General features: G+C 44.7%; 1 non-coding gene and 3 pseudogenes across 1 annotated transcript; all 4 read right to left on the reverse strand.

Moving 5' to 3' along the window:
- Positions 1 to 5308: 5308 nt before the first annotated feature.
- LOC145806384 (25S ribosomal RNA) lies at positions 5309 to 6413 on the reverse strand (annotated as a pseudogene).
- An 8515-nt stretch (positions 6414 to 14928) lies between these two features.
- LOC145806382 (25S ribosomal RNA) lies at positions 14929 to 16608 on the reverse strand (annotated as a pseudogene).
- A 212-nt stretch (positions 16609 to 16820) lies between these two features.
- Positions 16821 to 16976, reverse strand: LOC114292707 (5.8S ribosomal RNA). Its single transcript, XR_003639831.2, has one exon. It is a non-coding gene; the product is annotated as a 5.8S ribosomal RNA (ribosomal RNA).
- A 242-nt stretch (positions 16977 to 17218) lies between these two features.
- Positions 17219 to 17906, reverse strand: LOC145806376 (18S ribosomal RNA; annotated as a pseudogene).
- Between the last annotated feature and the right edge of the window lie 54183 nt (positions 17907 to 72089).

Below are 72089 nucleotides of genomic sequence, written 5' to 3' on the forward strand. Positions count from 1 at the left end.
GTGGCAAAACCTACATTTTAGCCTACTTGCGAGTAGCAAATCATTTTCAAAACAAACATGTTATGTTTTGTTCCAATTTAGGCGATTTGGTCTATACTTGTTTGTTGTGCGCAAAACATAGTAATTCTAGGCTAATAATCGAGATAAGAACACATAACGTTTTCAAAAACGGATATCACGGTTAGTAGAGGCCGATCTTCGGATCGGGCGAGAGGGGGTACTCATAACTGACCTTCCCCAATCGTACCCTAGCTCCCGAGCCGAGGCAACTTTGGTGATGACGGACACGTGGCCTTTGGCACCGAGTCAGGGTTTCCTAAATTCCCCTTTAAAAAATATTTAGGTGGTGACTCTGTATCTGGCAAAGCAGTCCATGTTTGGCACTTCTTTTCAAAAATCTGTTTCTCAAAACGATTTGCCGGATTTGGACTCTTTGGTTCAGATTATGAACCGTGACACAAATCGAGTCTGAACTGTAGCGGGGTCCCTCGCGGACGTGTTATAGTAACCGGACCCAGCGCAGCTGGGGGCTAATGTGCGAGAAATTCCACATCGGTCTGTGAGGGACTACTTTCCCACCTTATAAGTAGGCTGGCTCCTCTTACCTTGCATAGGCCTTTTCCCCCAGTGGGGGAGGAACAAAACCGTGCGATCGGAATGCCAAAGCGGACAATATGTGCAAGGCACGGGGACCAGTGGCTTTATTTGGCGCCGTCTGTGGGAACTCCCTCCGGGGTAACCGGAGCCAGCGCGGCTGGGGGCTAATGTGCGGGAAATCCCACATCGGTCTATGAGGGACTACTTTCCCACCTTATAAGCAGGCTGGCTCCTCTTACCTTGCATAGGCCTTTTCCCCCAGTGGGGGAGGAACAAAATCGTGCGGTCGGAATGCCAAAGCGGACAATATGTGCAAGGCACGAGGACGGCAAAGGCATACCCCATCCATGGAATGCAGCCAACCTCAAACTGTACTATTTTTAGTTCTCATAGTTTTTATGATTATTCTTTTGAGCAAGGACTTGTTTGCCTTGCGTTTCAGAATGTAATACTCTGTTTGTCAATATAATAGAAGTGACTTACCTTTGTTGAAGCATTCTGTTGTTTTCGATGCTTATTTTGTGATAGAAACCGAGATGCTCTACTCCGGTTGGTTGAGTTGATGATTTACTCAACCTTTAGACTCCAATCGAGATGTTTTACTTCGGTTGATTGAGTTGATGACTTGCTCAACTTTGATATTAAAACTGAGATGTTTCACTCCAGTTGAATGAGTTGATGATTTACTCAACTTTGAGATTTCAACCGAGATGTTTTATTCCAGTTGAATTAGTTGATGATTTATTCAACTTTGTGATTCAAACTGAGATGTCTTGTTCCGGTTATACAAGTCGATAATTTACTCAAGTTTGAGATTTCAACCGAGATGTTTTACTCTAGTTGAATGAGTTGATGATTTACTCAACCCTGTGGTCAAAATCGAGATGTCTTTTTTCGGTTAAGCATGTTGATGATTTAGTCAACTATGTGATTTCAATCGAGATGTTTTACTCCGGTTGAATAGGTTGATAATTTGTTCAAGGGCGAGTTAATGATTTGCTTAGCCAAGGTGATTTTCCCGGCTAAAGTTGTTTAGCTTAAACACAATGCAAACACTTAACGAAAATACAACTTTTCATTAATAAGTAATAACATTACAAAAGGTGGGGTAGTAGCCCGGTTACCTCTAGGTCGCGGTCACCTCCAGGTCGACCATGGTTGTAGTCTCTTGGACACCAGTCTGCCCCTGGCCGGCCTGTTTTGGGCGATTGTCACCCTCGACATTTTCCTCAGCGTCCTCTGCTTCTTCTTCCTTGGCCTCAGCCTACAATGTGCTGAAGATGTCGTTGGCATATGGCACAAGGTACGTCGACAGGAAGGCAGCTGGGGGAGAGGCAAACACGTCGGTTCCAAATCCTTAACCGAGCTGTTCACAAGCAGCCTTCCAGCCCGCATTGAAGAAGTTGTCTTGGGTGGCATGGACTTGCTTTGTGTAGCTCTCCTCGGCCTCCTTGAAACCGGCGTTGTTGGCGTCCTCCAGCTCCTCCTTCCTTGACTGCTTCAATGCCTCCAGCTCGGTCCGGAGAGCGTTCCTTTCTTGCTCGGCGACACCAAGCTGGCCGAACAACCTGGAGTTGTCAGAATTTGCTATCTCCAGCGAAGCCTTGGATCGTCCGAGCTCGGCTTGAAGGTGTTCAACCTGGCTGGCAGAGTCGGTTGCCTTCTGACGGAGTCGGTGGACCCTCTCCATCACCAAGTGTTGTTTCTGGATGGCCTGCAAAAAGAAAACTTTATCAGAGGAAGGAAACCGAGCAAACACTTGACCGAGCAAAATTTGAACAAAGTACACAAAGTTTTTACCCAGGTCATGGACTTGACCGAGGACTTCACCAGCCGAGTGTCTGGCACGTGGTCACTACCGACCACGTCGCTCGGTAGTAGCAAGGCTTTGGTTAGGTCAAACGCGAGTAGATGCTCCTTGTCATCTTTGACCGAGGCAGTCGCCAGGATCTCCTTACCCCGGTGCTTGAGCTGCGGCTTCTATGGCGGTGTTGGGTCAGTTGTCACCGCTGGTTGCTCGGTGTTCAACTTCGCAACTAGCTCGGCAGAGGGGTCGGTACGTGGCCTTTTCCCAGGCCGGCGGCTTTCTTTGCTTGCCTGCCTGGCGGCAGGAGACGCCAGTGCAACTATGGTCCCGCTCGATTGACCGGCAGCGACTGTGCGGGGTGGGATGATCGGTAGCTCGGTAGAGGTAGCAGTGAGGAGGTTTTTGATACGGCTTCTTTTGGCCATCTCTTCTGCCTCGGTCAACCGGATAAGTGGCACGTCTGGCAATGTGGGATCGGGAGGGGGAGATAGTGCACAGAGGAAGTTTGTAACCTTACTCCGGCGTGGAGCTGAGTACCTGTAGGTTGGCACGTAACTGAGGAGTTCGTGGCAATCCCAGTTGCGGTAGCGAAGCACGGTTCTGATGGTTGCTTCGTTGGGATAATGGTAATTGGCTTGCAAAGCTTTAATTGCTGCAAAAGACGAAAAGATATTAAGTACGGAATTTAGAAAGGAAGAAATTTGACCGAACAGTTAGCACGGCTTGCATGTTTCACCGAAGTTTTGCTCATATACCAGCCTGGCATGTCGGCCATTTTGTAATTACCGGACACCCAGAAAAAGTCGTCGTCATATAAGTCCTTGTCTGGGGTACCGGTCACTATTTTTTCCTTGCCCAGTCTGATCTCTCGAGGATATACTGGCGAAGTATCTCGTCCATTCCTAAGTTAGTGCCTAGTCGGTTGTTTAGCTCGGCGATTCCGTTTATTATGTGGTAGGTGTTGGTTGATACCTGGGTTGGAGCTAGCCCGGTGGGCCGCAAGAATTCGCAGATCAACGGGTTAACCGGGAAACGGAGGCCACCTTCTATGATGGAAAGCACGGTGAAGGGGCACTGGTCTAATCTTCCCCACGGGGTCGTATCCTCGGCACCGAGCTCTAGGTGAACGTCGTCCGGGATACCATATTCTTCCCGGAACGCAGCTAAAGCAACCAGTGTGTCGACCAGGAAGCGGTAGCGCCCCATGTGTGGCCGGCTGGTTTTAGCGCAGTTGAGGTGGTTTGACACAAACTCTGGTTTGTTGGCTGCTCGATCTTTGAGAGCCTTGGTGTTGGTGTGTGGTCCCTTTGGACTCTGCAGGAAAAGGAGGGTAAGTGTAAGCGGGAGTGCGGTCAAGCAAAATGAGCTTGACTTTAGCTCGATCAGGTAGAATGCCAAACCACCTCGGTCACAAAGGTAAACCTAGGAGCTCGGCCGCTCAAGCGGACCAGATGTTAGCCCGGTCGAGCGGTCAAGTCCTCTGCCTACCTCAGTTTCTACAGGGGGTTTTGCAAACTTGTAATTTGCTCGGTTTAGATGTTTTTTGGGATCAAAAGAAGACCTGGAGCCTGGTCCGCTCCAGATCTTCTTGTGTTCATCACTGGAATTGAAGAACAGCGAGAAGAACAGGGACATGAGAGGGTTTTTAGGGGGGTATATCCAAAAACCTATAGACTTTATGCCCTAGAATGTGAAATACCAAATAAATAAAAAAAGAGCAACAAAGAGGATTCAAAGAACTTACCAGTTTGGAGGTAGAGGCTGATTCTTCAAACACGAACAAAAAAGAAGAACAAGAATGAAGGTCAAGCACTGTAGCTCAAAGACGTCAGGAATGGAAGAGAGGCAGTAAGAAGAGAAAGTGAAGGGGAAATAGCGTACTTATAGGAGTGAAAGGATGCCTAAATTTGAATATGAAGGGACGTTTGGGTTGGCTGCCCGAGGCCAATAAATGCACGACACGTGTTCATAATGGCGACGACGTCAGTTCTGAAGAGACAGGATGACAGGTTGAGGCGACGACCGAGCAAGCCCAGAAATCGGGCATGGAGATTAGCACGGTTAACATCTTGCAAACTTGGGACCGAGGGAGAGTCTACCCTGGACGGACCATGTAATCCCAGTCACGCTTGCACGGATGAAATTAAGGGGTAATTGAAAGGGAGATTTATGAGCTGGAATGGGCCATGGTAAAGGCCGGGCAAAATGAGGGGCTGAACATGTTTGGGCCGTGATAGCTTGGGCTCGTCCAGATAAGGTTTTGCTCGGTTGAGGCCCAGGACCATGTTGGGACCGAGCTACTTGGGCTTGTCTATGTAGAAAATTGAGCTACTTGAGTTGCTCGGCCGAGATGATTGCCTACCAGGCTAGATTCCACGGTTCACGTGTTTAGCGCGACAGGAAGGCCTTCGGTTTGCTAGCTCGACCTATCTTGAACTCTGCTTTGCCAGAATGCAACCGAGCTCGGTCATTCTGGAGCTCGACGAGTGAAGCACTCGGGTACGTTGCTCAGCGCGGTCATGAAAGGCCGAGGTGGTTCCGCCGGTCTGCCAGGCTCTGCTAATATAGCCTGACAGTTTGGTTAGGTGGTGATTGCGGGATTTGTGCTGACAGATGGGAGAGCAGCACCACGTGTTCAGAGACTAATGGGAGCAGGTTTGGGCGCAGAAAGTATATAAGCGTGTCTGCACCCCCCATGCTGGGGATGAAACATAATTTGGTGAGATAAATCTATACATTCAAGTCTCTCATCTCTCTCTATCTCTGAGTGTGTGCTAACTTGACCGTCGGAGGGGTTTTCTGGCCACACACTGCCGGGTAGCTCACCGCTGTTGTGTTCACAGGTTGATCGGACGGACAAGGAGCTTGGTAGAAAGGAGTATGGGCTAGGCGGAATATTTGCTCCCCGTACAAGTAGGGTAAAACTAACCTATCTCACGACAGTCTAAATCGAGCTTGTGTTCCCTATTGATGGGTGAACAATCTAACACTTGGTGAATTCTGCTTTACAATGATAGGAAGAGTCGACATCGAAGGATCAAAAAGCAACGTCTCTGTGAATGCTTGGATGCCACAAGCCAGTTATCCCTATGGCAACTTTTCTAACACCTCTAGCTTCAAATTCCGAAGGTCTAAAGGATTGTTAGGCAACGCTTTCACAATTTGTATTCGTACTAGAAATCAAAATCAAACGAGCTTTTACCTTTTTGTTTCATACAAGATTTTTGTTCTTGTTGAGCTCATCTGAGGACACCTACATTATTTTTTAACAGATGTGTTGCCCCAACCAAACTTCCCACCTGACAATGTATTCCGCCTGGATTGGTCCGCCGAGGCGGGCCTTGAGTCCAAAAAGAGGGACAGTGCCCCGCCTTCGATTCACGAAATAAGTAAAATAATGCTAAAAGTAGTGGTACTTCAATTTTGCCGTTTTTGGCTCCCACGTATCCTATACCTCTCAAGTCATTTCACAAAGTCGGGCTAGAGTCAAGCTCAATAGGATCTTCTTTCCCCACTGATTCTGCCAAGCTCGTTCCCTTGGCTGTGGTTTCGCTAGATAGTAGACATTGATAGTAGACAGGGACAGTGGGAATCTCGTTAATCCATTCATGCGCATCACTAATTAGATGACGAGGCATTTGGCTACCTTAAGAGAGTCATAGTTACTCCCGCCGTTTACCCGCGCTTGGTTGAATTTTTTCACTTTGACATTTAGAGCACTGGGCAGAAATCACATCGCATGATCATCCGTAAGGACCATTGCAAAGCTTTGTTTTAATTAAATAGTCAAATTCCCCTTGTCCGTACCAGTTCTAAGTCAACTGTTCACTATTTGGGGAAGGCCCCACGAGGAGCCGTTCCCAGTCCATCCCCGGCCGACACGCAACGACCTGCTCTCGCTCCGAGAGTAGCGAGTGTAGTTTGCTGACAACCGACGGGTTTGGGATTGGGACTCTAGTGCCCAGCTGTAGACACCCCATTTTTGACCGCCCTTAAGACTTGGTCACTACTGATGGTTTACTTGGTGAAGAAAGGTGTGCAGGGCAAAGGTTCAGTTTCTTTGGCAAGGAGAGAGTCAAATCCTAACTTCATACCCCTTTTGGACCAAAACAATCTTGATCAGAAGATTTTAGACCTTGAAACCCTCTCTTTCAAGTTGTTTTGAAAATAAAGTTCCTACGATGTTCTGACGCTCGTATTTTGTTAAATGTTGCGCTTTTCGGTAAACGGAGAAGGGACAAAGTGGAAATGAATGAAAGAGATGAAATCTTTGAAAAATCTTTCAAAACACTTTCTTTAGGGGTTTGGAGTTGAAGAAAAGAGGAAAGGAGAAAAGAAAACTAGTTTGGGAGAAGTTTGACATGAATCCGGGTAGGACCAAAACTGCGCAGCTTCACCAAAATAGGAATAACTTTTTGTACAGTTAGAATTTTGATGCATGTCTGGCTCCATGGAAAGATTACTTCTGGGGCTTCAATTTGGACACAAGAATGACCTGGAAAGGAGTTCATATGAAGGAGTTATGGCCATTTGAAGTTGACTTGGAAGGCAAAATTTTTCTGCTGACCAGAAAAACTAGTTGGCTGACCAGTAAAAGTGGTTGGCCGACCACTTTAACTGATCGGCGGTCTTCCTGCATATTCTACAGGTGTTGTGGATGCCAGCTGTGCCAGCTGGAGTGCACAGATTGCATCCTCCATACACGTGTATGGAGGGATTGCATCTAGCTTCAAACTTTCTCTATAAGAGAAAAGGCTCTCTCTCTTGTCTCAGGTTCTGAAGTTGGCTAAGGGTGATAGATACATCTCCCTCTCTATATTCTTCTCTCCCTCTATATTTTGTGCCTTAAAGAGTGTTATTCCTTCATTTGTGCACACAACCTCTTAGCCAAACACTCTTACCTTGTTGCTGAGTTGCTGGAGGGTCTTGTGGGAGTTCAAAAGTTGGTTTTGGCTCAGGAAACCTGCTAGTTTTGCAGTGCTTCATGGGTAACCCCATTTTCTCTTCTTTAAGCTTTGCTTTTGGTTACTCTCCTAGCCATATTTGCATGCTGATTTGAGCTTAACTTCCTACTAGAAAAAGTTGTTTTTTTTTTTTTTTTTTTTTTTTTTTTTTTTTTTTTTTCAGTCCTTGTGATGTTTGTTTAAGGTCATTTTTGCATTGGGGGAGGTCCACCCCCTCTTAGACCTTGTTGGGCCTTGTTTTGAGCCATCCCTTTTGGCTCTTGTTCTAACCTTTGCATGACCTTTCTACCACTAAAATCCAGTGGATTTTCAGTGGTAGGCATGTGGTTTTGAGGCCTCAAATCAGAGGGGGGTGACCCACTCTCTTTTGGTTTTGTTCGCTTGAGTTTTTGGCCTATCAAAGGAGCATGTGTCCCTTTACTTTTGAGACTTGGTTCAGGCCCCTTTTTTGTGACTTTTAGGACCTGCCTTGACTCTGTCCATGGCTGGTTTGGTCATCTTGTGCATGCTTCTTGTATGTGTAGTGTAATCCCATTTGTGGCTCATCAAAATAGCTTGTCTTGCTAGCATGTTTTGGCTTCATTTCAGTAGATTTTTGGTCATCATTTGACATGTCATGACTCTATTTTTAGCTGATTTGGTAGTCCTTTGCATGCTCCATGTACTTGTAGAACAAATCTTGCTTACTAGTCTTGTGTTCATGATGTTTTGGCTTATCATTCTAGCATGTTTTGACTCCACTCCAGCACATTTTTGGCTTTGATTTAACATGCTTGAGGTCTGCTTTAATTGATTTTGGTCATGCATGTTTGGTTTTGCATAGCTATAGTGCATTTGGCTTTGCTAACCTTGCACTATGGGACCCCTAGCATGTCATATTTGAGCCTCTTGCATGGCATGGCATCATTTGGTAGGTAATTTCTGACCATAAACTTCTGCCATGCTCTCATTGTGTTTAAGAGTTATGCCCTCATGTCTTGTTTGTGGGCTAATTCCAGAGCCTATCTTTCTTGCCATCTTTGTTGCGAGCCTAGCATGTTTTTGCTACCATATTGACCTGCATTAGGTCTGTTTTCAGTGCTTTAGGTCATTCAAGCATTGCATGGTATGGTTGTAGTGTAAAGCCCTTGACTAGCTTTGTATTTCAAGTCTCTTGGCATGCTTTATTTGAGCTATTTGCATGATATGGCTTCACTTTGCATGTAATTTCAGAGCATATAGACTTGACATGATCCCACTTTTGTCACCTCTTGAGTGCCAATAAGGGTTATGTTCCTGTTGCCTAGCTTGTGGACCAATATGTGTACATGTGTGTCTTGCCTTTTGGTGCCTTAGTCCTGGTGTTATGGCCACTAATTTGGACATGGCTGAGGCCTATCCATTTTGGTTTAAGTCCATTGTGCATTGAGTATGCCATGTGGTTCATAGCATTGAGCATGCCATGTTGTTACAAGATCGATCATTGCATTGGTGCATACCATGTTCATTGCATTGCGTATGCTAGTTACCATGTGCATTGTGTATGCTAGTGTCATGAGCATTGTGTATGCCATATAGTTTATAGCATTGTGTATGCTAGTTGCATGTTTGCATGTTTATCTCTTGCATGTTTGCATGTTTATCCCTTGCATGCTTGCATGTCAAAGTTGTATTGCATCAAGTTGCATGATTGAGTCGCATTGTGCATGCCATGTTTATTGCATTGTGTTTGGAATAGGCGTTAGTCTAAACACGGGAAACAAGGGACGTTTCATACTTGAAGTGATGAAACGTGCCTCAATTCTCGGTCGCCGACACTCTTGACTATACATGATGGAGTTTTGGGCTTTATGTGTTTGTGTGCGCATTCATTTCACATTGAGTCGTGCAATTTGGCTCCTCGGCCATCATGCATCGAGATGCGTGATTGGTGGCCCGAGGATCGAGAACTATTCTCCCTTGAGCTTATGTAATGATAGGGAGGATAGTTGTGCACATATGTGTGTAGACACCCCATTTTTGACCGTCCTCAAGACTTGGACGTCACTATTTGAACACTCGGTGATCATCCATGTTTGTGTTCATCTTGAGTTCTCGGAGGTCTCGGCCATGCGCCTTGCCTCAGGATCTCTCGACTCGACTGTTTTGTGTTTGGTTTTGCACCAAACACTTGTGTTTTGGTTTTGAGGGGCAGAGAGTGGCTTGTGGGCCACCCCCACACCTCACCGGCCATGGCTTGAGGCCACCGGCCATTGTTTTGTTGCCATCGGCCATATGTTTGGTCAGTCGACACTCTTTGTGGTCGGGCGACCATGTATTTTGCCATTTTGTCATTTTTGGCTGGCCGACCACTGTGCATCTGCTTTTGCAGATATTTTTATGCCAGCTATGCTAGCTGGCACACACCTTGCACCCCTTCCATACACGTGCATGGAGGGATTTCACTCTTGCTTAGCTTGTCTTGTAAGCTTTGCAAGAGTGATCTTCTATAAGAGGAGGGCTTCTCCTCCCTCCTCAAGGGTTAGAGGGTTGAGTTCTAGAGGTCTGGATTAGGGTTAGCCATAGTGTATCTATTCTATCTCTATATCTCCATCTCTTTGTGTATAAGTGTGTGTTTGTCCTTGCTTTTGTGCACAAATACCTAGTTTTACACCTTACCTTGGTTGTTGAGGAGCCATTAGGTTGTTCTTGAAGTTTTGAGCTAGTTTTGAGCTAGTTTTGAGCTAAGGAAAACAACTGGAGTGCTGTTCTTGAAGAGGTCTATAAGGGTAAGAACTTTACCTTTAAATACCCCATTTTTGCATAGTCTTTTTGCCTACCTTGCATCTGTTTTTGATCTTAGTGTATAACATATAAAAGTCTTGTTTTTACTTGATTAAAATAGTTGTTTAAGGTTGCTTTGAGCTTTGGGGTTGTTTGACCCCTCTTAGGCCTTGTTTGGCCCCCATTTTGTGCTATTTTGGTGAGCTCCGAGACCACCTTGTTTGGGCCTCCTCACCACTGAAATCTTCAGGGGTTTCAGTGGTGGAGATGGTGCTTTAAGGTCCTAAGAAGGAGAGGGCCATCCCCTCTCCTTGTTGCCTTCAAAAAGTGCCATTTTAGCCTCATGTCTGAGTACCATTTTTAAGTTCATGTTGGCCATGTCTTAAGTGTTATTTGTGCTTATTTTGTTATGATATAGCACTGTTTTTAGTTGGTTTAGACACACCATGCATGCTTAGCATACTTGTCTTGTAATGCCATGAATTTGCCTTAACATACTTTGTGCTTCGAGCCTTGTTATAGCATGATTTTGGCCAAGCTTTGTGAAGATTTTATGCATGATTTAGTATGCTTTAGCTCTGTTTTTAATTTCTTTGGCCATGCTTGACCTGCTTTATATAGCCACCTTGCATTTTGGCTTGCTAGCCTCGATTGTGTGAGTGTTTAGCATGCATTGTTTAGCTTGTTTCAGTGGTTTGGCACCACTTATAGCATCATTTCAGTCTCCATGGTATGCTTGTATGCTTGCATTTGATGCTCCCTTAATGCTTTAAAAGGTTGTAATCTTGTGCTCCAAGTTTGGCCTCTTTCGTATGCTTCCATGTGTAGGCCACTTAGATGCTATCTAGGCATGTCCTTAGCTTTGTTTAGGTCTGCCTTGGGACTACTTTAAGTCCTCTTAGCCTTGTGAGGCTTGGTTGGTATGGCCATGGTTTAAGCCCCTTAGCTTACTTTGAGTTTCGGACATCGTTGCATGCTTAGTTTGTCTTGTTTACTTGGTTTGGCACCTTTTATAACGTGATTTTAGAGCTTAGTATGCATGCCATTAGTCCATGGTTGTCCTCCCTTTTAGTGTGCTTAAAAGTTGCCTTTTGATGCTTAGGAATTGGATCATGTATGCATACATGCTTGTATGTGCATTTGGCCCCATTTCCATAGCCTTTGGCCACTGTTTGGGCTTAGTAGAGAGCTGTCCACCTTGGTATGAGTCCATTGTTCGCGTGTTGTTGCATGCTCGCCTGGTGTGTTGTTGAATACTTGGCCTACCGCATGTGTTGCATGCTTGAATCATAGTGCATCTGGCATGCATTCTCATCTTTGGTTTGATTGCTTAACATGCCACATGTTTTGCATATTTGCATGTTGGCATTGCATCTTGCATGCTCAAATAGCTTGCATACTTGTTATATGCTTTCCATGCTTGCCACATGTTCATGTTGCCTACTTAGTTTCCACGCCTAGGGTGCATTGCATTGAACATGCATGCCTCGCCTCTTGAAATCAAGTGATAGAGGTTGGGCCTTTATGTGCTTATTTGGTTTGCATTTCATTTGACATGAAAGTGCACAACTTGGTTTCTTGGGCCATCACGCATTGAAATGCGTGATTGGTGGTCCGAGAATCGAGTACTATCCCCCTTTGAGTCATAACATGATAAGGGGTGTATTGGTGCACACATTTGCTTGAAATGCATTGCTATGCCTTGTTTTGCCCTCTGCTGCTGTTGAAACAGGTTCTGCAGGAAGCTTTGGCTGGTTGACTACATCAAGTGCCGATCGACCAATTATTGATGGCCGATAACTCCATAGATGGTCGATGACCACTTCTATTTGGCCGATGACCATTCCTCATGGCCAGTGGCATTCCCTAGTATTCATAAGGTATACCTTGGGAATTGTGCCATTTTCAGAGGAGCAGAGCAGGGAAAACAGAGGCAGCTTGTGCATAGCATTGGATTTCTGGGCGAAGCCAATCCGAGCACGCGTGCATCCCTCTTCCCGAGGCCTTTTAATGCTTTCCTTAGCTTAATTGATTTGTTAATTAATTAGGTGGTCTGTAAATTATTTAATTAGCTTGTAGGCTAATTAAAGTGTATTATTCTTTTTGTCCCTCCGAGCGAGGGCGAATTTGTAGTAAGTGTGGGTGAGTGTGTGCATGTCTTCCAACCCCCACTTTTTTCTCCCTTTTACTTACCTGCTTTGATGGTTAGTATTAGTGCATGTTTAATTTAGCATACCTTATGCTATGCATGCGTGCATCATTCATCAGTCTTGCATGCACCGGGCTCGGCGCATCATGCTAACCGCATAGTATTTCAATTCCAAACTTGAATACGTGCATCGAGTTATCGCATTTCACATGTCATCCTCAGATTACCCAAGCCTGTTCTAATGACATTCAGTATGCGATGCATTAGCCATTTGTTAACTTGAACTAGGATCATGCATGATTACTAACTAGTTCATTGCTTTGGCACGGAGTACGATGTAAGTATTTATGCTTTAGCATCTCGCATGAGTGTGAATGTTAACATGATAGCATGCTTACCATGTGGCTATGTGCTTATGTGATATTACTGCCTGAATGCCTGTGGGTGAAGGTTGGATTGTTTGAATTGGAACAACTCATTGAAATCCGTGTTTTAGCCTACTCATGAGTAGCAAATTTCAAATCATTTCCAAACAAACGGATATGCGATGCCTTGTTCCAAATTAGGCGATCTAGTCTATACTTTTTTCCTGTGCGCATCACAAGATATCATGGTTAGTAGAGGCCAATCTTCGGATCGAACGAGAGGGGGTGCTCATAGCTGACCTTCCCCAATCATACCCAAGTTCCCGAGCCGAGGCAACTCTGGTGATGACGGACACGTGGCCTTAGGCAAACGAGTCAGGGTTTCCTAAATTCCCCCAAAATAAAATATTTAGGTGGCGACTCTGTATCTGGCAAAGCAGTCCATCTTTGACACTTCTTTACAAAAATCTGTTTTCCAAAACGATTTGCTGGATTTGGACTCTTTGGTTCAGATTAAGAACCGTGACAATTTGAGTCCGAACTGTAGTAAGCCCAAATGAACAAATCGAGATTTCCCTCCCAGGACGTTCGGGGACGTCTACAAATACTTTGCCATGCCCCTTTCTTGCTCTCTGTTGCAGCAAACCAGAAACCAGCAGCAAAAACTGGTCGGCTGACCAGATAAAGTGGCTAGCTGACCACTTTTTCTGGTTTTGACCACAAAAAGTGGTCGGCAAGTGGTCTCCAATGCCAGCAACTGGTCGGCAGCATCCCTGCAGGTTCCCCTGATGGAGTTTCAGCGTTCTGGAGCTTTGTGTAGTGTTCTGGGACCAATTGCAAACAGAGGCAAGTTGGGGCGTCGCGAGGGATTGCCGAACAAGACGACTCGAGCATGCATGCATCCTTTGTCATCCAAAGCAGAGCTGAGGCAGCATACATCATATAGTTTATATGCTTATTTAATTGCTAACTTAGGTAATTTGTTAATTAGTTAGAGTTGTGTAATAATTGGCTGTAGTTCGTTATTCATTTCGTTATGTAATAACTAGTTTAATTAGATTAGCTAGTTAGCTTGTTATTCGGACCCTCCATCGAGAGGGCGAATTTTGTAATAAGTGTGCGTGTGTGTGATGCATGTCTTCCAACCCCCACTTCTTTCTCCCTTTTATTTACCAGCTTATGATGGTTAGTTTTAGGTCATGTTTTAATTAGCATCCTTATGTTTGCATGTTTGCATTCATTCATCTGTCTTGCATGTACCGGGCTCGGCATATCATACTAACTGCTTTGTATTTCAATTCCAAGTTAAATACATGTTACATGTAGCATCTCATATGCCATCTTAGAATAACCGAGTCTATCTTAGTTGCATTTTGCATGTGTTGCATTAGCCATCTTAACATGAACTAGGATCATGCATTGATTACTAACTAGCTTCTGTTTTGGCTCGGAGTACTCGGTGAGTGTTTATACTTTGGCATCCTTGCATGTGTGTGAGTGACTGCCATGATAGCATGCTTGCCATGAGGCTAACTACTTATGTGATATAACTGCCTGATTGCCTGTGGGTGAATGTTGAATTACTTGAATTGGAACAAATCATTGATTGCGAGTTTTAAGCCCACTTGAGAGTGGCAAATCACCATTTTTTTTCTAAGCCCACTTGAGGGTGGCAAAATCCGCATTTTAGCCTACTTGCGAGTAACAAACTGCTTTCAAAAACAAGCATGAGATGTTTTGTTCCAACTTAGGCGATCTAGTCTATACTTGTTTGCCGTGCGCATAACATAGTAATTCTAGGCTAATAACCGGAATAAGAGCACATGCATTTTCAAAAACAACATATCATGTTAGTAAAGGCCGATTTTTGATCGGGCGAGCGGGGGTGCTAATTGCATGACCTTCCCCTCTCGTACCCAAGCTCCCGAGCCGAGGCAACTTTGGTGATGACAGACACGTGGCCTTAGGTACGAGTCAGGGTTTCTTAAATTTTCCAAAAATAAAATATTTAGGTGGCGACTCTGTATTTCCAAAGTAGTCCATGTTTGGCACTTCTTTCTAAAAAATCAATTTTTCAAAACGATTTGCCGGATTTGGACTCTTTGGTGATTTATCGATCTTACATTGCACTTTGTGAGATTAAATTCAAAACCGTGACATGGAGTCCGAACTGTAGTAAGCCCAATGAACAAAACGAGATTTTCCCGGGACGTTCGGGCGCATCTACACCAGCCATCAGAGCCAATCCTTTTCCCAAAGTTACAGATCCATTTTGCCGACTTCCCTTGCCTACATTGTTCAATCGACCAGAGGCTGTTCACCTTGGAGACCAAATACGGTTATGAGTACTACCAGGCGTGGGAGGCACTTGGTCCTCCAGATTTTCAATGGCCGCCAGGGGCACAACAGACACCACGTGACGTGCGGTGCTTTTCCAGCCACTGGACTCTACCTCTAGCTGAGCCGTTTCCAGGGTGGGTAGGTTGTTAAATAGAAAAGATAACTCTTCCTGAGGTCCCCACCGATGTTTACAGACTCTCTAACATTGCCGTTAGCCGTCACGTCCCGGTTAAGGAATTTTAACCTGATTCCCTTTCAAAGCTTGCGCTGAACGCGCTCTCTGTCGGGCTTCCCTCGACTCTTAGGATCGACTAACCCATATGCAAGTGCTGTTCACATGGAACCTTTCCCCTCTTCATCCTTCAAAGTTCTCATTTGAGTATTTGCTACTACCACCAAGATCAGCACCAATGGCTGCTTTGCCTGGGCTTGCGCCTAAGGTTTCGCAGCGACCGCTACGCCCTTCTACTCATCGGAGCTGGGCACTTGCCCTGAGGGTCAGGCTAGTTGATTTGGCAGGTGAGTTGTTACACACTCCTTAGTAGATTTTGATTTCCATGACCACCGTCCTACTGTCTTAATCGACCAAGACCTTTTGTGGGTTCTAGGTTAGCATGCAGTTGGGCACCATAACCGTGGTGCGGCTCAACAGAGCAGCCGCCTGTCCTACCTATTTAAAGTTTGAGAATAGGTCGAGGGCATTGCGCCTCCGATGCCTCTAATCATTGGCTTTACCTGATAAAACCTGCGCCTGGGCTCCAGTTATCTTGAGGGCAACTTCGGAGGAAACTAGCTAGTAGGCGGTTCGATTAGTCTTTCTCCCCTATACCTAAGTCAGACGAACGATTTGCACATCAGTATTGTTGTGGGCTTCCACCAGAGTTTCCTCTAGCTTTGCCCCGCTTAGGCATAGTTCACCATCTTTCGAGTCCCGACAGGCATGCTCACACTTAAACCCTTCTCAGAAGATCAAGGTCGGTCGATGGTGCAACAAATGAGGGGATCCTGTCAATCAGTTTTCTTGCATCTTACGAGTTTACTCACCCATTGACTCACATACATGTCAGACTCCTTGGTCCGTGTTTTAAGACGGGTCGGATAAGGAGCTTGCAGGCTGGTGCCAAGAGCGCGCAGATGTCGAAGCATGCCAAGGGCGCGCGGTGTCAGCCACGATCAAGGCAAAGGCGACTCCATGGGATTTTTGATTGTCCAGGCTTTGGCCTTCACCCCAATCCGCACCGATCCACACCCCGAGTCGATTAGCAAACTGGCTAGTCGTCGTTTCACATCTGACTGGGCCGTATCGTTAGCCCCCATCCGCTTCCCTCCTAACAATTTCGAGCACTCTTAGCCTTGGACAGAATTTACCGCTCGATTCGGGCTGTATTCCCAAATAACCCGACTCGCAGACACCGCCTTGTGGTGCGATAGGGTCTAGGCACGACGGGGCCCTCACCCTCTCCGGCGCCCCTTTCCAGGGGACTTGGGCCCGTTCCACCACTATGAACACTTCTCCAGACTACAATTCAAAGAACGGGATTGCTAGATTTTCAAGCTGGACGCTTCTCGGTTCACTCGCCATTACTAGGGAAATCCTTGTAAGTTTCTTTTCCTCTGCTTATTGATATACTTAAACTTAGCGGGTAATCCTGCCTGACTTGCGGTCTCAATCAAAGCTCCTTGGTAGTGGTGCAACAAGGTCACGATAGACCTGTAGTGATGACCCAGACACGTGTGACACGACGCAACGGTTTGTCAACCACCACTCACTGCGGGGGACTCATTTTTAGGCTGACCTTGCGTGGGGGGTCCAACATTCGTACGCATCCCTTCGGGGGAAAGAGTGACACAACGTGAGACGCCCAAGAAGACATGCTCTTAACCTAATGGCTTCGGGCGCAACTTGCATTCAAAGACTCGATGGTTCACGAGATTCTGCAATTTACACCAAGTATCGCATTTCACTATGTTCTTCATGGATGCGAGAGCCGAGATATCCATTACTGAGAGTTATTTAGTATTTTCGTGAGATGCAGTACATGAATGTGCTCTCTTTGGTTCGAGTTCCTTGGTGAAATTCATGTCGGGGTTTGTTGGTTTGTCGAGAAATGGCACTTGCCGCCCTCAGAGGGGCCCAGGGAGCACTCCTGACGAGGGGCAACAGGAAGGAGCTGACGGCTCGCCTCCTCCTCCCCCAACGATAATATGACAAGTTCGCGGGTCGTTCTCCTACGCAGAGGCATCAACAATGATCCTTCCGGAGGTTCACCTACGGAAACCATGTTATGACTTCTTCTTCCTCTAAATGATAAGGTTCAGTGGACTTCTCATGACGTCGCCGATAGCAAACTGTCTACGTCATTGTGATCTGAACACTTCATCGAACCATTCAATTGGTAAGAGCGATGGGCGGTGTGTACAAAGGGTAGGGACGTAGTCAACGCGAGCTGATGACTCACGCTTACCAGGAATTCCTCGTTGAAAACCAACAATTGCAATGATCTATCCCCATCATGATGAAATTTCAAAGATTACCCGGGCCTGTTGGCTAAGGTTATAGACTTGTTGAATATATCAGTGTAGCGCTTGTGGCCCAAAACATCTAAGGGCATCACAGACCTGTTATTACCTCAAACTTCCATGGCCTAAAGGGCCATAGTCCCTCTAAGAAGCTAGTTGTGGAGGGTCACCTTTATAGAGCAAGTTAGTAGGCTGAGGTCTCGTTCGTTAATGAAATTGACCAGACAAATCGCTCCACCAACTAAGAACGGCCATGCACCACCACGCAGAGAATCAAGAAAGAGCTCTCAGTCTGTTAATCCTTACTTTGTCTGGACCTGGTACGTTTCCCTATGTTGAGTCAAATTAAGCTGTAAGCTCCACTCTTGGTGGTGCCCTTCTGTCAGTTCCTTTAAGTTTCAGTCTTGCGACCATATTTCCCCTGGAGCCCAAAAACTTTGATTTCTCATAAGGTGCATGTGGAGTCTTAAAAGTAACATCCGTTGATCCCTGGTCGATATCGTTTATGGTTGAGACTAGGATGGTATCTGATCGTCTTCGAGCCCCCAATTTTCATTCTTGATTAATGAAAACATCCTTGGCAAATACTTTCGCAGTTGCTTGTCTTTCATAAATCTAAGAATTTCACCTCTGACTATGAAATACGAATGCCCTTGACTGTCCCTGCTAATCATTGCTCTGATCCGGAAGGCCAACGTAATAGGATCGAAATCCTATGATGTTATCCCATGCTAATGTATCCAAAGCGTAGGCTTGCTTTGAGCACTCCAATTTCTTCAAAGTAACGTCATTGGAGGCACGACTCGGCCAATTAAGACCAGGAACGCATTGCCGGCAGAAGGGACGAGACGACTGGTGCACACGTGGGGTGGACCGGTTGACCCAACCTAAAATCCAACTATGAGCTTTTTAATTGCAACAACTTAAATATACGCTATTGGAGCTAGAATTACCGCGGCTGCTGGCACCAGGCCTGCCCTCAAATGGATCCTCGTTAAGGGATTTAGATTGTACTCATTTTAATTACCAGACTTAAAGAGCCCGGTATTGTTATTTATTGTTACTACCTCCCCATGTTAGGATTGGGTAATTTGCACGCCTGCTGACTTCCTTAGATGTGGTAGCCGTTTCTCAAGCTCTCTCTCCGGAATCTAACCCTAATTCTTCGTCACCCGTCAGCACCGTAGTAGGCCACTATCCTACCATCGAAAGTTGATTGGTGTAGAAACCCCATTTTTGGCCGTCCTCAAGACTTGGTTGTGCTTGCAGGTACATCCAGCCACAAGTTCGATTGCTCGTCGAGTACTTGACTTTCACGGCGGAATGTCACAGGTTTGAACTTTCCAAACCCTGTTTCCTTTTTGCCCCATTTTTGGACCATGTGTTGGCCCTTTCAGCATGATTCTCATGGGGCACTGCTGACCATTGTTTGGCATTGTTGGCCATGCACTTTTCCCTGCCTGCTACTGATGATGCCTGCCAGCCATCAGTAAGGCACTGCCGGCCACAACTAATGGCCGGCAGAACCCTTTGTCTCAGCAGATTTCATGCCAGATCTTTTGAGCCAGCTGGTTTTCACTCATCTTTGTATGGAGGGATGAGCCTCCTGTCAAGCTTGTTTCACAAGCTTTGCATTGCCTTTCTTCTATATAAGGAGAGGCTCCTCCTTCATTTCAGAGGTTCAGAAAAAAAGGCTGAGAGTGATAGATATAGCTTTGTATCTATATCTCTCTTTGTTCTTGTTTTGTGCTTAAAAAAGTGTAGTTTTGTCCTAGTTTAACACACAAACACACACTCAAACACCTTGCTTGAGTTGCTGAGGCTTCTTGAAGTTGTTTTTGGTGTTCTTGGATTGATTTGAGCTTGAAAAGCTTGCTGGAGCTGCAGTTTTAAAGAAGGTCTTCAAGGGTGAGTTTCTATCCCTTAAAACCCTCATTCTTGCTGAATCTTTTATCCTTTCTTGCATGCTGTTTTAAGCTTAGCTTTCTACAGGAAAAAGTTCTGTTTTTGCATGCTTAAAAAGTTTGTTTAAGGTCACTTTTTCGTTTGGGATGATCTACCCCCTCTTAGGCCTTGTTAGGCCTTGTTTTGAGCCATCCCCTTTAGGCTCTTGTTGTAACCTTTGCATGACCTTTGTAGCACTAAAATCCAGAGGATTTTTAGTGGTGGAAAGGTGGTTTTGGGGTCTTAAATAGGAGAGGGTCATCCCCTCTCCTTGTGTCTTGTTTACTTGCTTTGAATGCCTCATGTGTGAGCATGTTTGTTAAGTTTATGCTAGCCATATCTTAGGATGTATTTGTGGTTATTTTGCTATGGCATGCCACTGTTTTTGCTTGGTTTTCTCACTCCATGCATGCCTAATGCACTTGTAGTGTAAATCACACAAACTAGTCTCTTGTGCTTCCTGAAGTAGCATGTCATTCTAGCTTGATTTAAGTCCATTTTAGCATGTTCTTGGTATTGTTTTACCATGTCATACCTCTGTTAGGGTTTGGTTTAATAGCTCCTTGCATGCTCCATGCACATGTAGTGCATTTCCATGGAATAGCGTAACATGCATCATGCTTTGACATGTCATTTTAGCATGCTTTTGGCTTAACTTCATGAAGCTTTTGTCCATGTTTTAACATGTTTTAGCTCTGATTTCGGTTGTTTTGGCCATGCATGCCTTGCTTTGTATGGCTATAATGCATTCTAGCTTGTTAGCTTTGTGCACCAAGTCCACTAGCGTGCATTCCTCGGAGCATTTCCATGATTTGGCATCATGTGAAATGTGATTTTAGTCCATGTTTCATGATCACACACTTGTATCTTTCACTTATTCAATGCGTTGGATGGTTTGCCCCCTTTATGCTTTAACATGGATCATTGTGTATGCCTTCATGCCTTAGCTTGCGAGCCATCATTTTAGTGCTTATTTGGGGTTATTTTGCCATGATATAACTCTAATTTTTATTGGTTAAGTCAGTCAACGCTTGGTCTTAATAGGTGTAGTGTAATCCACCATATTTGCCTTGTGTGCATTGTGCCTTATGCCCTTCATGTTAGCTTGTTTTGGCTTCCTTCTATACATGTTTTAGTATCACTTTAACATGTTTTAGGACTGTTTTGGGTTTCCTTTGTCATATGCTTCATGCTTTGTATAGCTGTAGTGCAATTGGCTTTGCTAGCTTTGTGTTTTGATTACTCATGCATGCTATCTTTGAGCTATTTAGATGATTTGGCATCATTTAATACTTCATTTTAGAGCTCATAGCATGACTATATTCCCACTTCTTTCATGTTTTAAATGCCTTTGAGTATTGTGCATTGTTGCCTTGTTTATGACTTAGCTTGTATTCTTGCATGCCTAGGTCTTTGGGTCCTCATCTCAGCATGTTTTGGTCTTTGTTAAGACCTACTTGAGCTTTTTCCATGCTTAGTTCACGCATTTGTGCTATGTGTTGCATGCCTCGTTTGCAGTCCTCTGTATTAGCCTTCGTGCTTCAGGACCTTTGCATGCCATGCTTGCTTTGTTTGAATGATTTGGCATCATTTCTTACTTAATTTTAGTGCATTTAGTGTTGTTACAGTTCCGCATTTATCACTCCTTGAGCCTTCTTGAGGGTTGTGCTCTTAGGCCTAGTTGATTGGCCAATGCATTGTGCATGCATGCCTTGTCTTTTCATGCCTTTGTTTTGGTGTTATGGCCACTAATTTGGGCATGGCTGAGGTTTACCTATTTTGGTTTAAGTCCATTGAGTATTGTGTATGCCATGTAATTCATAGCATTGTGTATGCCATGTAGTCCATTGCATTGTATATGCCATATAGTTCGTTGCATTTGTGTATGCCATGATCATTGCATTGCATATGCTGGTTGTCATTTAGCATTGTGTATGCTAGTTGTTGTTCTTAGCATTGTGCATTGTGCATGACATTAGCCTTGTTAGGTTGTTTATATTGTTGGCATGTTTTGCATTGTGTTCAATCGGATGTCGTATTGAACACGAGGAAGATTGGTTCATTTCATATTCGAAGTGATGAAGTGAGCCAATCATCCTTGGTCTCCATCGCCTTTGATTCCTCATGATAAGGGGATGGTCTAAGTGTCTCATTTGTCATGCATTATTGAGATTCGTACAAGTTGGATCGGTGGCCATCATGCACCAAGATACGTGATTGATGGCCTTGGATCTGATTATGCCTCTCCCCTGATGTTTTGAGGTGATATTGGGGTGGCATAGTGTGTATATACCCTTGGGAGACCCTCCCTTTCCTCTGTTTTATACTCTGCTACAGCTTGGTGTCACAGCACACCAGTGGCCGGCACCCTCTTGTTGTTGGCCGGCAGCCCTTCATTCTTGGCCGGCAGTGCCTTCTTTTGGTCGGCAGGGGGGTCAGCAGAAGCTCCTCATGGCCGGCAGGCCACTGGTGCACTCCTCAGCACTGTTTCGGTAAGATCCAACAGCTAGTTCTCAAGGACACCCTGCAGACAGAGCCTCTAAAGAGCATTTGGAGAGTTTTTCGGGATGACAACCGAGCATGCATCTTCTTCTTCTTTAACCAGAGCTAGAACAACTTAGTTTAATGCTTACTTGTTAGTTAGCTTCAATTTTTAATTTATTTACTTAATTTGTTAATTAATTAAGTGTTGTAATAATTAGTAAGTAGATTTCTTATTATTCAATTTGGTTGTGTAATAATTAATTTGCTTGTTAGTTAGTTAATTAGCTAGCTTAGCGTATTCATTCGGACCCTCCATCGAGAGGGCGAATTGTTGTAATAAGTGTGCGTGAGTGTGTGAATGTCTTCCAACCCCACGTCTTTCTCCCTTTTACTTACCGCTTACGATGGTTAGTTTTAGGGCATATTTTGTTTAGCATACCTTATGCTTGCATGCGTGCATTCATTTATCTGTCTTGCATGTTCCGAGCTCGGCGCATCATACTAACTGCATTGTATTTCAATACCAAGTTGAATACATGATTATCAAGTTTCATGTCACATGACATCTTAGAATAGCCGAGCCTATTTCTAGTTGCATTTCGCATGTGTTGTATTAGCCATCTTAACATGAACTAGGATCATGCATTGATTTCTAACTAGTTCTTTGTTTTCGCTCGGAGTACACTGTGAGTGTTTAAGCTTTAGCATATTGCATGTGTGTTATTGATTGCCACGAAAGCATGCTTGCCATGAGGCTAATTGCTTATGTGATATAACTGCCTGAATGCCTGTGGGTGAAGGTTAGATTGCTTGTATTGGAACAATTCATTGAAATCCCTGATTTAGTCTACTTGTGAGTAGCACTTTCAAACCATTTTTAAACAAACATGCAATGTTTTACTCCAAATTAGGCGATCTAGTCTATACATGTATGTTGTGCGCATCACGTAGTAAGATTAGCTAATTAACCGGAATAAGAGCACATGTGTTTTCAAAAACAAGATATCATGCTTTGATTGGGCAAGTGGGGGTGCTCATTGGATGAACTTCCCCTCTCATACCCAAGTTCCCGAGCTGAGGCAACTTTGGTGATGACGGACACGTGGCCTTAGGCACGAGTCAGGGTTTCCTAAATTCTCCCCAAAACAAAATATTTAGGTGGTGATTCTGTATCTGGCAAAGCAGTCCATGTTTGGCACTTCTTTATAAAATCAGTTTTCCAAAACGATTTGCCGGATTTGGACTCTTTGGTGATATATCAGTCTTGCATTGCACTTTGCGAGATTAGATTCAGAACCGTGACATTGAGTCTGAACTGTAGTAAGCCCAATGAGCAAAACGGGATTTCCGCACCCCATTTTTTCGTGGGCGGAGCCCGGAACGTTCGAGCGCGTCTACAGTTTCTGGCGACTTTGCTGGGGAGTTTGGAGAGCTTGACTCGAACACATGATATCTTGTTTTGACTACACTTATGTGTCTCTTTGCATTGCATTTGCATTAGTGCACCTAGGACACCGTGTTTTCCGTACGCTATTCCTGAACGGTTTGCCGGAGGCTTGCTTTGAGAAGCGTGCCATAAGGCTGACCGGTTGCGGGCTCTGCCACGACGGGAACACAAACCATGATTTTTACTGGGGCACCCTTTTTAACCATTCGACCTAGTGCATATCGGAAACCATAGTGACTATTCCAAACTAGTACAAGTTGCTTACCCGATTATAGGTTGTTTGAAACCGCTGCGTGCGTAGTGAAACCCTAGCTCTTGACAAGATAGGACAGGGAAACCCTACCCCAACATAGGGGTGTTTTTGACTTGCATTTGCTTGCTATGTGCTTTTAGAGTGTGCCTCTACAGGAATGTGCATATCAGTCTGCAAGTCTGGGTATCAGGCCTGAGGGCATCAGTATTTTGGGGAAATCAGTTTTGCCTGAGGGTATCAAATCTGGGGCAGAATTTTAGGGCAGATTTCAGTAGAGAGGACAGTCATGCAGCTATGCTTACATCTGTTCTGGTGAAATTGGGCTGAGATGCTGCCTGTTTTCTCTTTTACTATGGTAGTCTTGGGAACCGTAGCTTCAGAAGGCTCCAATATCTCCCGAAGTTCATAGGATTTGTGTTGATAGACTTTGTCAGGTCAGAGATTTAGTTCAAGAGCAGCCGGTATTTTCCTTCGCTGAGGCAAGGCAGAGAAAGGCCAATCAAGGCTCACTGGTTCATCTGATGTGTTAGTCACCAGTCACATCACCTCTGTTCAGTTCAGCAGACTCATGATGACGCAAAATTCAGAAGAAATTGTGGTCATAGCAGCAGCATTAAACCAGGGAATCGCCATGCAGGGTGAGACCAATGTTGAAATGCAATGCCCGCCCAGGTCACCTGCCGCGCATCCAATCTAGGAACCCCAATTATTCCAAACCCGTGAGCCCACCACTTTTGAGCTGATGGGAATGATTGGCGATCTTTAGAGGTCTGTGGCTAATCTAGCCTTCGGAATGTCGGCTCCGCCATCGATCACATCACATGCCGGGAACTTCATGCCGAAAAAGCCTCCACTATTGGGGCGAATTGTAATTGAACTTAGTCAACTCGAAACCATCCCGAGTTCCGACAATGACATGTCGACAACAACGGGACTTCGCACTGATGTAACAACCCAAACCTTCGACCAAGCTGAGGCGAGTGGTAAGAACAAGGTAGAGGCGGACACTGATCCCTATGAACAACTTCTGCAGGCTGTTGAGGCTTTGAAAGCCAGGGGACTAAACAAACAGCAAGTGCTCACAGTTGTTGCAAAAACTGTGGATGACGCTTTTGTCACTCAGAACGAGGGCAGTTCAAGCCAAGGAAAAAATTGGGAGAAGGGCCGTCGTACCAGAACTGTTCCTTCCAACCCTAATTCTACACCCGGGAAAGATCAGCAGACCAAGCCAATACCTGCCGACCCTTTTTCTAGCGCACCCAGCAAAAATCCACAAACCTCAAAGTATCTACCCCGAGGTCGCAGGGTCTTCCATGCCCTCTGTATGCCTTTGTCCAAGGCTCTTCAAATCCTTGCTGAAAAAGGGGCATCTCAAACCCCTCGAGCCTCGGCCTCTCCCTAGTCGTCTTCCACCTAGTCATGACGCTACCCAGTACTGTGCATACCACCAACAAACTGGTCATAACACCGACAATTGCTTCCTTCTTCGCTATGAAGTACATGATTTGTTTGACAACGGGGTCGTCCTCCCACCAAGCTGAGCAAAGTCTGTCGTCACTGGATTAGTGAACCTAGAGGATAATGTGATGTGATCAGGGGATGAACCACCTGCGGGCGATGCTCAGTTTACTACGGATGTGGCGTTTAGCACGCACTATTTTGAGCATTTACGAATGCTAGTTTTTGTACTTTCGAACTTGGGTATTGAGTCAGTTCTATTGTTTTGTTTTGAGTTTGTCTCGTTGTTTTGACTCAGTCTTTTTGATTAGGATATGTCTTGTTGTATCGAGTCTGTCCTGTTGTACAGAAGTCAGGTGATTCCAAGGGTGTTACCTCGGGCATCACTATTTTGTTTTGTGTTTATCTTTTCGCTTTCTTTTGAGTCTGTTTTTGCTATGGAGCCAGTTACACCAGAAGATCTGAATGAAACAGCAGTGATTTTCACACTCTTGTGTTTGCTTCTGCCTTGTGCCAGTTCTGCCAAAAGTTCTGAATAAGATGCCAGTATTTGACTAAAAAATTATGTCTTTTCTGTGCCTTGAAGTCATTGCATTGACCTATATTTTTCAAAACTTTTTGAACACTGTGGTGAAAACAAAGAGGAAGGAATTCCTTGAGATTTGCAAAAAAATTGATCAATTGAGAGAAAGAGAGGCATGCTAAGCCCTTAATGAATGAGATCATGTTCGTTAACATGAGTACTGAGAAGGATCCTGGCTTGATCCAGATTGGTTCTACATTGTCTTCAGCGCGAGCGACTAGTCGCTTTCTTAAAAGATTTCAAAAACAAATGTTTTGCGCCATCCTGCGAAGACCTGTGTGGAATCGCTCTTGAGATTGTGCAACCTGGGATCGCTCTCAGCCTCAAGACTCAACCTCTTTGCTTTCAAGCCTTGAACTTGCATTCAAAATGTTCAACGATCAACCACAATGTGAGGCTTGTATGGCCATATTTGAAGCAGCCCATGAAATAGGGGCAAGAAAGTCAGATCAAGAAGGTCAGACGTGATCAAAAGAAAGCTTGCAAAGCTGGATGAGAAGTAGCCCTCGAACTAGGGGCAAAAAAAAAAATGTCAGATACGCTCAATTTGTCAAAATTAGGACATTTCTCAAGCTAATAATGATCGACAAGAATGCCAAATCCCAGAAGGGAGGAAAGAAGAAAGTATTACTGAAGGATAACCAAGTTCCTATCCACAACACTAGGGTTAGATTCAACCCCCATAGGATGGACTCCAACATCATCAGTAAATAACAGCCATTCTCCTGGATTCAGATGGCCTCGAGATCCCAAAACCATTTGACATGGACAAAGCAACACTTTTACCCTTGAGAGGCTCGCTGGGCCGAAAACCCAGAAGGGCGACCCAAGAAAAAGTTAGAGCAAATGAAAAAGAAAAGAAAAAAAAATGAAAAGAAAAAAAAAATAATAAAGAAAAATTTTGAAAAAAAAAAGATGCAAAATGAAAAAGAAATTAAAAGAGAAAAGAATTGAAAATAAAAGAAAAACAAAGCTCGCAAGGTTGAAAACCCGGAAGGGTAGCCTTGGCAAAAGTTAGAGCACAAAAGGAGAGGTTAATACCAGAGTGTGCCTTAACCGAAACTACGTAAGGCTTGATTTCCATGTTTGGGATACGTAGGCAACTTCTTCTTGAAGTCCAGCCATAAACACTTTAAATTCAACTGTCCTGTCTATGAGATTCAACGGGTCATCTTTGTCTTCTCCGAATCCGGGAGCTCGGTTGTGATCGTCACTTTGAGGACTGATTACAGTATGTTGCGACGTTTTCCAGACAAGGGGCAACTTTCTGTTGCTGTACAGTGTGTTGCGGTGCTATTCAAACAAGGGGCAACTTTCCGTTGCCATACAGTGCCATCCAGACAAGAGGCAATTTTCCATTGTTATGGATCTGAGGTTGTACATCTCAAGAGTAGGTTCCATGCTCGTTGAGCGGTGGCCGTTTTGCAAAAATAGTTTTTGAGAATTTTTACTGAGGTTGACTAATTCTCTCGAAAATTATTCAATTTTTTCAAAATTGGACCATTTCTTGGACCTAAAAAAGGAAAATTTGCAGTGCTCATAACCTAACTTGCATGATTTCAAATCAAAAAGTTGAACAAGTATGTTAATCTAACTCTTATATTGGTCAAAGTTGTTTTAGTAGAAAGTCAAAAACATAAAAAATGGTCAAAATGATGAACTAGGGGGCACAGTTGAGTCAGGTTTTCTGTCTTTCCCCATTGTCAACGTACTTGCCAGAAAGGGCACTGCATTCATTAGAAAGGGCACTCTACTTGCCAGAAAAGGGGACAACTGAAGCTAACAGCAAAATACCGAAAGCTATCTCATCCTTCAAGCAACAAGGAATCAAGCCAAGTGCAAAGCATGAATTGGAATGGATCTAGATATTCCACTCCCTCGTCTGGACACATCTGATCACGTCCAAACTCCCCAGAAGGGCATCAGTAACCGATGTCAACTGCAGATTGGCTACAGACCTAGTTGTAGCGCAACCCCTCTGTGGGGGAAGTTCACTGTTGTGAGCAGAAGAAAATGAGAATCTAGCAGAATGCTAGGGGCAAGAGCCTGCAACTTCTTGTTTATTCATCAACCACCCAGGGGAGGGATTAAAAATGAGAGATTGAAGAATAGAGATATGTGCGTTGAGAGAAAAAGTGAGGAAAAGGGTTTTTTCAGAAAAATAGAGATTGAGTGCCAGAGTGATGTGAGAATCACAAGTAAAAAAGGGTGGGAAACCATGCCCAAAGAAACAGGCTCCCTATGCACGTCTGAGTGTCGTGTCTTTTGTTTTGTCTCGATTCTTGTTTCGAGTGTTTTTCGATGTGTTTAGGTTGTTTACCTTTTGTTTTTCTTTATTGAGTCGTAGTGCGCTGTGTTCAGTCGTAGGCTCAATACCCGGTTAAGAACTCATTTCTTAATTTCAAAAATAAATCGTATTGTGCTCAGAGTGCTGTGCCATTCTCCACATTTGTGCAAAACAGGATTTGTTCTTTCATAAAACTACAGGGTTCAACCCGGGTCATGTGAGAATAGTAGAACGAAGACCTATCTGAAGCTACATTGGGTTCCGGGCTGCGAAGCAAAAGAAAAGAGGGAAAATTTGGAGCATCTGAGTTTGTTTCAACTTCTGCATGTCCCGTTATTGCATCCCGTCTATTCAAATTAAACTATTTGTTCAGAATGAGCCGTGTGCAGAATAAACTGAGTATTGTGGTATGAGTTGTGTGTCCAGAATAAGCAATGTGCTGTACGAGCTGTGTGTTCAAAGTAAACCAAATATTGTGTTGACTGCTTCAAAGCCAGAATGACAATCAGAAGTGTTCTCCCGAAGTACCAATCCCTGCCAGAGGCATCTTGGCTGTGTTTGCAATGAGTTCCTAGGAGATCAACTGCGACAGTGGAAACTACAGTTCGAATGGTTGTTGCCTAGAACACAAAGGTTTGGAATTTCTGAGACTAAAGTCTGGTTTAAATACCTAGGGGTGTATCCCCGGTTTGAAATCTGTATGGAAGCCCCATAGGTTGAGGTAGCGGGTATGCACCTCGATTCTGGATACTGAACCAACCTAATCTGTCAGCCCGTTGGAGAGTAGGGAAAGTTGTGAGTATGACCAGGAAGAAAAGTGGCATCCGTGGTTTCCCCAACAGACGGTGCTCCTTGTCAGCATTTCAGGACTTTTGTACTGTGAGTTGAAGGTAATAGTTCGAACAACACGAGGGGAGATCTTCATCAGAGTAGAGCGGTTCACCGCCCCTCACTTCATGAGGTGCTTTCTAAAGCGCCGCTTTGTCCGTTTGTTGCATTCCTCTAGCATCATGCATTGTATTGCATTATACCTATCTAGTTTCTTTCTCTTTCATGCACGATATTGTATGTACGGTTCATCCAGACAAGCTCTGGTTCAGTTTGACTGATACCTTTCCTCTCTCGCGCGTGATACGCTGAGAGGTTTTCCCCTTTCTCTCTCGCATGTGATACGTGGAGAGGTTTACCTTTCTTCTCTTGCGTGTGATACGCTGAGAAATTTACCTTTCCTCTCTCATGTGTGATACGTTGAGAGGTTTACCTTTCTTCTCTCGCGTGTGATACACTGAGAGATTTGCCCTTTCCTCTCTCACATGTGATGCGCTGACAGGTTTTCCCCTTTTCCTCTCTCGCATGTGATACGCTGAGAGATGTTTCTCCCTCCTTCTGAAACACCGGGATATGTCCCTATGTTTCTCCCTTTTCGGTTAAGAGCACTTGGAATACGTTCCAATACTTGAGCCATTTTGAAACACCGAGATGCGTCCCTATGTTTCTTCTTCTTTCTGAAACATCGGGATTCGTCCCTTTGTTTCTTCCTCTTGTTCCTTCCTCACATGATTTCTGCGTGTTTGGAATTTGTTTACCTCTTCTCACAAATTCAGCGTGGTTAGAGTTTGTTCCTTCCTCACACGATTTCAGTGTGTTTGGAATTTGTTTACCTCTTCTCACGAATTCAACGTGGTTAGAGTTTGTTCCTTCCTCACACGATTTCAGCGTGTTTGGAATTTGTTTACCTCTTCTCACGAATTCAGCGTGGTTAGAGTTTGTTCCTTCCTCACACTATTTCAACGTGTTTGGAATTTGTTTACCTCTTCTCACTATTTCAGTGTGGTTAGAGTTTGTTCCTTCCTCACACGATTCCGGCATGTTTGGAATTTGTTTACCTCTTCTCACAATTTCAGCGTGGTTAGAGTTTGTTCCTTCTTTACACAATTTTAGCGTGTTTGGAATTTGTCTCAGGTTGCGTCGTGCACGTTCCTGATTGTTTGTTTTTGGACCTCCTCTCACGATTTCAATGTGGTTTGAGTGTCCTTTTCCTCACACGATTTCGGCGTGTTTGGAGTTTATCTCAGGTTGCGTTGTGTACGCGCCTGATTGTTTGTTTTTCTTCTTCTCATGATTCCAGCATGGTTGGAGTATGTCGCCCCTTTGTATTTACTGTACTATCATTGCATCATGCTATTTTGCACACCTCACCTGCACCTGTAAGTGCATTGTTCGCGTTATTTTGCGCACCTTACCTGCATTTGTTAGTGCATTGCTCGCGCTATTTTGCGCACCTTACTTGCATTTGTTAGTGCATTGTTTACGCTATTTTGCACACCTTACCTGTATTTGTTAGTGCATTGCTCGTGTTATTTTGCACACCTTACCTACACCTGTTAATGCATTGTTCGCGCTATTTTGTGCACCTTTCTGCACCTGTTAGTGCATTGCTTGCGCTATTTTGCGCACCTTCCAGCACTTGTTAGTGCACCGCATTGTTGCATCACACTTAGGTTGCATTGTCTTGCATCCCTTCCGCATTGTTATGCGTCACCCTTAGGTTGCATTGTCTTATACCCTTCACCCGCGTTGTCTTGCACCCTTAGGTTGCATTGTCTTGCACCGCTTCACTTGCATTGCTATGCATGTTTCTAACGATATTGTACCTGTGGGAGCCGAATAATGGTAAAATCAGAAGATGCGTACCTTAGAAGACTGATATTAATCGGTTGTATCCAATGAGAATGGGAAACCGAATATAATACATGTGCCGAATAAGTGTAGATCCTTAGAGCCGAATAAGAGAATGGACAATGATCAAAAAGTAGGCCCTAGCCCCGAGGATCAAAAGGAACAGGTATAAATACAGGAACAATGGATTGAGAAAGGTAGGTAACAATCATTTTTTGCTTAACTTAGTAAACAAGCTATTCTGAGTGTCTGAACTGACTTGTCCGTCGAAGTGTTAATTCCAGCAGTCCCAACCGGTGTGTTTGTATCTTTTTAGGTGACTAGCTGAGGATCACTAGCATCTCCCAGGATCTGAAGAGTATTTCCAAACCACTTCTCCACAATTGGCGCCGTCTGTGGGAATACTCAAATACATCCATGGCAGGCATGACTGAAGATCCTCTGATAGCCACTGATGAGACGGCACAAAGAGATGACCTCACTCTAGCAAATATGCTCGGAAAGGAAACTATCACTGCAAGACGCGCCTTGAACTTCGACTCACCAATGACTTCAGCGCAAGAGACAATGCAAGCGATCATGGAACAAGCAAAGCAGAATGAACAAAGGCTGGAGAACATGATCGCTGAAAATGAACGTCTCCATCAAGATTTGGCCCTGGAAGTAGCAAAATCCAGAGAAGCCGTGCGCTAAGATCCCGAACGACCTCCGAGGGCAGGTGGACAACGACCTCGATCTTGACCAAAGGATACCGATAGTGACTCTAACTCATTACCCACGAAGCTCAACAAAAAGGGACGATCCGAAACTTCCAGTTCCTCCGAAAAGAGTCTACATATAAGGAACAAGCGCAGACGAAGCAGTTCAGATGAAGAGGACTAACACGATCCTTTTGTTCGACGGATTGTAAGGGCGGCCCTGCCCAAGAAGTTCAAAGCTCCGTCATTCACCCTTTACGACGGAAAATCAGACCCCACTGATCATATCTGCCACTACAAGCAGGCCATGACATTGCACGCAGACAACGAAGCCCTCATGTGCCGCATATTCCCCAGTAGTCTGGGCCCATTAGCTGTCAGGTGGTATTACAAGCTGGAGCCGACTTCGATCAAAAGCTTTCATCAATTACAGAAATCCTTCAGGGCCAGGTTCATCACCAACGAGGTACAGTCGAAACAGGCCGACTCTCTCTGGGCTATGCAGATCCAGTCAGGAGAAACGCTCAGAGCGTATTCGGCGCACTATTGGGAGTGCTTCAACCTCGTCGACGACGCTTGCAACGACTCTATGGCCATCACCGCCTTCAAAATGGGACTACATCCTGACAGTGCTCTTCGCAGTTCCCTGACCAGAAGACCTCACAAAACAGTCTGGGCATTGATGAAGAAAGTTGAAGAGTATTGCAAAGTGGAAGATGATGCCTTGAGAATAAAAGCCGGACAAATGTCCAACCAAACGGCCCCCCTTGAAATTGCTCAAGCAATAAGTTCCGTGCCACCTCCGAGCCCGGAGCCACGGTAATGCGTTAAACGAGACAAAATGCGAGACTCTCACTGATCAAGCGATCAATACTCCCACCGGACGAATGAACAACTGCAAGTCGACAGCAGGCGCTCGAGGCGTGCCGACAAGAAGTACAAAGAGTTGTCAGAACCAATCACTGCAATAATGACCAAAGTCCAACACCTTCCATTCTTCAAATGGCCGTCAAAGATGGTAAGGCCACCCGACAGGCGAAGAAGGGATAGGCGGTGCGAGTATCACAAAGTTCACGGCCACGAAACCGAGAGTTATTACGCATTAAAGGATCACCTGGAAGAACTGGTGCAAGACGGCCGACTGCAATAGTACGTGAGAGAGGGAAAGCCAATCAAGGCATTAGCCTTAAAGCAGGACTCACCTTCACCTGGCGTGATCCATATAATCTACAGCCTCCTGCATCCCCAACCGTGTACACAATTCAATCACATTCAATCCTCCAAAAGCAACGTGTTCCGACCGAATGGCCCAGAGAAGCTCCGACAATTACTTTCAATGACTCTGATCTTAGTAGCATAACAGCCTCCCGCATCGATCCGTTGGTCATCAAATTACGCGTAAATCGGTTCACCATTGAACGCATCTTCATAGACCCAGGGAGTACTTCAGAGGTTATGTATTGTAAAACTTTCATCAAACTCGGCTTCAACGAGTCAGATCTATCTCCGGCGCCTCACTCATTGTTCGGCTTTAATACGAATCCTGAGTACCCATTAGAGAAGAACATACTACCTGTTCGAGCGGGCTCCAGAACGGTCGAAGTAGAATTCCTGGTCGTAAAGCTCCCTTCGCCGTATAATGTCATCATGGGACAAACCTGGTTACATATTATGAAGGCCATTCCAAGCACTTATCATCAGCTTGTGCGCTTCCTGACAGCCTGTGGCATTGGAGAAATCCGTGGCTCCCCGCAATCGGCACAAGCAGAGATGTTATGAAAACCCTATCACTGACCCGACCTGTGGGCTTTGATACTTGTATATATATCACTTCTACAATGCAAACCATTTTTCTTCGTCGCTCAATTCATTTCTCAAAGCCCCCTTTGGTGCATGACACCTTAGTGCCGACTAAGACTCCAGATTCGGAGCGCCGTTCGTGGATATCACGATTGCCCAAACTAAGTCTCTAGATTCGGAGCCCCCTTTGGTGCATGACACCTTAGGGCCGACTAAGCCTCCGGATTCAGAACGCCCTTCGTGGATATCACGATTGGACATAATAAGTCTACGGATTCGGAGCCCCCTTTGGTGCATGACACCTTACGGTTGACTAAGCCTTCAGATTCGGAGCACCCTTCGTGGATATCATGATTGGCCACATTAAGTCTCCGGATTCGGAGCCCCCTTTGGTGCATGACACCTTAGGGTCGATTAAAGTCTCCGGATTCGGAGCCCCCTTTGGTGCATGACACCTTAGGGCCGATTAAAGTCTCCGGATTTGAAGCCCCCTTTGGTGCATGACACCTTAGGGCCGACTAAGACTCCGGATTCAGAGCACCCTTCATAGATATCACAATTGGCCAAACTAAGTCTCCGGATTCGGAGCCCCCCCCCTTTTGGTGCCTGACACCTTAGGGCCGAGTAAGACTCCGGATTCGAAGCGCTGTTCGTGGATATCACGATTGGCCAAACTAAGTCTCCGGATTCGGAGCCCCCTTTGGTACATGACACCTTAGGGCCGACTAAGACTTCGAATTCGGAGCGCCCTTCGTGGATATCACGATTGGCGAAACTAAGTCTCCAGATTCAGAGCCCCCTTTTGGTGCATGACACCTTAGGGCCGATTAAAGTCTCCGCATCGAAACGCTGGTTACGGAGCCCCATCAGTGCAAGATATCTTTGGGCTGATTAAGACTCTGAATTCGCAGCGCCTCTGACGCGTAACACCCTAGGGCAGATCATGCCTCCGAATTTGGAGCACCCTTCGGCACGAACAGAACGAAACAAAACATGCCAACATCCGAAATAAGGTGCTTAGCTAAGCATATAAAAAATCCAGAGTAAGACGTAAATGTTTGAAATAAAACTTTTTATTTGATCAAATAGTTGTTACATGGACGCAATCTGCGTTCGAACATTACAATATCTATCTTTAACTTCTAAGGCGAAAAAGGGGAATTAATCACGTTGTTACAGCGGAGGCCCCGAATCAATGCACGTCGTTTGGAAAGCCTCCACGGCTCAAAATGCCTTGATCCAACCGTGCCCGAATTAGCGTATCTCTGGACTGACCTCTGACACCATCGACAATGTCAAGGTCAAGATCCAAGGCAAGGAAGGTTAAGGGCGACGGTCGTTGTGTCTCCTTTCAGGCGATCTGCTTCGGCGACTTGGAGGCTGACGCGCCTCCCGTTTCTTTTTTAACGACCTACCTCCCGCACCAGAGAATTCTCCGCTGCAATCCATTGCGGCATCAAGCTCGGCCAAAGTTCGAGTTTGGCGGATTAACGAAACTCTGTTTTACATCCACAATATTACATAACCCCACGCAACAAATGGCATTATATTAATGAGGTCACTAGCACGAAGAGTCCATTCCATTTATTTTTAAATGCTGGTAGTGACCCCGAGGCAATTTCATTAATGCCAAAGAGACGAACGTCGATTGACATTCACCACGGCCTAGGTACCCAAACGACTTTTTGGAACACATTCACTAACTGGGACAGGGGCAGCATTATCAATCCAACCGGCCAAACATTTAGACCCCGCGCCAACTGGAATTTTCCACAACCACTCCACATACTGGCTTTTGGCCTCTTGAAATTAAAGTGGCCACATTCAAGAATAAACGGCCATCATGATTGGGCCGACCCCGCCTATAAGTCGTCGTATCACTATACGATCAATGTTTGTACATTCATTCAAACATCCATGTAATAAAACGAAACACGTATATGCCGAATACGAACTACAACGAAATATTTATAATAAAACGTTTTTGTTCAATCCAACAATAAATTACATAGTTTTTTATTGCGATTCAACCTTACAATGCGTATTCTTATACGGTGTCACCCTCATCCTCACTTTTCTCGACTTCGAAAGCGAAAAACGGAAAATGTTTACTGTGTTAGAGTGGCGATGCTGAATCAATGCTCGACGCTCGAAGAGCTTCCGCGGCTTGAGATGCCTTGATCCAACCGTGCCTAAATCCATGATTCTCACATCAGCAAACCTCTTCGGCAAGCTTCTCCTTGGTCTTTTCGATTCCAACTTTTCGGCCTTCATGAAAACCTTTTCCATAGGCCCTCCCCTTCGCAGACTCCATTGCAAACATACTCGTCCTCTCACGATTGGCGAGCGCGGTACTGATGAGTTGACTGGTAACCCTTTCCTCTACAATTGGGTTTCCCTGTCCGGCGGGTTGTGCCTGAACCGCCCTTGTTTTCCTTAACTCACGCTTAGCCGCCTCCGCGTGAGCCTCCAAACTTCGAATACGTTCCTCTTTCTTCTCCAATTCTCGACGGGCAGCGCGCAGCCACATGCCAATTTCATAGGCAGTGTAAAGCCCCTTCACCGCCCCGTGAATGCCTTCGCGAAATACGTCATAGTCCTGTCGGCTTACCATTGACTGCTGAACCTCAAGAGGAAAAATTTGCCGAGCAAACTCGACCGCTACATTTGGGTCTCGAACGATCGAGTCTGCCTCTGTCATGGGTTTATTCCCTACAAATACCGCAAAGCTTAATGGGCACAGATTCGCGTCAGATTCCTTCTCGACTCGGGGTTGCGGAGATCTGCCCTGCGACTGCTTGTCCTGCCTGGGTGACCTGCTTTGACGTCGAGGAGACTGCCGCCTCTCTAGATCCCTAGAACTCCTACTTCCTATGTGCGAAGGTTCACCACCTCAATTCATGTCTCCGCCCAGCTCAGCTAGCGTCCTCACTTTTCCTCTGCTGTTAAAGAAGAGTCTCTTTGACATTCGCACGATAAATCTTTCTCCAAGAGCTAGAGTCAGCTGTTTACTAAGCTCATAAAGGTTGTACCTTTGTTCATTTATCCTTTACAGAGGCAGTGCCCTCGAGGCAATCTCATTAATTGAGAAAACCTCAATCGTTCGGCACCCGAATGATTATGCACCGCCTGGGGTAAGGGCAGATTTATCAATCTATTCGGCTCAAATGCCACAGCCCGCTCATGAATCGATTATTCAAAACTCTTAAGATTCATCAATATATTCGGCTCAAGCGCCCTAGACGGCTCACGAATCGATTCTTCAAAATTCATAAGGTCGTCTCATTCGGCTCCCGAATGATCATGCATCGCCTAGGGCAAGGGCAGATTCATTAATCTATTCGGCTCAAGCACCCCAGACGGCTCACGAATCGATTCTTCAAAATTCTTAAGGTTGTCTCATTCGGCTCCCGAATGATCATGCACCGCCTGGGTCAAGGGCAGATTCATCAATCTATTTGGCTCAAGTGCCCCAGACGGCTCACAAATCGATTTTTCAAAATTCTTAAGGTCGTCTCATCTAGCTCCCGAATGATCATGCACCGCCTGGGGCAAGGGCAGATTCATCAATCTATTTGGCTCAAGTGCCCCAAACGGCTCACGAATCGATTCTTCAAAATTCTTAAGGTCATCTCATCCGGCTCCTGAATGATCATGCACCGCCTGGGGCAAGGACAGATTCATCAATCTATTCGGCTCAACTGCTCCAGCCGGCTCATGAATCGATTTTTCAAAATTCTTAAGATTCATCAATATATTCGGCTCAAGCGCCCTAGATGGCTCACGAATCGATTCTTCAAAATTCATAAGGTCGTCTCATCCGGCTCCCGAATGATCATGCACCGCCTGGGGCAAGGGCAGATTCATCAATCTATTCAGCTCAAGTGCCCCAGACGGCTCACGAATCGATTCTTCAAAATTCTTAAGGTCATCTCATCCGGCTCCCGAATGATCATGCACCGCCTGGGACAAGGCCAGATTCATCAATCTATTCGGCTCAAGTGCCCCAGACGGCTCATGAATCGATTCTTCAAAATTCTTAAGGTCATCTCATCTGGCTCCCGAATGATCATGCACCGCCTGGGGCAAGGGCAGATTCATCAATCTATTCGGTTCAAGTGCCCCAGACGGCTCACGAATCGATTCTTCAAAATTCTTAAGGTCGTCTTATCCGGCGTCGGAATGATCATGAACCCACTGGGGCAAGGACAGATTCATCAATCTATTCGGCTCAACTGCCCCAGACGGCTCATGAATCGATTCTTCAAAATTCTTAAGGTCGTCTCATCCGGCGTCAGAATGATCATGAACCAACTGGGCCAAGGGCAGATTCATCAATCTATTTGGCTCAACTGCCCCAGCCGGCTCATGAATCGATTATTCAAAATTCTTAAGATTCATCAATATATTCGGCTCAAGCGCCCCGGACGGCTCACGAATCGATTCTTCAAAATTCTTAAGGTTGTCTCATCCAGCACCCGAACGATCATGAACGCCCTGGGGCCAGGTCAATTTCACCAACCTATTCGACTTGAATGCCCACAATACTCGGCATATGAGTGATAAATCAATATTGTCATAAGATATTTAATCTCTGAAAGCTCAAACACAGCAATGATTTTATCCAAAGTAGTTAAAGGAAAAACATTCTTCATTAACATAACTTCACAAACTGTGTACTAGTGGTAGTGAAATAACAAGGAAATTTTCATTAATAAATTGAGCGCAAATAGTAACCAATTTATACATGAAAACTACCCTGAACCAACAAAAGTCTACTGAACAAAAACTTACATCAGAATTAAAAATACTTAATAAAATTGAAATGTCTCCCAGATCAATCCTCGGGGTCAGATTCAAGTGGCTCAACGTCCACTTGCTCGTAGGGAATTGGCAAGGCCAATGTAACTCCAGCGGCAACAAGGGCTTTGAGCCACCCATGTTTGAACCCCCGATTCTCGAATTTGGGGACTTCATCTACATATTCCTTGAAGGCGGTGCTTTTTCCTGCCTCAAATGCCGCAAAAGCCTCAGAATCGGCTTTTTCCTTGGCCGCCTTGAGCTCCTCTAACTGAACCTCCACCTCTGCAAGCGCCTCCTTGGCTAACTTGAGCGATTCTTCGCTTGCACTTGCCCTACTCTCAGCGTCAGAGTGGAGCTGTTCAGCTGAGCGAGCCCTCTCCTCCTCTGCTTCAGCTCGTGCACTCTCCATTGCGGCTCTCATCACTTCAAACTCGACCCTACTCTTTTGACCGTCCGCCTCCGCTTGCAAACGATCAATCCTGCCAAGGGCATCATGCCAGCGGCGGCCTAGGTCCGCGATCTTGCGAACCAACTGCAAAACAAGTTGGGATCGTCAAATACCTTAATGAAAACAAATTCAAGAAAATTTGAGATGGTCACTTACTAGGAGCGCTGGCTGCGCAGATAGGGTTACGGCCATAACATCTGGTACGGCGCGAAAGGCTGCGTTGTCAGCCGGCAAGGAAATTGAAGCCGCCAGGGTCAACGCCATGGCTGGATCCTCAATGGCTGAAGCGTCAGAAGAGATCAGTGTATCTTTGATCTTTGGCCGAATAATAAAAGGAGCAACCACGTTTGACTCTTCTAAACGAGGCCGTTTGGAAGCAGGGCTAATCTCCGACCCAGCCTCTCCCTCGGCACTACGCTTTTTGCCCCGCTCCTCCGGAATCAGCTGTTCGTCAATGACCTATTGTTCAACCTCTTTCCTCGCTTCGGCCGCAGCAACCTGAGCCGCCTCTTCAATAACGAGTACGAAAGTTTTAATCAAGGTGGGCTCAGAATGGACGGCCTCGGCCTTTTTTTGAGCAGCCATTCGCTCGGTATTTTTCTTTCGCGCCATTTGCGTAAGGCTTTCCCCAGCCATACCTTCGAGAAAATCGCCGGGTAGGTCTCCCAAATTCACAAAAATATCTCCAGAAGAAAACTCTGCCTGATCCGAAGTGGATAATGAAGGCTGGTTAAGTCTGGCAGCCTCGAATGTCGAGCGTATCGCCTCGTTGACCTTTTCGGCCTCCTCAGCGACCTCTTCAGCAACTACCTCTACCGCCGGCTCCGCTTCTTCCCCCGAATCCGAATCTTTGAGGCCAATTTGCCTAAAGCTCTTGAAGCTAGGAAAGAGAAGAGCTGAAAGGTGTTGATCGCCGGATGGAATTAGAATGCCGTCCGTGGCCGAGAATATAGTATAAGAAGGTTCGTATCGGAGGAGTATGTGAGCAGCTCTCCCTTGCTTTTGTATATTTGGACGGCCGAAGTATCTGAGTGCAGACTTAATTTCCTCAAGGACTGCGTCGTCGGTTGAGGGAAGAATCTTCTTCAATCTGTTACCTGCAAAGAACAAGGGGTGATTAGAGGAAAAAAGCCGAATAAAAGGCAGATCAATAAACACGAGGTGTTACATGGCAACCTGGATCACCCTTCCGTTTGGCAATAAGGTCTAGGCGGTCTTCGCCTTCACCAAACTCCCAATTACCTCGGACATTGACCATTACGTCGTTAACTCTCTTACCAAAACTGGCAAGCATGGTTATCATGTGATGGTCAGTGTCCTTGGCCCTGAGAAAGTATCGCCCCAGCCGACCGGAAGATTTGGCTAAAGCGTAGCAGTGTCGAATCGCCGGAATGCCAAGGTTGATCCTAAGGCATCGGTTCAACTCTATCACCCCCATGATGATTCGAAAGAAATTTGCATTGGGTTGAGAAGGAATCAGACTCTAATAGCGAAGGACGACCCTAAGCAATGGATGTAGGGAAAAACGGACTCCGCCCTTCGCTATGGATAAAAGAGGGAAGACGATCGTATTTTGATCCTCCCTCTCCATATCAAGAGTACTGTCCGTTACAAGAGATAAGTGGACATCGTCGGGAATAGAAAAGTGTGGCCAGAATCTGAAAATACGACCCTCAGAGAGGAGGTCTTTCAAGTGTTTAGCCATTTTCGCGGGGATTCAAGGTTCTGCCAAAATCAAAATGACAAACAGAAAATAGGATTGCAAAGAAGAAAGAAGAAGACTTACGAGGAGTAAACGGGGCAAGGATAGACGGAGAAGAATTACAGAAAATGCGAGTCAGAGAAGGGATACCCGCTGGTGGTCCAAGAGTCTCGAATACTCGACGAAATGTGCACTCGAAAGGACTGAAATTTCAAATCGTAGTAAATGCGAGATGCACGAATGAGGCGGGAAAGAGTAATGATGACCGAAAAGGTGTGCGCATTTTGACATTTGTATTGGGGTACGCGAAGCCACCTGACCTATATTGACTTTTCCAATTCAAGACCAAACACGCCAATTAACTACCGTCAATGGAGAGTTCGGTTGGCAATTGTGGGAGCCGAATAATGGAAAAATCAGAAGGTGCGTACCTTAGAAAACTGATATTAATCGGCTGTATCCTACGAGAATGGGAAGCCGAATATAATACATGTGCCGAATAAATGCAGATCCTTATAGCCGAATAAGAGAAAGGATAATGATAAAAAGTAGGCCCTGGCCCCGAGGATCAAAAGGAACAGGTATAAATACAGGAACAATGGATTGAGAAAGGTAGGTAACAATCACTTTTTGCTTAACTTAGTAAACAAGCTATTCTGAGTGTCTGAACTGACCTGTCCATCGAAGTGCTAATTCCGGCACCCCTGACCGGAGTGTTTGTACCTTTTCAGGTGACTAGCTGAGGATCACTAGCGTCTCTCAGGATCTGAAGAGTATTTCCAAACCACTTCTCCACAGTACCTGTTGAGTTTCTTTCTTTTGCAGGCACGATATTGTATGTACGGTTCATTTGAAGCTGGCGCGACCAGACGAACCACATGGTATTGTATTTACTCCGCGTGAGACGTGGTGAGAATTGTATAATTCTCTTACATCCTTTTTTCATATAATGTAGTTTGATTCGTATTCGCTCGCTTAAAACTGTTGCATTTATTGTATATAATTGCTTTGTTACAGCTTTCTTTGCATAATCATAAGGTATGCTCTTACATCGTGCATGTCATTTGCATTTTTCCCCAGCCTGCGGGGACATCTTTGTATGGTTATATTGAATCTTTGCCTGAGTTTTCGGCCTTGTCAAAAATGGGTCGTCTCTAGGCTTTGACATTCACTCTCGTCACTTTGTGACTTTCGAGTTCTGTCAAAGAGGGGCAACTGTAGACACCCTATTTTTGACTGTCCTCAAGACTTGGTTGTGCTTGCAGGTACATCCAGCCACAAGTTCGACTGCTCATCGAGTACTCAACTTTCGCAGCGAAACGTCACAAGTTTGAGCTTTCCAAACCCTGTTTCCTTTCTACCCCATTTTTGGATCATGTGTTGGCCCTTTCAGCATGATTCTCATGGGGCACTGCCGGCCATTGTTTGGCGTTGCCGGCCATGCACTTTCCCCTGCCTGCTACTGATGATGCCTGCCGGCCATCAGTGAGGCACTGCCGGCCACAACTGATGGCCGACAAAACCCTTTGTCTTAGCAGATTTCACGCCAGATCTTTTGTGCCAGCTGGTTTTCACCCATCTCTATATGGAGGGATGAGCCTCTTTTCAAGCATGTTTAACAAGCTTTGCATTGCCTTTCTTCTATATAAGGAGAGGATCCTCCTTCATTTCAGAGGTTCATAAAAAAAGGCTGAGAGTGCTAGATAAAGCTTTGTATCTATATCTCTCTTTGTTCTTGTTTTGTGCTTCAAAAAGTGTAGTTTTGTCCTAGTTTAACACAAACACACACTCAAACACCTTGCTTGATTTTCCGAGGCTTCTTGAAGTTGTTTTTGGTGTTCTTGGGTTGATTTCAGCTTGAAAAGCTTGCTGGAGCTGCAGTTTTAAAGAAGGTCTTCAAGGGTGAGTTTTTATCCCTTAAAACCCCCATTATTGCTTAAGCTTTTAGCCCTTTTGCATGTTGTTTTAAGCTTATCTTTCTATTGGAAAAGGTTTCTTTTTGCATGCTTAAAAAGTTTATTTAAGGTCACTTTTTCGTTTGGGGTGATCTACCCCCTCGTAGGCCTTGTTAGGCCTTGTTTTGTGCCATCCCCTTTAGGCTCTTGTTGTAACCTTTGCATGACCTTTGTACCACTGAAATCTAGAGGATTTTCAGTGGTGGAAAGGTGGTTTTGGGGTCTTAAATAGGAGAGGGTCATCCCCTCTCCTTGTGTCTTGTTTACTTGCTTTGAATGCCTCATGTGTGAGCATGTTCGTTAAGTTTATGTTGGCCATATCTTAGGATGTATTTGTGGTTATTTTTCTGTGGCATGCCACTGTTTTTGCTTGGTTTTGTCACTCCAGGCATGCCTAATGCACTTGTAGTGTAAATCACACAAACTAGTCTCTTGTGCTTCATGAAGTAGTATGTCATTCTAGCTCCATTTGAGTCCATTTCAGCATGTTCTTGGTGTTGTTTTACCATGTCATACCTCTGTTAGGGTTTGGTTTAATACCTCCTCGCATGCTCCATGCACTTGTAGTGCATTTCCATGGAATAGCGTAACATGCATCATGCTTTGACATGTCATTTTAGCATGCTTTTGGCTTAACTTCATGAAGCTTTTGTCCATGTTTTAACATGCTTTAGCTCTTATTTTGGTTGCTTTGGCCATGCATGCCTTGCTTTGTATAGCTATAATGCATTCTAGCTTATGCCTTAACTTATTCAATGCGTTGGAGGGTTTGCCCCTTTATGCCTTAACATGGATCATTGTGTATGCCTTCATGCCTTAGCTTGTGAGCTATCATTTCAGTGTTTATTTGGGGTTATTTTTTCATGATATAACTCTGATTTTTATTGGTTAAGTCATTCCATGCTTGGTCTTAATAGGTGTAGTGTAATCCACCATATTTGCCTTGTGTGCATTGTGCCTTATGCCCTTGATGTTAGCTTGTTTTGGCTTCCTTCTATACATGTTTTAGGACTGTTTTGGGTTGCCTTTGTCATATGCTTCATGCTTTGTATAGCTATAGTGCAATTGGCCTTGCTAGCTTTGTGTTTTGATTACTCATGCATGCTATCTTTGAGCTATTTAGATGATTTGACATCATTTAATACTTCATTTTAGAGCTCATAGCATGACTATATTCCCACTTCTTTCATGTTTTAAATGCCTTTGAGTATTGTGCATTGTTGCCTTGTTTATGACTTAGCTTGTATGCTTACATGCCTAGGTCTTTGGGTCCTCATCTCAGCATGTTTTGGTCTTTGTTAAGACCTACTTGAGCTCTGTCCATGCTTAGTTCACGCATTTGTGCTATGTATTGCATGCCTCCTTTGCGGTCCTCTTTATTAGCCTTCATGCTTTAGGACCTTTGCATGCCATGCTTGCTTTGTTTGAATGATTTGGCATTATTTCTTACTTAATTTCAGTGCATTTAGTGTTGTTACACTTCTACATTTATCACTCCTTGAACCTTCTTGAGGGTTGTGCTCTTAGGCCTAGTTGATAGGCCAATACATTGTGCATGCCTTGTCTTTTGATGCCTTTGTTTTGGTGTTATGGCCACTAATTTGGGCATGGCTGAGGTCTACCCATTTTGGTTTAAGTCCATTGAGCATTGTGTATGCCATGTAATTCATAGCATTGTGTATGCCATATAGTCCATTGCATTGTGTATGCCATATAGTTCATTGCATTTGTGTATGCCATGATCATTCCATTGCATATGTTGGTTGTCATTTAGCATTGTGTATGCTAGTTGTTATTCTTAGCATTGTGCATTGTGCATGACATTAGCCTTGTTAGGTTATTTATATTGTTGGCATGTTTTGCATTGTGTTCAATCGGATGTCGTATTGAACACAAGGAAGATTGGTTCATTTTATACTCGAAGTGATGAAGTGAGCCAATCATCCTTGGTCTCCATTGCCTTTGATTCCTCATGATAGGGGGATGGTCTAAGTGTCTCATTTGTCATGCATTTATTGAGATTCGTACAAGTTGGATCTTTGGCCATCATGCATCGAGATGCATGATTGATGGTCTTGGATCCGATTATGCCTCTCCCTTGATGTTTTGAGGTGATATGGGGTGGCATAGTGTGTATATACCCTTGGGAGACTGTCACGATCCAAACCCGCCCCTATGGGTTTAGCACTGTAATCGGCCAGTAACCCGTGATTACCGAAGGCCTGCTTAACAAAAATTACAGTAATACAAAGTATAGGGGCTGGCGGAAGCCAAAACAGTAATTAAAAGATGTCCAGTGAGCTGTGACAGTCTGTATGCAAAAAGACTTTTGATATATATATATACATACAATCAGTACCAAAATAGTATGTACAATATATAAACATTCAGGACAGGGACTTAATCCCTATTCGAACAGTACAGTACAACACCACTCAATCTATACAGTAATTACAAAACAGATACAAAAAGAGGGAAACTAAAACACCCCAAAAGCCCTAGCTTGAAGGACTTGGAACCTCGCAGTGAGGCACAGTGGTTGGCTTTGACAAAAGGGAGTCTAACCCACGCTCCTAGCTCCGGTCTGGTGCCTGTACACCTACATATATAGATAAATTGTGAGCTAAAGCCCAGTGAATAACATAATGTGTAAAGAGGTTAAGAATGAATGTCCTTACAGTAACGAAAACAGTTCATTGAATCAGTATATCAGTCATTCAGTCATAATAGTCACATGTGGTACATCCATTAGCAGAACAGTACAATAAACAGTAGGTCTTAAAAGACCGAACAGTCAATGATGGCCATCGTAACAGTAAACAGAAGTTCCAAGATAGGAACTGACAGAGATCTCTGTAACAGTAGCAGTAACAGTAACAGTAGTTGCTAAGGATACCACAATACAGTTCAGAATAGAGGACAAACATTCATTCAGTTAACAGTAAACAGTTCAGTTAATCATTCAGAAAATATTCATTTTCGAACATATCTTTACAACATTGTTACTCACAAAGTTCTGGGCTATAGATAAGCTAGTATGCGTCCTCGGATGCCAACCCTACCCAGTTACAGAGTGAACACACACTAAGCTACATAGTTGGGAAAAATAATAACTTAATCCCTATTTTGACTCGGTGTGGTTCTACATCAATATCCTCATTAAGATGCCTAAAACTAGGCCTAGGAATGCCTAGGATGGAATGAGGATGCAAAGATGCACTTTAAAAATATTTTCAGAAAACAGAGGTCCCGCTCGAGCGTACATGCAAACAAAATACTCTACTCGAGCGTAAACCTTCCCGCTCGAGCGGTCTGCAAAACGTGACAAAAGTACTGGATGGGTGTAAATCACGCTCGATTGGGCGCTCGATACCCGCTCGAGCGTGTGACAAAAGTCCTCGCTCGAGTGTCCAATACCACGCTCGAGCGGACTGTAAAACAGTGTAAAGTGCTAGATGCACGAATTTCACGATCGAGCGCCAGTAACTCCGCTCGAGCTTGAGTCCAAAATCTGGAATTTCCAAATTTGAACCTCAAGCTCAAAAACAAGTTTCAATGTACCAAATTCGATCCTTTTGGGCTAATTTTCTGGAATACACTTTAAAACTCATAGTATAACATGTTTTGAAGATCAATTTGAGAAATCAAAGCCCAAGGGTAGTTCAATTCAATTTCAAACCAAACTTCAAGAACATACTCTAAATGTAACATGCATGGATTTAAACAACTCCAAGGCTTCAAATACTTGCTCCAAAGAGCCAATTCCTTCAAAAACAAGATGAATTCATGGTCCAATGCAAAAATATGAACATGCATGAGGAATTCCATGGACAAAAATGCTCAAAACTGAAGAATGGCAACATGCACGCATGAATTCTTACTCAATTCAACTTATTAAGCTAATTTTGACTCTAATTTTCCAATATAACAAGAATCAAGCAAGAACTAACTTAAAGACAAGTTTAAGAAGGTGGATTCTCTACCTTAGACCTTGAATAACAAGTGTAGGAAGCTTAACTATGAAATCAACCTTCAATTTCTGTAATTCACCAAGCAATTCACAAGATGGAGCTCAACTTCTCTCACTCTCTCCCTCTCTTCTCTCTTGGTCGGTTTGTCTTAAGAAAATGGCTGAGAAAAAGTGATGCTAACATATGTAATTGAAGACTAAACAATAGCCTAGCTAAGTCCACTAGATGGCAAATTAGTAAAAAGGTCCAACTTATGTCATTTAGCTTGTTTAATCTAATTTAATCATACAGAATCACATTTCAATTAAATATATCCTAAAATCACATAAATCTCAATTAGCATAAAACACTAATCAATTTCCGGTTCGGCCGCCGATAAGGCCTTCAATTTGCAGTTTAAGGCATAAACATGAACAGATAATTTGACAGTCGAACAGATAGAAATGCACTTAAACAGATACAGACAATCAATCAGTTTAGGATTTAAGTCAATTCAGTCAATTATCATGATCAATCTCAGTTTAGTAGTAATCAGTGGTGTTATCAGTTAACAGTGGTGAGGGTTATTACAGTCTCCCCTCCTTATAAAGAGTTTGGTCCTCCAAACTCGAATTACCTTCATTCTGGAAGAAAACCGAATTCAGTGGGAGCAGTTTAGGATATCTCTTCATCATGTCATCTTTCCTTTCCCAAGTGGCATACATGCCACCATGGTTCTGCAAGTCAACTTTTACTAACGGAATCTCTTTGTTTCTCAACTTCTTGATCCGTCTGTGAACAATCTGAATGGGTCGTTCTTCATCAGTGTAGTCATCACTTAGCACTACACGGGTAGGTTCAATCACGTGGAAGGGGTCCCAAAGGTATTTCCTCAACATTTAAATATGGAACACGTTATGCATATGCTCCATTTCAGAAGGAAGCGCTGCTTGATACGCCACCGGATTAATTTTCTCAATAATCTCATATGGTCCGACAAATCGCGGCGCTAACTTGCCTTTAACTCCAAAACGAGTCTAGCCCTTCATCGGTGTCACTTTTACAAAAACGTGATCACCTACTTCATGTTCTCTGTCTCGCCTTCAGACATCCGCATAATTTTTTTGTCGACTCTGTGCAGTTTTCAATCTCTGTTGGATCAGTTTTACTTTTTCTGTAGTTTCATACACAATCTCAGGCCCAAGCAAAGGCCCATCTCCAACTTCTGCCCAGCAAATCGGAGATCGACATTTCCTGCCATACAATGCCTCGAAAGGCGCCATACCAATACTCGAATGGAAGCTGTTGTTGTAGGCAAATTCAGCTAAGAACACACATCCGCAGTAAATCCTCTATAGTTTGGATGGTTCTTTCTGACTGGCCATCTGTCTGAGGATGGTAGGCACTACTCAGTTTCAATTTAGTACCCAATGCAGTTTGCAGGCTTTGCCAGAATCTCGATGTAAACTTTGAGTCCCTATCAGAAACAACGGACATAGGCACTCCATACAATCTAACAATCTCATCAATATAGATTACAGCCAATTTGTCTGCATTATAAATTGTTTTGACAGGTAAGAAATGAGCAGATTTAGTCAATCTATCAACAATAACCCAAATTGAATCCATACCTTTACTGGAGCGAGGCAATCCAACAATAAAATCCATGGTGATATGTTCCCATTTTTACTCCAGTATGGGTAAGGGTTGCAGTAAGCCTGCGGGTCGTTGATGTTCCGCTTTGACTTGTTGGCAATGAAGACATTTTGATACAAAATCAGCAATTTCTTTCTTCATTCCTGACCACCAGAAATTTAGTTTCAAGTCTTGGTACATATTCGTATTCCTTGGATGGATAGACAGTTTTGAATTGTGGCCCTCTTGCAGAACTCTTCTTTTCAGTTCAGAATCACTCGGTACGCAAAATCTTTCCTGAAATTTCAACACATTATTCTCAAATTTGAAATCCGGCCTCGGTTTGGATTCCCATTCTTCGATGATCTTCTTCAAGAAGTCATCCTATTGTTGTTTCTCTTTAATTTCTTCAATCAGTGCTGGTTGAGCAAAAATAGCAGCTATTGTTCCACCTTGTTCTCGCAAAATAATCTCAATTTCAGATCTCTCAAGGTCACAAAGCAACTCTTTCTGTCCGGTGAGTAAACAGGCTAAGTTTCCAATCGATTTCTGACTCAATGCATCGGCGACGGTGTTAGCTTTCCCCGGATGGTACAAAATTTGTAAGTCATAGTCTTTTATCAGTTTTAACCATCTCCGCTACCTCATATTCAGTTCTTTCTGTGTGAAGAAGTATTTCAAACTCTTGTGGTCTGTATACACTTCACATGTCGCCCCATAAAGGTAGTGATGCCAGATTTTCAGTGTAAACACTACTGCAGCGAGTTCTAAATCATGGGTCGGGTAGTTCTTTTCATGCAGTCTCAGTTGTCGGGAAGCATAGGCAATAACTCTCCCATTCTGTATTAAAACACATCCCAAACCCTTACGAGAAGCATCACTAAAAATGGTAAAACCATCCGTACCTGAAGGTAGGGTAAGAACCGGTGCAGTCACAAGTCGAGTTTTCAAATCTTGGAATGCCGATTCTCTTTGGTCAGTCCAGTCAAATGACATCCCCTTCTGAGTCAACTGTATCAGTGGTAAGGCAATTTTGGAGAAGTCTTTGATAAATTTTCTGTAATACTCGGCTAACCCCAAAAACTTCGGACTTCTGTAACATTTGTTGGTCTAGGCCAATTTGCCACGGCTTCAACTTTCTGTGGGTCAACTGAAATGCCATCTCTACTAATAACATGTCCTAAAAACATAACATGATCAAGCCAAAATTTACATTTACTCAATTTCGCATACAGTTTTTATTCTCTTAGGGTCTGTAAGGCAAGTCTCAAATGATGTTCATGTTTTTCTCTACTTTTAGAATAAATTAGAATGTCGTCTATAAATACAATAATAAAGTCATCGAGGAATGGTTTAAAAATTCTGTTAATAAGGTCTATAAATGCAGCAGGTGCATTGGTAACTCCGAAAGGCATAACTAGGAATTCGTAATGTCCATACCTCGTTCGAAAAGCAGTTTTGTCAATGTCCTCTGGTTTAACTTTTAGCTGATGATATCCGGATCTGAGATCAATCTTAGAGAACACTTGAGCACCCTATAACTGATCAAATAAGTCATCAATATGTGGCAATGGATATTTATTTTTCACAGTTATCTTGTTCAGTTCATGGTAGTCAATACAAAGTCTTAGTGAGCTGTCTTTCTTTTTCACAAACATGACAGGTGCGCCCCATGGCGAAGTACTGGGCCTGATGAACTTCTTATCTAACAGTTTTTGCAGTTGCATTTTCAATTCTTTCAGTTCAGTCGGAGCCATTCGGTAAGGAGCTTTAGATACTGGCTGTGTACCTGGAATCACATCAACGGTGAACTCAATCTCCCTATCAATCAAATCCCCTGGCAGATTATCTGGAAATACATCTGGAAATTCTCTGACTATAAGAATACTGTTCACATTAGCGTTAACATCAGTAGATACAATCAATACAGAACAAAAATACCCTTTACACCCCTTTCTAATCAGTTTGTATGCTTTTATAGATGAAATCAAATATGGGGGAGGTACCACTCCACTTCCGTTAAACATAAATTCGGGTAGGCCAGGTGGACAGAAAACAACTTGTTTTGTCACATAGTCTATAGTAGTATGATATTTTGTTAACCAGTCCATTCCCAATATCACGTCAAAATGATCAATGTTCAGTGGCAGTAAATCAATATACAGATGCATATCCCCAACAATAATTTCACATGCAGGGTACATATAAGCACAAGTCACAGATCCCCCAACAGGTGAAGATACAGCTAACAAGTAATTCATGGGTTCCAATGGTCTATTCAATTTTCGCGAAAAAGCATGCAATACATATGAATGTGTAGACCTCGAATCAATCAGACCATATGCATTTTGAGTACAAATTGAGAGGATACCTGACACTACGGTCTCGGTATTCTGCACATCTCCCGGTACGAGTGCGAACACTCGGCCTTGCCTCATAGGCTCTTTCCCAGTAGCTTTGGGGTTGGGTTTTGGTGGAGCAGTTAATGCTGCTGCGCTTGGTGCAGCTTTACTATTGCCCTGAGGAGTGGAAGGGCAATCTTTGACCATGTGGCCTGCCTTGCCACACCTGTAACAAGCACCAGATAATTTATAACAGGCCCCTTTGTGTTTCTTACCACATTCAGAACAGGGCGGTATAGAACTACTTCCCTGACTGGAACTGGTTGTTGACCCCGCATTCTACTTCTTATTCGATGAATTGTTTCTGCCTTTCTTGAATTTAAAACCCCGTCTCTTCTCGCGCCACTCAGTTGCGGGTGTTTCAGTCTGCTTTAAAGCTTCGATATTTGCTTCGGCCATAATGGCTCGGTCAAGAACATCCACATATTCAGTAACTTTAGCACATTGATTCTGTCCAGTATTTCTACACTGAGGCCGCCTTCAAACTTCCTGGCCTTCTTGTAGTCGGTGTCTACCATGTGTGGTGCATATCTAGCAAGTTCAGTGAACTTTGTTTCATACTCTCCTACGGACATGGCGCCTTGTTTCAGTTGTTCGAACTCGGTCACCTTTCTGTCCCTGACACACTGAGGAAAATACTTTTCGAAGAAGGCTTCTTTGAATTGAGCCCAAGTCATAACAGTGTTGACATCACAGATAAGCATCCATCACCTTCTAGCTTCTTCTTGCAAAGTAAAGGTGGCCAGTATCACTTTGTGTGCTTCAGAACATGGAAAAAATTCAAATAACTTTTCAGTCTCAAGAACCCAAGCTTCGGCTTTTAGCGGTTCAAGGCCTCCCTAAAAGGATGGCGGTTTCATCTTACTAAATTTCGGTGTCAGAGCTATGATATCATCATTCATAGGTGGCTCTGGTTATATTGGAGGAGGTGGGGGCTGTTGGTTCTGTTGTTGCCCTAGTCTTTCAGTTAGTAGTTCCACCATTCTCTCTAACCTTGTCATTCTTGCTTTAGAGGATTCAGTTTCATCAACATTTCTTGCGTTGTCCATCTCACTATAGGCAGTTATAACAATTATAAACATAGGCAGTTGCATAATTAAACACATTAGCACAGATATTCATGTCATGGCCACGCATACTTTTCAATGTTCATGTAATGCCCTATTTGCTTTCCTAGGACATCCTATAGGCCATTTGGACACGTGTGTGCGGTATAACTCGTGGTTTAAGTATTGCTCTGATACCACTCTGCCACGACCCAAACCCGTCCCTATGGGTTTAGCACTGTAACCGGCCAGTAATCCGTGATTACCGAAGGCGTGCTTAACAGGAATTACAGTAATACAGAGTACAGGGGCTGGCGGAAGCCAAAACAGTAATTAAAAGATGTCTAATGAGCTGTGACAGTCTGTATGCAAAAAGACTTTTCATATATGTATATACAATCAGTACCAAAACAGTATGTACAATATATATGAACATTCAGGACAGGGACTTAATCCCTATTAGAACAGTACAGTACAACACCACTCAGTCTATATAGTAATTACAAAACAGATACAAAAAAAGGAGAAACTAAAACACCCCAAAAGCCCTAGCTTGAAGGACTTGGAACCTCGCAGTGAGGCACAATGGTTGGCTTTGACAAAAGGGAGTCTAACCCACGCTCCTAAATCTGGTTTGGTGCCTGTACATTTACATATATATATATATATATATAAACAGTGAGCTAAAGCCAGTGAATAACATAATGTGTAAAGAGGATAAGAATGAATGTCCTTACAGTAACGAAAATAGTTCATTGAATCAGTATATCAGTCATTCAGTGATAACAGTCATATGTGGTACATCCATTAGCAGAATAGTACAGTAAACAATAGGTCTTAAAAAATCGAACAGTCAATGATGGCCATCGTAACAGTAAACAAAAGTTCCAAGATAGGAACTGACAGAGATCTCTGTAACAGTAGCAGTAACAGTAATAGTAGTTGCTAAGGATACCACAATACTGTTCAGAATAGAGGTCAAACATTCATTTAGTGAACAGTAAACAGTTCAAAAAACAGTTCAGTTAATCATTCAGAAAATATTCATTTTCGAGCATATCTTTACAACATTGTTACTCACAGAGTTCTGGGCTATAGATAAGCTAGTACACGTCCTCGGATGCCAACCCTACACAGTTACAGAGTGAACACACACTAAGCTACACAATTGGGAAAAATAATAACTTAATCCCTATCTTGACTCGGTGTGGTTCTACATCAATATCCTCATTAAGATGCCTTAAACTAGACCTAGGAATGCCTAGGATGGAATGAGGATGCAAAGATGCACTTTAAAAATATTTTCAGAAAACAGAGGTCCCGCTCGAGCGTGGGTTTACCCACTCGAGCGTACAGGCAAACAAAATACTCCGCTCGACCGTAAACTTTCCCGGTAAAGCGGTCTGCAAAACGTGACAAAAGTACTGGATGGGTGAAAATCACGCTTGATTAGGCGCTCGATACCAGCTCGAGCGTCCAATACTACGCTCAAGCGGACTGTAAAACAGTGTAAAGTGCTGGATGCATGAATTTCACGCTCGAGCGCTAGTAACTCCGCTCGAGCGTGAGTCCAAAATTTGGAATTTCCAGATTTGAACCTCAAGCTCAAAAACAAGTTTCAATGTACCAAATTTGATCCTTTTGGGCTAATTTTCTGGAAAACACTTTAAGACTCATAGTATAACATGTTTTGAAGATCAATTTGAGAAATCAAACACCAAGGGTAGTTCAATCAAACCCAATTTCAAACCAAACTTCAAGAATATACTCTAAATGTAACATGTATGGATTTAAACAACTCCAAGGCTTCAAATACTTGCTCCAAAGAGCCAATTCCTTCAAAAACAAGATGAATTCGTGGTCCAATGCAAAAATATGAACATGCATGAGGAATTCCATGGACAAAAATGCTCAAAACTGAAGAATGGCAACATGCATGCATGAATTCCTACACAATTCAACATATGAAGCTAATTTTGACACCAATTTTCCAATATAACAAGAATCAAGCAAGAACTAACTTAAAGACAAGTTTAAGAAGGTGGATTCTCTACCTTAGACCTTGAATAACAAGTGTAGGAAGCTCAACTATGAAATCAACCTTCAATTTCTGTAATTCACCAAGCAATTCACAAGATGGAACTCAACTTCTCTCACTCTCTCACTCTCTTCTCTCTAGGTCGGTTTGTCTCAAGAAAATGGCTGAGGAAAAGTGATGCCAACATATGTAATTGAAGACTAAACAATAGCCTAGCTAAGTCCACTAGATGGCAAATTAGTAAAAAGGCCCAACTTATGTAATTTAGCTTGTTTAATCTAATTTAATCATACAGAATCACATTTTAATTAAATATACCCTAAAATCACATAAATCTCAATTAGCATAAAACACTAATCAGTTTTTGGTTTGGCCGCCGATAAGGCCTTCAATTTGCAGTTTAAGGCATAAATGCACTTAAACAGATATAGACAATCAATCAGTTCAGGATTTCAGTCAATTCAGTCAATTATCATGATCAGTCTCAGTTTAGCAGTAATCAGTGGTGTTATTAGTAAATAGTGGTGACGGTTATTACAGAGACCCTCCATTTCGTCTGTTTTATGCTCTGCTGCAGCTTAGTGTCACAGCACACTAGTGGCCGGCACCCCCTTGTTGTTGGCCGGCAGCCCTTCATTCTTGGCCAGCAGTGCCTTCTTTTGGTCGGTGGGGGGTCGGCAGAAGCTCCTCATGGCCGGCAAGCCACTCTTGCACTCCTCAGCACTGGTTCGATAAGATCCAGCTGCTAGTTCTCAAGGACACCCTGTAGACAGAGCCTCTAAAGAGCATTTAGAGAGCTTTTCGGGACGGCAATCGAGCATGCATCTTCTTCTTCTTCAACCAAAGTTGGAACAACCTAGTTTAATGCTTACTTGTTAGTTAGCTTCAATTTGTAATTTATTTAGTTAATTTGTTAATTAATTAAGTGTTGTAATAATTAGTAAGTAGATTGCTTATTATTCAATTTGGTTGTGTAATAATTAATTAGCTTGTTAGTTAGTTAATTTGCTAGCTTAGCGTATTCATTCGGACCCTCCATCGAGAGGGCGAATTATTGTAATAAGTGTGCGTGAGTGTGTGAATGTCTTCCAACCCCACGTCTTTCCCCCTTTTACTTACCGCTTACGATGGTTAGTTTTAGGGCATATTTTGTTTAACATACCTTATGCTTGCATGCGTGCATTCATTCATTTGTCTAGCATGCTCCGGGCTCGGCGCATCATACTAACTGCATTGTATTTCAACACCAAGTTGAATACATGATTATCAAGTTGCATTTCACACGACATCTTAGAATAGCCGAGCCTATTTCTAGTTGCATTTCACATGTGTTGCATTAGCCATCTTAACATGAGCTAGGATCATGCATTGATTTCTAACTAGTTCTTTGTTTTGGCTCGGAGTACACTGTGAGTGTTTATGCTTTAGCATACTGCATGTGTGTTATTGATTGCCATGAAAGCTTGCTTTCCATGAGGCTAACTGCTTATGTGATATAACTGCCTGAATGCCTATGGGTGAAGGTTGGATTGCTTGAATTGGAGCAATTCATTGAAATCCCTGATTTAGCCTACTTGCGAGTAGCACTTTCAAACCATTTTCAAACAAACATGCAATGTTTTGTTCCAAATTAGGCGATCTAGTCTATACATGTATGCTGTGCACATCACGTAGTAAGATTAGCTAATTAACCGGAATAAGAGCACATGTGTTTTCAAAAACAAGATATCATGCTTAGTACAGGCCGATCTTTGATTGGGCAAGCGGAGGTGCTCATTGCATGACCTTCCCCTCTCGTACCCAAGTTCCCGAGCCGAGGCAACTTTGGTGATGACAGACACGTGGCCTTTGGCATGAGTTAGGGTATTCTAAATTCCCCCCAAAACAAAATATTTAGGTGGCGACTCTGTATCTGGCAAAGCAGTCCATGTTTGACACTTCTTTATAAAAATCAGTTTTCCAAAACGATTTGCCAGATTTGAACTCTTTGGCGATGTATCGGTCTTGCATTACACTTTGCGATATTAGATTCAGAACCGTGTCTTGCATTACACATGGTTTGTCGGAGGCTCGCTTTGAGAAGCGTGCCATAAGGCTGACCGGTTGCGGGCTCTGCCACGATGGGAACACAAACCCTGATTTTACTAGGGCACCCTTTTTGACCATTCGACCTAGTGCATATTCGGAATCCATAGTGACCATTCCAAACTAGGACAGGTTGCTTACCCGTTTATAGGTTGTTTGAAACCGCTGCGTGCGTAGTGAAACCCTAGTTCCTGACAAAATAGGACAGGGAAACCTTACCCCAACATAGGGGTGTTTTAGCTCTTACTTGTTTGTTATGTGCTTTTAGAGTGTGTCTCTATACGAATGCATGTATCAGTTTACAAGTTTAGGCATCAGGCTTGCGGGCACCAGTTCAGTATTTTTGGAATCAGTTATCTGCAGGTATCAGATTCAGCTTCGGGGACAGTGATTTGGGAATAGTGATTTGGGAATAATGATCGGTCTTTGAGAACAGTGTATCAATTACTTGTTAATTATACCCGACTGTGTGTTGTGTTTATTTACGCCGTTATGCTGTCTGTTCGTCTGCTCGTTTATTTTCTTCTTATTGCTTTATTTATCTTTTTGCTAAGTAGTTTAGCATAATTGCTCCAGACCAAGCAGATATTCCCCAAGCACTCTGGACAAGAGGTCGTTGACTCAATCGATCTAAGGATCTGGTCGACGAACAACCAGTGTTTCACTCTCTACCCCCGGTTATCAGATGGAGGTCGAAAAGGCGCAGTGTATCCGAGCAGTGGATTACCCCATCAGTGGACAGTCGAATTGAGATCCCATTTGTTGCTATAGAGATAGACCTGCCAGTAGTTCAGATAGATCAGGGCAGTATGGCGGGACCGACAGGAGTTGAGGAAATGATGCGTCAGATGCAGGACACCATGAGAGCCATGCAGCAGGATGCTGTTCGCCGGGACGAATTTCCCAAACAACAGGCCGAGATCATGGCCCAGCAGGCAGAGTTAATTGCCAGATTGCAACGACAAGCTGGAGCATCTGCTTCACACCCAGTTCCTCCCCCACCAGGAATCCCAGCACCCGAGGAGGCACTAAATGTCCAGACAGATACGGACATACCAACGGGGCCAGCTCCGCCCCCAATTCTGCCCCAGCTATCTAAGGCACCTACGCCTGTCAATCAACCGGACTCTCCTTTCGAGTTCGAGGTAGACCATACAGCACTGAAATTGAGCAAGCTTGAGAAGTTGTTCAAGAAATCCCAAGGGGTAAAGGCTATCCCAGATATCGAGGACGGATATACCGACGTGGCTGTGACGCTGCCGGATAAGTTTAAAATGCCACAAATTGATCGCTTCGACGAATCTGGAGACCCCATGGTGCATCTCCAGCTATTTTTAGATATACTACGGCCAATGGGCCTTACCAGACCACAAAAGCTTTCACTATTCGGCTGGACCCTGTCGGGTGTGGCCGCTATCTGGTATGCGAAGTTAGAGGATGATGTCAAGCGGAGTTGGGATGAAATGGCCGAGGCCTTTGTCGCACAATACTCTTACAATACCCAAATCAAGATTACGACCCGAGATCTCGAAACAACAAGGCAGGAGCCTAAGGAGAGCTTCTCGGATTTTGTAACTCGGTGGAGGGTGAAGGCTTCGATGATGACCCTGAGGACTACAGACAAAGACCAAATCAGGATGATTGTACGCAATCTCCAGCCAAAACTGATGCAAAAAATGGTTGTGCTCCTCTTTCCCACTTTCTCAGATCTACATGAAATGGGGGTACAAATCGAAGATGCAATGAAACAAGGTCTGATTGACCAAGATAGAGAGCAACCCAGAAGAACCTTTAATCGCAACAACAATACAGGCCCAAGTGGCGCTGCAACTACAAGAGCTTCAGAGGTGAGCATGGTCACCACCATTCCTTCTCCCTTTCGAAGACCCATGGCAGCTACACCTTTCTCCGGCGCGTCCGGAAGCAACACACAAACCACTCGATTCCAACCCAGAGGCCAAAGAACCTTCACCCCACTGTATATGCCCCTGTCCAAGGCTCTAGGGGTATTAATCAAGAAAGCGCACTTAAAGCCCCTGGAGCCGAGGCCATTGCCAAATCCACTCCCTCCTTCTCATGACCCAACAAAATACTACGCATATCACCAACAACATGGTCACGACACTGACCAATGTTTCAGATTGCGTCAAGAGATTCAAGACCTCATTGACAAGCAGGTGATTGTACCTCCAGAAAAACCCAATGTCACAACAAACCCTCTTCCACCGCACAACCAAGCTACACCTCCCAAAAGAATCAACTTCATCCAGACTGGGGTCATGTCTTACGATCCCAGCATATATATCACTCCTTCCCACCTACCTAAGCCGGAGGTGCTCCTTCCTGACTGCACTGACTCTTTGTGCATGTTGGACATCTCCAGAACCCAACCCGAGCCAATGGTGGTGACTGGCAGAGATAGAACAGAGGAGATTTCAAAAGAGGATGGAATTGTTCAATCAGGGTTTGAGCAGTCTGGGAGTGTCGCTGGGGAAGCCTACGATCCGAGTGATTACATTCTGCCAGCAGGCCAGTTTGAGCCTAATATTGAATTGCCAAAGAGGGCAGAGCTGTGTGTGATCCGAGAAGATGGATTTGAGCAGGGAACAGATGGTTTGACGGTTGTGGAAGAGGACTTGGCCAACCTCCAGTTTTTCAACGACTAAGATCCAGGAGGCGCGGCAGTCAACTGGTTTGATTATGAGGAATCAGTAGAGGCTACTGGGTGGCTTGATGACTTGCCAGACGTTGTTGATGAAGCTCAGTTAGAACAGGGCCCAACAGGTGCAAGTATATCAGTGGTGGCCGGAAGGGCCGAAAATCAGAATGAATCGCCGGAGAGCGCCGGTGCTAAGAATTTCGCTCGAGACTTGGGCATTATGAATGCGGGAATTGTTGAACAGCCAGCTGTAATGACGCAGCTGGAACAAGAAATGTTGGAGGATGCCGAGACAATTAGGAAAGCTAAGGGCTCTAAAGGGACTGAGAGTGCTGTGTGCACGAAGATAGAGAATACTATGTGCATGTGGACGGAGAGTACTACGGGTGCAATTGAACCGGAGCCAGACAGGTGTCTGTTGGCTACCGACGGAATATGGTAGGAGGACGATGATTTATGTCTTGCCCACACGGATGAGGATTGGGGGAGTAATCAGCCAGATGATACCTGGTATATCGGTGAGGTCGATCATATGACGAGAAGCGGACGGTATTTCAAGCCCCTGCACCTAGGCCAGTCGGAGGCATCTGGGAAGGATAAGGAAGTTGAGAGACAGAAAGAGAAGCAAGTTGAAGAAAAGGCTATACTGAAGCAGTTAAAGAAGATACAAGCAGACATCTCCATCTGGAGACTGCTTATGGCATCGCGAGTGCCTCGACAAGCTGTCTTATCGGCCATGGACAAGGCCAAGCTCTCTATAGACACCACACCCGAACAGCTGGTAGGCTTAGTTTTTCCGGGAGGAGCTACCCCGATGTTGACCTTTTCTGACAAAGAACTGCCACCTGAGGGTGCGAACCACAACAAGCCACTCTACATCTCTGTGGAGTGCAAAAATAAATGGATACCCGTGGTGCTTGTCGACACAGGGTCCACCATCAATGTATGTCCAGCGAGGACTGCCTATGCAATCAGCTTGAAGACCGCGGACTTTGTGCCAACTGCCCAGGTGATTCGGGCATACGACAACACAAGCAGAGAAGTCCTAGGGATAGCAAAAATTTAGACCAAGGTTGGGCCAGGGCTGCATGAAATTGACTTTCACATCCTAGAGGTTCCCGTCACTTTCAATCTACTCTTGGGGCGGCCGTGGCTGCATCAAGTGAAGGTAGTTTCTTCTACCTTGCATCAAATGGTGAAATAACCCCATGGAAAGGGAGTAGCCATTGTTTTTGAGAATTCATCGATCCATCCACCGCCGGAAGTATCTACACCAGTTTTGGAAATTGAGCACGGTATGGAGGATGTGTTCTTATCCGGTTTTACCCTAGCTGAGGCCCGGGTCGTGCAGAACATCTTAGCTGCTAATGAGGGGGTGTATGTCAGTGCTGAATCGGTATACCTCCTGAACAAGCTTCAACATATCCCCGGGATGGGATTAGGAAAGAGCGGCCGGAAGGGCGTCGCAGCATCGGCCGAGGTGCCACATAACCCACATACCTTTGGTTTGGGTTATCTGCTCACCAAAGAGGATTGGATAAGGAAGGGTAAGAAGATGGCTGGGACAGTCAGAGCGAAGAAAGCGGGGAAGCCTTTTGACTTAATGCACAGGCCCATGCAGGGTACCCTAAACGGACGCTTTGTCCAGGAGGGGGAGGACTTTCCGTTCTGTGGCTTCCCATAGCCGTGGCTGAACGCGGAGAGGAAACGCATGCCGGAGTTTGAGATCTTCTTTGACCTGCAGTTACCCAGGGATGACGTTACCGGAGAGCAGACAGACCCATTAGCTGAGGTTGAGCAGAGCAAGAAAGTGGAGACTAAGGACGTTGAAAGTGAAATGGGGGTAGCGCTAGCGTGTCTACTTTCAGATCCTCCGATCGAACAGAAGTGCTTGAGGGATAACTTCTCGGTATGCGTGATTAGGAATGGAACGACTATGGGCCTACCAGCAAACATTTTGGATACATCTATCGCACCCTCTCTCATTTGGCAGTATGAAGAGGGATTTTTGTCCAGCAGCACCGGGTCAGTTAGTGAGCCGGAATCTGATTCCACCGAATGTAGTGAGTCGGAATCTGATTCCACCGAATCTAGTGAGTCGGAATCAGGTTCCAGCTCGACTGAGTCTGAGTCTGGTAATCCTGGGGATGAGAACCCGGATGCCACAGTCTTGTCCAGGTTGTCTTTTTCTTTCTCTTTTGAGTCTGTTGTAACCGAAGAATCAGACGATTTGGATGTGCTTAATGAGAATCAAATAGCTGTGGTTTCTGAGTACTTTTCTGTGCCCTTGATTTATTGCATTAATTCAGACTTTCAAAATTTTGATGAAAACGACGAGGAAGAAATTCCTCCGGTTTTGCAACGCTTAATTGAACAAGAGCAGGAAAGATTTGTTAAACCCTTAATGGATGAAATCACTACTGTGAATGTCGGTACTGAGGAGGACCCGCGGCTGGTCCAGATCGGGTCCACGTTGTCTTCAGAGGAACACGAGCGCTTAGTCGCTTTATTAAAAGATTTCAAAGATGTTTTCACGTGGTCCTACGAAGACATTCCTGGAATCGATCCTGAGATTGTACAGCACTGGATCCCTCTTGACCCCGAAGCTCAACTCGTTAAACAAAAACTCAGAAGGATCCGCCCGGACTGGGCCCTCAAGATTAAGGAAGAAGTCACCAAGCAAATTGACGTAGGTTTCCTGCAGGTATCCGAATACCCGACCTGGTTGGCTAACATCGTTCCAGTGCTGAAGAAGGATGGTAGGATCCGAGTATGTATGGATTTTAGGGATTTGAACAGAGCTAGTCCGAAGGATGACTTTCCCTTGCCGCACATTGATGAGTTAGCGGACTTCACAGCGGGGCATGCTTTGCTTTCGTTTATGGATGGCTTCTCAGGCTACAACCAGATAGTGATGGCACCTGAAGACCGGGAAAAGACTGCCTTCACCACCCCGTGGGGGACATACTGTTACAGAGTGATGCCGTTTGGGCTGAAGAACGCTGGAGCTACATATTAACGGGCCGCGACCACGATATTGCATGATATGATCCACAAAGAGGTTGAGGTGTACGTGGATAACATGATTGTCAAGTCCAAAGAAAGGGAGGGCCACTACACCGCCTTGCAAAAATTCTTTCAAAGGATCAGAGAATTCCGATTGCGGTTGAATCCTCAGAAGTGTACGTTTGGTGTTACAGTAGGAAAAATGCTGGGGTTTCTTATTACACAGAGGGGTATCGAAGTCGACCCTTCCAAAATCAAGGCCATCCTAGAAGTGCCACCACCAAGGACTGAAAAGGAGATGCGAGGCTTTCTGGGTAAAGTGCAATTCATAAGGCGATTTATCTCAAAATTAACTTTGACTTGTGAACCACTTTTTGGTCTCTTGAAGAAAGGAAAGAAATTCCAGTGGGACGACCGATGCCAAGCTGCTTTTGAAAATATCAAGGAATATTTACAGAACCCACCTGGGTTGTCACCACCAGAACCGGGAAGACCGTTGATATTGTACCTTTCGGTAACTGAGACCACAATGGGCTGCATGCTCACACAGGAATCAGAGGACAAAGTGGAAAAGGCCATCTATTATCTGAGCAAGAAGATGTTAGAGTATGAAACTCGCTACACACAATTGGAGAAGGCTTGCTTGGCCTTGGTATGGGCTACCAGGAAGCTGCGACACTACCTATTAGCTCACTCTGTAATGTTGGTTTCGAGATTAGATCCCATCAAATATCTCTTCGAGAAACTGGCACTTACAGGTAGGCTAGCTCGTTGGTGGTTGTTGCTTTCCGAATTCGACCTAAAATATGTGATGCACAAGTCGGTCAAGGGAAGAGCAGTAGCAGAATTCTTAGCCGATCATCCAGTGGAAGGGGGTGAAGCAGTTGAGTACTTATTCCCAAATGAGGCCATTTTGCATATCGACGACGAGTTTTGGACGGTGTATTTCGACGGAGCATCCAACCAGTATGGGTATGGAATAGGAGTGCTGCTGATAGCACCCGACAATTCCCGTATCCCTCTAGCCTTCAAGCTTCGATTCAAAGTCTCGAACAACGAAGCAGAGTATGAGGCATGCATTGCCGGCCTAAAAGCAGCCCTGGAACTAGAGGCAAAACGGTTGGACGTCATCGGGGACTCGAACCTTGTTGTATCTCAAGCAAAAGGAGATTGATAGTCAAAGAAGAAAAGATGAGGATGCATCATCAGGCCCTGGATTTGTTAATTCCTCGGTTTGAGAAGCTAAACTTTGCTCATCTAGTAAGAGAGAACAGCAGGTTCGCAGATTCACTAGTAACTCTATCTTCCATGATAGACATCCTGTTTGGAGTCCGGATGTGTCCAATCATTATTGACCAGAAGTTTGCGCCGGCTTACGAGTGAATTGCTACTATAGACGAGGTTCAAGATGAGAACCCCTGGTATTACGACATTTGGAACTTCTTGGAGAAAGAGGCGTATCCACCAGGGGCAAATGCCAAGGATAAAAGAGCAATCAAAAGAATGGTCGTTCAGTTCATCATCTGCGGAGGTAAATTGTACAAGAGAGGTCATCTGGGAATGCATAAGCTATGCGTTGAAGCTGAAGAATCAAAACGCCTAATGGAGGCCATCCATGGAGGAGAATGCGGTGCGCATATGAACGGGGTAATGCTGGCACGGAAGATCCTCAGACAGGGTTACTACTAGTCCACCATGGAGGAGGATTGTATCGGCTTTGTTCGGCGATGCCACAAATGTCAGATCCATGCAAACCGCATGAACATCCCACCATCAAAGTTGTACAATATGACTTCACCATGGCCATTTTCAGTTTGGGGAATCGATGTGATCAGGGCTGTCACTCCGAAGGGGTCTAACGGGCATGAGTTCATCCTGGTCGCGATAGATTATTTTATGAAGTGGGTTGAGGCCCAATCCTATGCGGTGTTGAAGGCGTCACATGTTGCAAAATTCATCAGAAACAACATCATTTGTCGTTATGGGGTCCCAAACGAGGTTATTTCAGATAATGGTTCCCACTTCAAGAAGGAAGTGATTGACTTGTTGGAGAAATACGTGGCTTTTCATAAGTCGTCTACATATCGGCCCCAAACCAATGGAGCGGTCGAGGCCGCCAACAAGAATATCAAACACATATTGCAGAAGATGGTGGAAACCTACCGGGATTGGCCAGACAAGCTGCCGTTTGCTCTGTGGGGGTATCGGACTTCAATCAGAACTTCTACTGGGGCAACTCCGTATTCATTAGTTTATGGGATGGAGGCCGTTCTATCTATTGAAATTGAGATTCCGTCTTTGCGAGTGCTGGCTGAGTGTCAGATAGCCGAAGTAGATTGGCAGCAGAACAGATTTGAAGAACTCATGCTTTTTGACGAACGCAGACTGAAAGCACTGTACCATGTTCAAGGCTATCAACACAGAATTGCCAGGGCTTTTAACAAGAAAGTTAAGTCTAGAAATCTAAAAGAAGGAGATTTGGTGCTCAAGGACAACCGAGCTCCCATCCACGACCCAAGGGGCAAGTTCAGACCCAATTGGACTGGTCCCTACATCATCAAGTCAATCTGGTCAGGTGGAGCTGTGGTTCTAATGGACCTAGATGGCTTGGAGTTCTCGCAACCGATCAACATGGACAAGTTGAAAAAATATTACCCCTGAGAGGCTCGCTAGGCTTAAAACCCGAAAGGGCGACCTAGGCAAAAGTTAGAGCATTGAAAAATTAGAAAATATAAAAACTAAGCTCGCAAGGTTGAAAACCCGCAAAGGGCGGCCTTGGCAAAAGTTAGAGCGTAAAAGGAGAGTGAAAACACTCGAGTTAACCTCAGCCTGAACTACGTAAGGCTTGATTCCCATCTTTGGGATACGTAGGTAACTTCATCCTGAAGTTCAGCCATGAACTTTTCCCCGATCAACTTTGTCCATTTGATCATCTCGGCCATCTTTGTCTATTCAGCATTCAAGAGTTCGGTTATGATCTCCGGTGCAGTGCTCTTCAGAGTAGGGGCAACTTTCCGTTGCTGTGCAGTGTCGCGGTACTTTTCAGACTAGGGGCAACTTTCCAGTTGCTGGGATCCGGGGTTGTGCATCTCAGTGACAGATTTCAGGCATGCCCAGTTTTGATCCATATCGAAAATGATTTTGAAAAGTTTTAATAAAAGTTGATTGTGTTCAAGATTAATCTTTTTACAACTTAGACCATTTTTGGACCAAAGCGGAAAATTTTCAGTACCCACAACCTTCAATGTCATTGATTTCAATACAGAGTTCTCCTGCTCTTGCATACAAATTGAAGTTACTTTTTATTACATTCATAAAGAAAACTTGAAAGTACTAATAAAGCAATAAATCCGGGGCATAGCCAAGTCAGGTGTTCCTGTGCCCCCTCCCAGAGCTGGTCGAAGCCTCTGATGCTAAAGTAGGCCCTTTAAAGCCAATCCAAGCACTCATCAGACAAGGTGCAACTAAAAATAGGAGCAGGGGCCAGGAGCTCTCTAGTCCTCCATGCTGTGGCATACCGGGCAAGCTGTGCGCCTCGAACCGGGAATGCGGCAGGATACTCCATCCCCTCTGGTGGGCAAGTCTGATCATGGCCGAACTGGCGCCGGAACCGGAACGGAAAGTAGAACACACAGTGAGTCAGACCAATCAACTAGATCCTGGTCTGCCGGGACATGCTATAGCTCATTGCCGGGAGATTGAGCCAAGGACAACGCCAAGCAATGCGATCCGCAAACAAATTGCACATCCAGTCGAACCACCATCCCTCATCAAGGGCATCGACTAGTCGTTGTCGGAAGAAGTAGCCGCGAGCTGAGTAGGCTGGGCAAGAGTCCACAACCTACAATTTATCCATCAACCATACCTGGGGAGGGATTGGAAAATGAGAGAACAAAGAATAGAGAGATATACGATGAGAGAAAAGTAAGAAAAGGGTTTTGTGAGAAAAACCGAGCCTGAGGGCTGAGTGATGTGAGCAATATATATGTGAAAAAGGGTGGGAAACATTACCTGCAGCAGTAGTGGACTCCCCGCGAATCTGGTCGTCTCTCGGTGATAGAAAGCATCCAAGCCCATCAGCGTCTCGGCCAATGTCATGGCAATACAGCTCTTTCCTTCTTTCAAGCCTTGAGCAACTTCAATCAGACGGATGCTAGATCTGTTAAAGCCCGGGGCAAGCAAAAAGTGAGATAGTATGCACAAGCAAAGGGCGTGTTGCCGAAAACCTTGCCAATGATGGTCGCCGCGGTTACCGGCATCAGAAAAGTGATGAATCAAGGCAAGGATATCCAGTTCCCCGTTGTAGATCAGAGACCGAGCATCGTGCATGGTGAGCCCACACATCTGTCCTAAAGCTTGGGCGTGACCAAAGCGAAACTGGGACAAAGTCTCTTCATGGCGTTCAGATTCCATCAAAACTTGAAAATCTTCGAAGGTCGGACACATCTCTTGCCCGCCGAAGCTAAAGACGTGTGTTACCGGATTCCAAAACCTCGCCGCGGCATGGAGGAACGGAATGTGCAACGAAGTACGGCTCAGCGTGAATAGTGCATTCAAGCCGAAGCCCCGGAAGTTCAACTTTTCCGAGCCATCTAGAGAAGCAATCCAAGCTATGAGATTTTGGGTGAGAAATGCCTCCATTTTGGTGCAAAACTAAGATGAAATGAGAGAACCACGAGGTTGGAGTTTTTAAAGAGGATAAGGCACTGTTCGGAGGACATGTGTTGAAAATTTGGTGGTTGCCAAGCTAGGTGGCCGGCTGGCCACCTTTTCTGGCAGGCCGACCACCCCTCTGCCCTCCAATGCAAAAAGCTGGTCGGCCAGCTCCCTTAGGTGGTCGGCCATCAAGAGGAGGGTGGCTTTAGTCTTGTTCTAGCCTCTAGAAGAAAGTTCCAAGCATTTCCATGCATTGGGGGCGTTAAAGGTGCGAGTTTTCCTCTGTTTCGGATGCGTTCCATCACCCAGATCGTCCGAAATGCATTTGTCTATCGAGTTATTGTTAAATCCTGCTTATTGAGTTATTGTTTTTGCTTATCGAGTTGTTGCTTTGCTTACCGAGTTGTTAAGCTTACCTAGTTGTTAAGTTTTGTCGAGTTGACGAGTTTTGTGTATTGAGTTGTTACTCTTTGTTTATCAACATTGTCGTGTCTTGCTTATTGAATTTGTAAGTTTAATCAACATTGTTATGTCTTGCTTATCGAGTTGTAAACTTGCTAAGGTTTTGTTCTTTCTTAGTAAGTTAAGTTGCTTTGTTTGTTGCATCTCTTCACTACCTGACTTGGCAATTTTCAATGCACGATTTCCATTCAATCTCATTTTTGTGCAAAATAATGCGATGCGATGCAAGAACATAAAATACAACACCTTTTTGAACAAAAGCTGTTTCATTCCATCATGCTTCCTTTATTACAACATTTTACAGCAAGGGAACAAGTTTTACAGAAAATAAAACTGCCTAATAATGTACAATGTGCTACAACTACTAGTAAAAAAGGCAAATAAAGCAGGAATATCTGTGCTCTCAAGCGTAAGAAAAAGAGGCCCTCTTCGTCCTCTTCCACGGAACAACCTCTGTGCCATCTCCATCAGCACCACTATCCGAATCGGAGCCACTGTCCTCGGAATCTTCCTCGACATCACCTCCGCCCTCAGAGCCAGACTCAGAGTCATCCTCTCTACCAGTAGATGTCTCTGACTGATGATGCGCGAACTCCTCCTCCTCACTGGACTCCTCCTCAATGATATGTGCTCTGCGCCGCCTCGTCCGCAAGACAACTCCCCTCTCCCGGCTCCTTGAGAAGGCCTAGATGGCCCAGCTCCTCGGGAAGGCCCAGATGGCTCGGCCTGTGGTCCGGTATATCTCGGAGGCATCTGAAAAGGAAGAGTGCAATTTGAATGCATTAGCCAAAATATGTATATCAGATGTACAGATAAAAAGCTACATGGAGTGGATGTATGCAAATATAGTACATAGATGTGGTGTGTGTCAGATGTGCTCTCCGCATACAGTCAGTCAATCAATGCAGTGAAATGTTCAAATTCAGCATGTCATCAGAAATATGATAAATGCAAGAAAACTAAAGAGTACCGAGACACCCATGATAGACAGCTGCGCCTCTCTCCGCAAGAACATACCCTCGAGTGAGGCCACCAACCCGAGCATCTCCTCCATGTACTCTCTGGGTGGCAGTAGACAAGCTCAAATCATCAATGAATAAATGAGTGTCTAAGTATCTGAGTGATAAATGAAAAGCAGTGGGACATACCGGTGGTGAGTCAGGATCACTAACATATCGATGATCAGGCATAGGAGGCTCTATCGGAATCGGGTAGGAGCTCCCGTATCGCCAACCCGTCAATTCGGTTGGAATGTCTGGCCATCCTGCATGATGATAAGTCGGGGGAATCGGAAGGACCAGTCCAGCCCCACCCCTGGATGTACCAGCCCTACTAGTCGAAGGAATGTCTCTGGTTCGGGTGCGACTCAAAGACGGCATGTCGGTAGACCTCCTCAAGGGAGTACGGACACCTGTCAATGGAGGCATCAAGTAGGTGTGACGGTAAGTCGCGTACTCCCCGTCCTCCAAATGCAGCAATGCATCAGTGCCCAGCCTAGCGTCAATGACACCCTGGGGAGTAAGCCTATCAGTGAGCCGCATATTGTCCGGGGGTGCTGAAGGGACACTCGGCTCAGGGAAGCCCATAGTCTGACGAAGGAAGCGGTCTCCCAAGAACCAGGCTCTACCAACTGGCCCCTCGAACAAGATCCTATACCGGGAGACGACCCATCCTCCGACAAACTGGAATCGGAGATCCCCACCCAGAGGCGCCCAGGGCTGCCATAAGATCTACGGATGACCAATGCATAAGCCGATTAGAAATCGCAAATGTGCAAAATAAGTCAAAGATCAACACATAAAGATTTGAGAGTTCTGACATACCTCGGTCGCCCGCACCGTGTCAAAATACTGCCGTAGGTAAGGGAGAGTCTCCTGGGGCCGCGACCGGTACTGGCCCTCGAAGACGAGCGAATAAGGGGTCATGAGAGGGGCCTCCACCTCGAGCTCCGAGGCTAGTATCGGAAAGTACGCGAAGACCCATAACTGTGGAAAACAGGGCAAAAGCCATCAGAATACAGAATGCTGAGTACAGAATCTGAATGCAGAATGCTGAGGACAGAATGTAAAGTGTGCCGTGTGTGCAATGTATAGATAATGAAAAGCAGAAATGTGAATCAAGAGGGCAGAAGGTACCTCACAGGCTCTCCAATAGCCGCCGTCTATGTTCTCCCGTCCGCGGGAGGTCACACTCATATAGCAATAGAGGGTAGCCAAGCTGGCGCCATCGCAGTCATACTGACCAACTTGCGTAAGGTCCACCAGGGCACTTAGCAAATATAGCCCAACGATGTTCCCCCTGTCGGCAAACAGAGTGTTCCCGAAGAGGAACATCAAAAACCCTCGGGCGTACTGTGCAATCTCCTCAGGAGTCTCGGGCTCAGTCCCCCTGAACTGTGTAAAAAACAAGGTGTATCGGACTCAGCCCGAAGATCGGTTGACCGGTGGGCGAGCTCCCAACAGATGAATCCAGGCAGCCTCCCACTCACCCATGTCCTCATCGTAGGGGATCGCCTAGCCTCCCACGTTGAGGCCTGTCAACACGGCGAAGTCAAATGGCGTCATAGTCATATCCCCGGCAGATGAAAAATGAAAAGAGTTGGTGGTGTCCCACCACCTCTCCACCAGGGCGCCCATCAACATCCTGCTAGCTAGATAGCGAGATATCCCGATACAAAAGGGCCCGAACCCTGCTAGATCAACCCAACCGCGGACAGCCTCCGGGAGCTCCGCATACCAATCTCTCGCAGCAATAGAACCGTATCCCCGTGTAACGCGGGAGGACATCTGCATTCATAATGAATACATGTATTCAGTTTCAGAATGAAATGAATAAGCTGTGTGCAAATGAAAGATATGAGCGGTGTACGAATCAAATCAAATTCGATCAAATGTGGGCTGTGTGTTCACAATCAAATTTGGGTTGTGTGTTCAGATTTCAGAAATTTAAAGTTTGGGCTGCGTGTTCAACTTTCGATCAAATGTGGGCTGCGTGTTCACAATCAAATTTGGGCTGTGTGTTCAGATTTCAGAAATTTAAAGTTTGGGCTGCGTGTTCAACTTTCGATCAAATGTGGGCTGCATGTTCACAATCAAATTTGGGCTGTGTGTTCAGATTTCAAAAATTTAAAGTTTGGGATGCGTGTTCAACTTTCGATCAAATGTGGGCTGCGTGTTCACAATCAAATTTGGGCTGTGTGTTCAGATTTCAGAAATTTAAAGTTTGGGCTGCGTGTTCACAATCAAATTTGGGCTGTGTGTTCAGATTTCAAAAATTTAAAGTTTGGGCTGCGTGTTCAACTTTCGATCAAATGTGGGCTGCGTGTTCACAATCAAATTTGGGCTGTGTGTTCAGATTTCAGAAATTTAAAGTTTGGGCTATGTGTTCAACTTTCGATCAAATGTGGGCTGCGTGTTCACAATCAAATTTGGGCTGTGTGTTCAGATTTCAGAAATTTAAAGTTTGGGTTGCGTGTTCAACTTTCGATCAAATGTGGGCTGCGTGTTCACCATCAAATTTGGGCTGTGTGTTCAAATTTCAGAAATTTAAAGTTTGGGCTGCGTGTTCAACTTTCAATCAAATGTGGGTTGCGTGTTCACAATCAAATTTGGGCTGTTTGTTCAGATTTCAGAAATTTAAATTTGGGTTGCGTGTTCAACTTTCAATCAAATGTGGGTTGAGTGTTCACAATCAAATTTGGGTTGTGTTCAGATTTCAGAAATTTAAAGTTTGGGCTGCGTGTTCACAATTAAATTTGGGCTGTGTGTTCAGATTTCAGTGATTCAAGTGATTGAGCTGTGTGTTCAAGACGGGGTATTGTGTTATAGACTAAGCATGCAAAACAAGTTTTGTACTAAAATGAGCAGAAGCGTGGCATACGAATGTGTTCAGAACGAGCAATAAGCATACATAGCATGAAATGCAGGGAAAATGCAGAATTAAGGCAGGAAATGTAAAAAGGTGAAGTACGTACCTCTCGTGCCTGATGGGAGAGATGGGACTCCGGCTCCCGCAGTAGCAGGTCCACAGGAGCTCGAGGGTCGAAGTCGGTAAAGTGATAAAAAACCGCCCGAGGGAGGACATGAGTCGGAGGATCGTACCTCTCGGGGATGAATGGCCGAATCCTCGGCGGCAGAGACATGATGTCTGGATCGCCTCCGGCACCTGGAGAACCTCTGCCATGGGGAAATTGACCCGTCATCTCAGAGAATCTGCAAAAATGAGCAAAAATGAGCGAAATGAGCCAAAATTGGAAAAAGTCAACAAAAGTCAACTCCCGAGAAAATCTTCCAAATATTGAAACAAACTTACCTCAAGTGGTGAAAATGAGAAAAGAAGCTCCGAAATCAAATTTTAATCGGTTCAAAGTGAAGAAAACTGAAAGTTTTCGCGAAATAACTTTGCGTGGGGCATTGGAAAACGTGTATAGAGCGCAAATTTGAGAGAGAAAATGGTCTAGGAAGGAGGAGAAGGCAGTTTCGGAGTTGAAGTTATGAGGAAAAGAGCTTTGGACATGTACATTTAAAGAAATGAGAGCAAAAAGACCAAATTGCCCCGGATTTGGGCTAGGTGGTCGGCCGGCCACCTTTTCTGGTAGGCCGACCACCCCCTGCACTCAAACCTGGTCGGTGGCCTCCCCTGGACTCCAAACCTGGTCAGTGGTGTTCCCAAGGTGGTCTCCAAGGTCTCTGCAAATTTTGGTAGTCATCGGAGTCCCCATCACCCGAGAAAGTACAAGAAAAGTGCACTTTTCGTCGTGAAATCCCTCCGCGGGAACTCCAACTCCAACTTTCGATGCGTGTTTCATCGTCACTTGTCAAGAGAAAAATGTATCCTTTTTGAGCACGTTGTGACCCTTTCGGGAGGTAAACCGGAGGTGGCGATTGTGTCGCACTCGTCGAAACTTGCATTTCTTTGCTCGCTGTTTCGCGTCAAACACGCATTCGAATTTGCACTTATCCTGCATTGTTATGCACGTCACTTGCATTCTCATGCATACCACCTGCATTGTTGTGCACGTTTCATTGGTATGGTCATACCTCCATGCTTAGCTTGTATTGACACGCGCGTGTCTCTCGCATTGCGATGCACTTTCCCATCGGTACCCTGTTTGTCTGCATTCGATGTAGCGTTGAACATGTGTTGCTAATGATGTTGTACTTGTTAAGTTTCTCTCTTTTATAGGCACGATATTGTATGTACGGTTCATTTGAAGTTGGTGCAGCCAGACGAATCACGCAGGTATTGTATCTTCTCCGTGTGAGACGTGGCGAGAATTGAATAATTCTCCGCATTCTTAAACTGCGTGAAATGTAGTTATTGCTTTGCATTCTTGCTTAAAACTGTTGCGTGTGCGCTTCATTACAGCTTGCTGCTTTGCATGATCATGAGTTACGTCAGGCTTTGTACATATCATTTTGCATTTTGCCCCTGCCTGCGGGCACATCTTTGTTATCTTGTATGTTTGTCTAAGTCTTCGGCCTTGTCAAAAATGGGTCGTTTCTGGGCTTTGACATTCACTCCCGTCACGAATGACTTCCGAGTTCTATCAAAGAGGGGCAACTGTAGACACCCCATTTTTGACCGACCTTTAGACTCAGACGTCACCAGTTGAGCGCTCGGTGATGTTGCATATTGTGCTTGTTCTGAGGTTTCAGAGTCTTGGCTACGAGCCTTGCCTCCGGACTTCAGGGCTCTTTTTGTGCCTTGCCTCGATTTGCGAACCGGGTCCTGTTTTCCCTATTTTCTCTTCCCGAAGGGAGGGAGAGGTCTCGTAGACCATCTCTCCATGGCCGTAGTCTACGTTTCGTGGTCGTAGGCCATTTTTCCCGTTTGGACGCTAGTTTTCAGTTTTCGGAGCCGTCGGCCGTGTGCCTCGGTTCGGGACCACTTAACTACCTCTGATTGCTCCGATTTTTGGCACACACCTTATTTCCTCCCTTTAGAGGGACACTGTGGCCCGGGAGACCACCTTCGTGGTCATACGCCACTTCCGGTGCCTAACAGCCTGCTTTCGGGGCCCCGAACCACGCGTTTTGGCCCCCAAACCTTCGTTTTGCATCCGTTTTGGTCCATTTTTGGTAGAGACCCTATTTTCATTGTTTCGAAGGTGGTAGGATGGTGGC

Source organism: Camellia sinensis, chromosome 1, assembly GCF_055761805.1.
Source record: "Camellia sinensis isolate YWXY chromosome 1, ASM5576180v1, whole genome shotgun sequence".
Lineage (NCBI taxonomy): Eukaryota > Viridiplantae > Streptophyta > Magnoliopsida > Ericales > Theaceae > Camellia > Camellia sinensis.